Raw genomic sequence first — 68120 nt, forward strand, 5'->3', positions numbered from 1 at the left:
TGAGAGGAATGTATATTCTGAGGTTGTTGGATGGAATTTTCTGTAGATATCTGCCATGTCCAATTGGTTTAGAGTCTTGTTTAGATCTTGTGTTTCTCTACTGATTCTTTGCCTAGATGATCTGTCCAATATTGACAGTGGGGTGTTTAGGTCCCCTGCTATTTTGGTATTAGTGTCTATTTCCTTCTTTAGGTCTAATAGAGTTTGTTTTATAAATCTGGCTGCTCCAACATTGGGTGCATACATATTTATGATTGTTATGTCTTCTTGATGGATCAGTCCTTTTATCATTATGTAGTGTCCCTCATTGTCTCTTTTTATGGTTTTTAGTTTAAAGTCTACTTTGTCAGATATAAGAATAGCTACTCCAGCTCGTTTTTCTTTTCTGTTTGCATGGTAAATCTTTTTCCATCCTTTCACTCTTAGTCTATGTGAGTCTTTATGGGTGAGGTGGATCTCTTGAAGGCAGCATATAGTTGGGTCCTCCTTTTTAATCCAGTCAGCCAGTCTGTGTCTTTTGATTGGGGAATTTAAGCCTTTTACATTAAGAGTTGTTATTGAAAAGTGTTGATTTATTCCTAGCATTTTATTGATGTTGTTTGGTTGTCTTAGGTTTCTTTTGTTCCTTGCTTTCTGATTTACTGTTTGGTTTCTGTGTTTGTTGGTTCCTTAGGTTGTAGATAGCCTTTTTGTTTGTTTGTTTTCTTTTCATAAATGCCATTTTTTTATTATACTAGTGGGTTTAGATTTTTCTTGGGTTTTTGTGGCAGTGGTAGTTATTTTTCAGGAACCAAACCCAGTACTCCCTTGAGGATTTCTTGTAAGGGTGGTCGTGTGGTAGTGAACTCTCGCAGTTTTTGTTTGTCTGAGAAATATACTATTTTCCCTTCATTTCGGAAGGGTAGCCTTGCAGGGTAGAGTATTCTTGGCTGACAATCTCTGTCTTTTAGTATTTTGAATATACCATCCCCTTCCTTTCTGGCTTTTAGGGTTTGTGATGAAAAGTCTGATGTTAGCCTGATTGGGGCTCCCTTATAGGTGATTTGACGCTTCTCTCCTGCAGCTTTTAAGATTCTCTCTTTGTCTTTGAGTTTTGCCAGTTTGACTATAACATGTCTTGGAGAAGGCCTTTTTGGGTTGAATATATTTGGAGATTGTTGAGCTTCCTGGATCTGAAGATCTGTGATTTTTCCTATACCTGGGTAGTTTTCTGCCACTATTTTGTTGAATATGTTTTCAATGCAATCTCCTTTTTCCTCCTCTTCTGGAATACCCATGACTCAGATATTTAAGTGCTTAAGGTTGTCTGATATCTCTCTCAGATTTTCTTCAATGCCTTTGATTCTTTTTTCTTTTTCTTTTGTCTGCTTGTGTTATTTCAAACGGCCCATCTTCAAGTTCAGAGGTTCTCTCTTCAACTTCGACAAGCCTGCTGGTTAAACTCTCCGTTGTGTTTTTTATTTCGCTGAATAACTTCTTCAGTTCAGCAAGTTCTGCTACATTTTTTTTCAGGACATTGATTTCCTTGTACATTTCCTCTTTCAGGTCCTGTATACTTTTCCTCATTTCATCATGATGTCTAGCTGAGTTTTCTTGTATCTCATTCAGTTTCCTTAGAATTATCACTCGAAATTCCTTGTCAGTCATTTCAAGGGATTCTTGTTCTATAGGATCTAGAGCTTGAGATTTGTTATCTTTTGGTGGTGTACTTTCTTGATTTTTCATATTTCTGGTATCTTTTCTTTGATGTTTATTCATTGTGGCAGGGGGTTTCACAGTCCACAGGTTTGACACTATTGACTAACTAGGATGTTGCTGTGGTTGCCAATTTGGTATGGCTACCTCAGTGACTGCTCAGTTGGCCACTAGTGCCTTGCGTGTGTGGTTGCCTCGAGTCTTGGGCCTCTCCGGGGAGCCACCTCTCTGGTCAGCTTGGACTCTGCCAGGCTGCTGGGTGACCGGGTGGTACTGCAGGGTGTCGCTCCTGCCGCTGCCACTTCCCCGCTGCTGCCACTCCCGCCGCTCCCGCTGGAACCACTGCTGCTGGCACCACTGCCGCCGGCTCCGCTGCTGCCGCTTCCCCCACTGCTGCCACTGGCACCACTACCTCTGGTGCCGCTTATGCTGCTGTTGCCACTGCTGCTGCCGCCGGCTCCTCTGCTGCTGCCGCGGGCTCCTCTGCTGCGGCCACTGCCACCGGCTCCACTGCTGCCGGTTCCTCCGCTGCTGCTGCCGCTTCCACGGGCGGGCACAGAGTCGTGCAGTCACCGACTGCCAGCGGCGGTGGCTCCAACCTTTCTAGGGGCCTGCTCTGGGGTTGGGCTGGGGCACGTCGCTACCTTTTCTTCTTTCCAAGTAGGCACTGTGATTTCTTCCAGTCCCTGGGGCCCCGAGTCTTGAGTTTCCACCACTGCTGCTGCCTTCAGACCGCCATCTTGCCGTGGGGCCAGAACTCTCTAAAAAAACTCTGCCAGTAAAGTGCAGGTCACCTCCAGGAAGTGAGTATAACCCACTTATATAATGTTAAATTTTCCAATAGCCAGACCTATTCATCTGGAGCAAGACTTAGAGTTCCAGAAAGGCAGCAATGGCAGCATTTACCATACATGGTTGCTCAGGTCATATATGTGTACTGGACACGACTTGCAAGGCAGTGCTCAGACACTGCATCTGCCGGCACCTTGATCTTGGACTTCCCAAACTCCAGAAGTGTGAGAAATAAATTTCTGTTGTAAATAGGCACCCAGTTTGTGGAATTCTGTTAAAGCTGTTCTTTTCCAGCCTTCTCCATGCCAGCAACTGGCACCATCATCCACCTGGTTGTTGAGTTTCATTTTCTTTTAATTTTTTTTTTTTTTAAAAGATGACTGGTAAGGGGATCTTAACCCTTGGCTTGGTGTTATCAGCACCATGCTCAGCCAGTGAGCAAACCAGCCATCCCTATATGGGATCCGAACCCGGGGCCTTGGTGTTATCAGCACTGCACTCTCCCGAGTGAGCCACAGGCCGGCCCCTTCTTTTAATTTTTATTTGAAACAGCTTTTTATTATTATTTTTTTTTTTGGCGAACATGCATTAATTTTATCAGCAGCAAAAAGACTCTTTAAAAAAAAGAAAGAAAGAAATGTAAGGAGAAACCGACGACTTGTACCACGCGACCACCCTGCTAGGCAGGGCCCTGCATTGACTGTGCGTTCAGCCACGCTTCCCCCTCCTGGATCCTGCGCTTCCCTCAAGCCACTTTCTCCTCTGTTCCCTCCTTACAGCAGACGGCGCGGCCACCAGCCCGGCGCGGCCACCAGCCCCGCGCGCCCTGAGCCCGGCAGGCAGCCGGTGGAAGACAAGGGCCCGCGCCGCTCCGGCCACAGGCGACCGCGCCCCGCGTCCCTCCGCTCGGGCGTCCCTGGTCCTCGGGCTCCGCCCCACGGCCACCGGGCCGGTTGCAGTCGAGCAGGCCGGGCTGGGCGACCGGGCTCTGCTTCTGCTGCTCTTGGGAGGCTGGTGCCCACCTTGGGGTCCACGTGTATCTGGCCACATCCCACCCGGGGGCCACCCGCGTGGGTCCCAGAGCGCTGCGCTGTAGCTGATGCCTGGGGACAGGTGCCATTTCTGTGCCCCCAACCTCCCTCTTTGCCATGCCGGGGCTTCTGCCCTTCCAGGACTTTCTGGCCCCTTTTAGTTCAGTTCACTTTTATGTCCGAGGTGGGTGGGGCAGGAACTCCTCGCAGCCGGAGGCTCCTTAACTGGAGAAGGGGATGAGACATAGGACAGGAGATATAAACATTTTGTGATTTGTCGGTAGAGTACACAGTGATGTGAGTCAGGGCTTGGGGTCCCTGTGTGACCACCAGAGGGAACGGGAACCCACGCCCGAGGTGTGGGCCGCAGAGCCCAGAGCAGCCGAGGCTGATGAGATCTCTAGTCTGAGGTCACCTAAAGCCGCACTCGCTACTTGCTGAGTGCTCCAGAGTCCGTGCCCTGCTCGGTACCACCATCCTCGCAGCTCTTGTGGGCGCATGGGGAGAAGAGGCCGGGATTTCAAGGCTGGGCCAGCTATCCAGGGCTGAGAAATGGGTGATGCTGGGGGTACCTGTCACCTGGGCTTTGTCGAGGAGCCTGGTTACGTAAGTTATGGCAAATCCACGTGACATTGTTTCTCTGTGCCTCCTTGCACACCAAATCCAGCAAAATGACAGAAAAGATGGAGAGAAATAGCATAAGCACACTGGAAATGCTGAAGAATTTCTAATATATGGAAATCATAGCTCACAGAATGTTCTAGAGCATGAATCGGGGCCGTTAGGTAGGTGCTAATTCTGAGCAGTGGGCAGCTCCACTCTTCCCTTCTGGTCACTCTTGCTGAGCGGCAGGCAGGAGTGGCATTTTCAGAAATGTTAGAGTGCGGACCCTGTGACTGGAAGGCAGGATCAAGAAGTCTTCAGATCTAGAAGACAAGTTCCCAGCTTATCCTATCCCATTCAAGGGAAGGCCTAACATCCTAAGAAACAGACTTAATTGAGCCAGTGTGAGATGTGTCAAGAGGTATAATTATTATCTCCAGAACGATGACTAGCAGCCTGTCACATGGGCTGTCTCCAATGAACCACATCTCCTGGCGTTCATATCCTTGGTAGCCCCCGCTCATGTGAGATCTGGGCTGGCCTATGATTTGTTCTAATTAGTGTTCCAGGTTTAAACTTTAAGAAGGCCTGGCAATTTCCACATTTGTGCTCTTGGCAGCCTAAGCCACCATTTAAGAAGTCCAGCTACCTTGCTGGAAAGATGAAGCTGAGAGACGACACAGGCCACGGAGATGGGGAAAGCCCCTTTAGACTACAAGAAGCCCAGTCATCCCAACTGATGCCACCCACAGCTGACCTGCCAGCTGATTACAGCTATATGGGACCACCAGCAAGAACAATAGAACTGCCCATCTGAGCCCTGCCAAGAGTACAAAATCATGAGCAAATAGTTGTTTTAAGTCACTTAGTTTCAGGGTAGTTTTTTATACTGCAGTGAATAACTAAAACAGGATACAAAATAATATCTCTCTCTCTCACACACACACACACATACACACACACACACAGCCAGAAGTCCTGGAAATTTTGATTGTTGGGGGAAAAACACCTCAGTAAATGGTTGAATAACATTATGGACACAACTGAATTAGTAAACTGGAATATTGAGCTGAAGAATCTCCCACAATGTAGTGCGAAGGAAGAAAGTGATGGAAAGAATGAGGGGAAAGTTAAGGTCCATGTAGAGTTTCCACATCCATCTAATAGACGTTCTTCTATCAGAAGAGAGCAGAGAGAAAGGAAAGGGGGAAACAGTAAAAAGTACAATAACACATAAATCTTCAGTTTGAGAGAACCCATAGAGTGCAGGGCATGAAGAATTAAAATGACCAACCCACTGTATGCTGTGGTGGCACTTCAGAATCCAGTGACATGGAGAACATTCTGAAACTTTCCTATGGTTGAGGGGGCGGAGCTAAGCAGATAGCCAACGTGCTGGATTAGGCGAAGCTGTAGGGATGGAGGACAGATGGGGAGGGCGTTCCAGGCTGGCGGGGTGGGGGCAAGGAGGATCTGGCTTCAGAAGGGCGATGAAATAGTATCTACACTGCTGTGGAAGTTACATGACTCTATGCATCTGTTAAAACTCAGACTTGTGCACCAAAAAGAGTGATTTGTCCTGTATGTAATGTCTTTTAAAAATTAATGATTTTAAAAGATTATCTGAAAGAATCCTGAATCAGATTGCCATGAGAATTCTCCTAAGCATAGCAAAAGATGATGGAAGAATAGCCTACCTGTTCTAGGGGAAAAGAATTTTAAACTTGAAATCCTAAATGCCTCCAAACTAACACGCAAGTAAAGAGGCCAAGTAAAGAGGTTTCTGGATGTGCAAACCCTGAAAAAGTTTCATACCCACAGACCCTCGCTGAATAATTATTTGAGGCCATGCTCAAGAAGTAAAGATAAGGAGTCCAAGGAAGATGAGCACGTTAGAGAAGGAGTAGAGGGCGAAGAAATTAGTATCCTTACACTTAAGTCTAAGTCATTGGTGATAAGTAACAAACTGGAAAACACAGCCCTGGTTATGTCCGTAGAGAAGTTGGCAGCAGTGGCTGTGTGCAGTGCTCTTGGCAGAGGATGACAGCGGCCGAGTTTGAGGGCCTTGTTCAGTACAGGCCACAGATTCTGTAAATCAATGGGATGGAACTTATTATAAAACTGTTAAGATGAATAACATAGATCTATATGGATGCACATGGAAGGATACCCAGGGTATACTGTTAGGTTCAGGAAGAAACGAAAGGGAAGTTGCAGAAGGATGTAATGGTTACTGCTTTAAAAATACATGCATATATAGTTTACATGTGCAAAAACATCTGGACAATGCAACTAACATGCATCCGAACAATTGCACTCCTAGGCACTTATCCCAGAGAAATAAAACTTATGTTCACACAAAAACCTGTACACAAGTGTTCATAGTAGCTTTGTTTATAACAGCCAAATACTGGCATTAGCCCGGATGTCCTTCAAGAGATGAATGGTTAAACAAACTGGTACATAAACACCATAGAATACTACTTAGCAATTAAAAGGAACAAACTAATGATATAGGCAATAACTTGGATGAATCCCCAGGGAATTATGCTGAGCAAAAAGAGTAGATTCCAAAAAGTTACATACTGTTATTATTCCATTCACATAATGTTTTTGAAATGATAAAATTTTGGAAATGGAGGTCAGATTGGTGGTTGCCAGGGGTTAGGAATAGGGGGAGGACGGTTGGAAGGAAGGGAGGTATGTTTATAAAAGGGCAACAGGAGAGATCCTTACAGTGTTAGAACTGTTCAGTATCTCAACTATGTTGGTGGATACACAATCCTACACAGATGATAAGATTGTACAGAACTTAACATACACATGCACCCGTGCGCATGCTCACAGGCACGCGTGTGTGCACACACACAAATGGGAACAAGTAAAACTAAGGAAATCTGAATAAATTGGGTGAATTACATCAATGTTGATATCTTGGTTGAAATATTATACTATAGTTTTGCAAAATGTTACCAGTGGGGATGTGAAGGTTAATTCTAGATGTCAACTTGGTTAGATGAAGGAATGCTGAGAAACCTGGTAGAGCAATCTTTTCAGGTGTGTCCATGCAGGTGTTTCCAGCAGGGATTAGTATGAGAGTCTGAGTGGCCTGGGTGGGAAAGACCCACCCTCAGTGTGGGTGGGAACCATTCAATCCACTGGGGGTCCGGTGAGAACAAAAGACAGAAGAAAGAGGTGAAGCTCTCTCTCGATCCGCTGGAGCTGGGACACACTCTTCTCTCCTGTCCGTGGACATCAGAGCTTGAGAATCTTCAGCTTTTGGGTTCCAGAACTTACACCAAGGACACCATCAGCTTCCCTGGTTCTGAGGCCTTTGGACTTGGACTGAGCCACGCTACCAGCATCCGGTTTACAGACGACCTATCGTGGGACTTTTCTTCATAGTCATGTGAGCTAATTCCCCTAATAAATCCCTCTCATATAATTATAACATATCCTATTGATTCTGTCTCTCTGGAGAACCCTGAATAATACAGGGGGGAACTGGATAAAGTGGACAAGACATCTCTCTGTATTAATTCTTACAACTGGATGTGAACCTACACTTATCCCAATAAAAATTTCAATTAAAAAAACACTTGGATTCATTTACAGCAAACTTCCAAGAGCGATGACCTTGGAAAGTGGGATTGGGGAGGTGGGGTGGGAGGAAGAGCTGCTTTTGCTTTTTATATGCTTGTAGTACTTAAATTTATTCTGCATCAAGAATGCATCATTTTTGTAACCAAAAGAGGCAAATCTTTGCCTAAACTGTTTCAAGAACAGATATATGAACCTGAATACCTTAATTTTATTTTTTAAATTAACCTCAGTATACTTGGAGTTTATTTTATTCAGTGGTGTTTAGTAGAAGTCTGGATTTAATTTTGATAAAATAGTTTATTGACTGTCATTAGTACTATTTTCCAAACTATTCTCTTTTCTTTTTTTCTTTCTTTTTTTTTTTTTTTGTCGTTTTTTCGTGACCGGCACTCAGCCAGTGAGTACACCGGTCAGTCCTATATAGGATCCGAACCCGCGGCGGGAGCGTCGCCGCGCTGCCAGCGCAGCACTCTACCAAGTGCACCACGGGCTCGGCCCAAAACTATTCTCTTTTCCACTAGTTTATAATGCTGTCTTTGGCACAGACTAAATTCTGACTTGTGCCCCAGTCTTCTCTGCTCAGTGTTATTTTTCATAAACCATTTGATGATTAGTAAGTCAGTAACATATTTAACCTAATTAATTTAGAAAACATTTTAATATCTGGTGGAAAAGTACTTAATTTTAACATGTTTAAAATTTTTATTTTTCTCATATGGTCTCATGTGTTTATTCTTCCAGGCATCTAGAATACCAATAACATTTAGAATCATGTTGTCAGGTTGCAAAGAAGATCCCATTTTATTTATTTTTTATTATAAAGGTAATACGTATTCATAATAACAAGTCAAACAATGCAGAAGACATAGAGACAATTATAATAATTTCTCTCTATCCCTATCCTATTCCACCCCCCTGACACAACTAATGTTTAGGGTTTAAAGTGTATCCTTACACATCATTCTTTATACTTATATAAACATGCAAATGTATATACACACATTCACAATTTTTTCCTTTTCCTTTAAGAGAATGAATATTGGATTATATTATTCACATTACTCTGAAATTTGCTTTTTTAATTCAAGAGTAAATCATAGAAATATTTCCTGGTCAATAAATATAAAGCTCATCCATCTTTTAATTTTTTATATTTAGCTTTTCTGTCTCTCTTTTTTGTCACACAGTAGTTTAAAGAGTTAAATTGTTCTGGAAGGCTTATTATGAAGAACTGTAGCCTCCCACATCCCCCATTACTTGGTCCCCAGAGGCAACCCCCTTCAACTCTTTTAGCTCAAAATAACATGTTTATTGCTGCTTATTCATTTTTCAGTTTTGAGACATTATCTGTTTACTTCCAGCATGGATGATAAAAACATGCCTCCCTCACCTCTGATCCTTATTACATGTATGCTTACTTCCCCCCACACCTTTTCAATATATTATAAATATGGATGAAAACTGGTATCACTAGATCAATATTGCATTATTGAAATCATGTAAACCTTATTCATAACAGAAACACTTAGAAAACTACAATTACTTTTCCTCTTCTGAGCAACTTTTTTTTTCTCTGAAGTTAATAACTATTTTTGTTTGCCTATTTTTCTGTGAAGGTATCACTATTCCAACCCCAAACTCTCTGCCAATTGTCTAAACCACTTCTCAATATTTTCAGACACATCTGGTGTTTTGATCAGTTTTATTTTATGGAAGAATCTTTCCTGAACCAAATCCTTCCCTCCTGTTCCAATCTGGGTTGGCCGCTCTCTATGCTTTCTGCCCATTGTCACCCTAAGAGGTCCCTTTGCTTATTTATTTATTTATATTTTGGTGGCTGGCCGGTTTGGCTGGTTTGGCTGAACCTGTGACGTTGGTGTTACAAGGCTGTTACAACTGAGCCTGCTTCTCTCTTGAGATGCATTCCCGATTCTTGGATCCCACCTTTTTTCTTTCTCGGTTTCCTCCTTGGACAGTAGCTTCCTGGGAAGGGGTGGCTGGCAGGTAAGTAATTTTAGAATTTGCCCATCTTGAGTTTTTTGATTCAACTTACATTATTGACAGTTTGAGTCCAAAATTCTAAGATATGTTAACTTTTCTTCAAAATTTTGAAGGCATGGTTCATTATCTTCTAGCTTCCAATGTCACTCTTGAGAGGTCTAAAGCCTTTCTGATTTTTTGATCTTTGTATATGAATCCCCCTCCCCCCGGAAGCTTCTAGGATCTTTTCTGTGTCCCCTAGTATTTGGAAGTTTCATGAAAGTGTGCTTTGATGTGACTCTATTTTCATCAGTTTCCTGGGCTTTCAATCTGGAAACACATCTTTCATATCTTAAAATTTTTCTTGATTTTCTTCTTCTCTGAAGAGTGGTAGAAATGGTAAAAATTAAAGTAAAGGCAAAATGAAAAACATTTTTTTGATTGCTCTGAAAGATAATTTACAGATGTCTATAGTGGCTTTATTCACAATTACGAAGAACTAGAAATAACCCAAATGTCCTTCAACTGGGGAATGCATAAACAGACTGTGATACATCTAGACAGGGAAAAACTATTCTGCAAGAAAAAGAAACAGAGTATTGATATACGCAACCACATGGATCTCAAATGCATGATGGGAAGCGAAAGAAGCCGGATTCAAAAGGCTACGTACTGTATTATTCCATTTGTATGGCTTTCTGGAATAGTCAAACTATAGGGACACAGAACAGGTCAGTGGTTGTCAGGAACTGGGGGAGGAGGAAAGAGTTGACCACACAACAGCACGAGAGAATTTCTGGGGAGTGATCGTGGTGGCGGTTTCACAACTGTATACATTTGTCAAAAATAATAGAATCGTGCTCTAAAAAGGGAGCATTTTATTGTTTGATAGTTATACCTCAATTAAATAATGCTAAAATAAATCCATTCATTTAGCTGTGTTTGGGCAGAGTACGTGCACGTGTTCCATCTGTAGTCTTTACCTGGAAACCATCCCAGGGCACTTAGAAACTAGCTTTTTTATAATTTCTATTGTGTAGTTTATTCATTCATTTGTTCCCATGTGGGACGTTAAGGTTTTTGCTATTAAAACCAACGCTGCAGTAAGTATCTGCTCGTTTGTGCTTTTATTGTACGGGATACAGTTCTAAAATTGGGGTGCCACTGTCAAAGGGCACCCATTCTCTCCATGGACGGGCGAAAGCAGGAGTGAGCGCTGCTGACCCCCAGCAGCAGAGCCCTCCGTCCTCACCTCCCCACCCCGCCCACCTGGGAGAAAATCAAGCCTCTTCCTGTCCCCTGCCAGCCTTGCCTCAGGCTCAGAAGTTGTAGTAATGGCTGACAGTTAGTACTTTGCTGCAATTAAACTGATGTTCATAAAGTTTTAATGGTGCCTGAAAGTGCTTATGTGGTATATAAAAAATTACTTCAATATCACCACAGCAAAGAAAAAATGAGTGCCCCAAATGGAAAGAAACGATCTCAAAGACATTTCTCATTATCTTTGGTGACAGGAATATGAGTGATTATTTTCTCCTCTCTGCATTTCTGCATTTTTCTATATATGGAGGAACAGATTATTTTTAAAATCATGGAATAAATGAAAGGTTGATGGGCAACGTTATAATGGAGGTTTCAACTTTTTACCAACAGAAGCCACAGATCAATCTTGGCACCACTAAGACTGGGACAATCTGACATTATGTGATTTCTGGTGGCATGTGATGTGAAGTCCTTAGCACCACCCCTGAGATGTTCTCTTATCCAAAAGAAAAGTGAAACTTGGATCTGAACAAGCCTAGATCTAACTTACGATTCTCAGGAAATACAGAGGATAAAAGAACAAGTTCAATACCATCACAAAGGCACAAACAGACGAATCTGGAATTTGGGACATTCCACAGGATCACTGGCCTGGTGTCCTCGGCAAGACAATAGTAGGAAGAAGGATGAGGAGAGGATGGGCTGCTCCAGATTAAAAAAGACTTAAGAGACACCATCAAACGCAGTGTGTAGACCTTGCTTGGATCCAGATTTAAACCCACCAACTATAAAAAGACATTCTTGGAACACTTAGGAAAATTTGAAAAGGGACTAGATGCTAGAGGACACCAAAGAGTTATTGTTGTTTTTTAAAGACACGATAATGGCACTGTGATTCTGAAGAAAATATCCATGTATTAGAGATGCATACTGAAATATGCAGGGTTGAAAAGATGCGCGGTCTGGAGTTTAAAATAACGATGACAGAAAAAGTCGACTAAACAAGTGGGTAAAAGTCTGATAATTGCTTATTCTGGGGGAGTAGGAATATGGGGGTTCATTGCATGTCCCCCCTGTAATATTGTTTTATGATATTTTCATAACAAAAATTAAAAATTAACACAATAGGTGATTACATCGTGAAGATCAAAAATGGCAGTGGATATCTTGGGAAAAAATTTCTAGGGACACCACGATACCTGATGCAAAAACTGTGTATTCCAATAGTTCAGCTAGAAGTGATGAAATAGTCCCAGCAGTGAAAATAAGAATCATAATATGAAAGTAGCACTTTAGATCAAGTAGTTTCATAAAATGCATGAAGCATGTTTCTTAACTAGTCTATAATGTACTGCATTATTTTATATAATGTCATTTTCAATGTAAAAATTTATCAAATTTAACTTTTTTTTTTTTTAGCAGCTGGCCAGTGTGGGGATCCAAACCCCTGGACCTGGTGTCATAAGGCTGCGCACCAACCAACCGAGCTAACCTGCCTGCCCAATATTAACAATTTAAGTGTTTTCAGTAGTAATATACTACTTCAAAAAGTCCATGGAAGGATTTATATTATCTTTTAATTCTATTTTTCCCCAAACTGTTTGAAGTGCCTTGTACAAACAATGTGGGGGATTAAAGAATGACAGCTTTCATTCCTTTGGGTAGCCCAGTTCTTCCAGTACCAGGTAAATATATCCCTAGGCTTAATTCTTTTCAAGATTGCTTTAAGGGATATTTTTATCTTTATTATCTTTTATATTGCATTTCTGGTGCATATAAAATAATGCATGTGACATATATCTAGGATATAAGCTATATATAATATTAAAATATCAGCTGGTGAATCAAACACTCTAAGAACCAAAGCAATACCAATAACTTTGCATCTCTCTGTGTACTCCTTCCCTATCCAAATCCCTTGGTCCCTTGGTCTCCCCAGAGTTTACTACTATCCTGAACTCTAAGTTTATTATTTCATTGTTTAAGATTTTTAAAAATCCAATACTCTTATACCTTTAAACAAAATGTTATTTAGTTGTGCTTCTTTTTGAACTTTGTAACTCTTTTCAAGGCTCCTTGGGATCCTGGTCTATTGGGTTCAAGACAGGCTGTCTCTGAGTTAATTTTCTTAGGGGCAGAAAAGTCTGGACCCTCAGTTCTTGAAACTGAAAGCCATGAGGCCATGGGAGCTAATTTCACAATTAGCATGAACTCTTTCGCTCTTGTTTGGCAGGACAGCTTGTGAGTTATCAGCACCCTGGACAGATCAGGGTCCTCCCAAGTATTCTGCTGCCTCCCCTTACCCTGAGATCAAAATCATTTCTCCTTCCTCCACCCCTCAGGATTTTGCAACACAACCCCAAATCATTAGTATTCTCAACTCTGAATCAGGGACTTGTTAGTTCTGATTCTGGATTTTTCTCAAGGTGGGGGCCAAACAATTTGTGCTAGGCTTGGATGGTTAGGCCTTCCTTCTACTCCCTATCCTGGACACACACCCCAGTGGCAGAGAGAAAATAGTGGAAAGAGATAGCATATTTCCAACAATATCCCCAGGAGAGTTATAGCCTAACCTGATCTCTTTCAATAAAAGATCAGAATCAGGGGAATACACAGAACATTGTCTAGACCTGGATTTCTCCCAGGGAGTGTTCCACTGGGTTTCTCAAAGATTCAGGAAGATTTCTGATTTGCAGAAAAGGGCTATTTTGAGCTCTTGCAGGAGAAATTCGGTGATACTAGATTATGAATCATTCCCCTCTGCTCACTCACTCAGAGATCCTCCTGGAATTATTCCCCCTAATACAGGAGGCTGAACCCACTCCTACCTGGTTTAACCGGCAGTCCTCATCCAATCTGGCCTGAACACTCCTTACCGTGCTTTTCCCTGGTCCTCCTTTTTTCGTGCTTGCCTATCTTCCCCATCACCATAGGCCACACACAGCATAATGGTGATAACTGTACCCTTGAATCAGCAGTGAACTTTCATACACAGTCATAATAAGCTAAACACTGAATGCTGTGCTGACTAAAAACCATAATGTAATTATATAGAGAAGATAAATGCGGAGGAAGAGGGTGTACGTGAAGTGTAAGAGGTCTAAATCCTCATTTTCCATAAGGGGTCAATTAATATTGTTTCAAATGGATAAATCGAGTTATTAATAAAAGCAGAAGCATTGTACTTATATATATAGGGAAGTAAATACCTGAAAAAATAGCTGGAAGAGTTTGGGATGAAAGACAACGTGTTAGGAATAAATAGAGCCAAGGATCATTGCTTTTTGTTATAAGCATTTTACAAATTTAAAGACATGACAAATGTAAAAATAAATTTTAATATAGAAAAAATATTAATCCTAAAAAAGGTTTTGTTCTAGTTTTCTTTTAAGGGAAGAGGATCTTATATTCTATGAACACATCACTATGATTTAGATTATATGATAAATCACAATTTATTTCAGGTTAAGAAGTGTGAGATTTAAAAAATAAGCAATGCCTATTAATATCAAGAATGAAAAGGGGTGATCACTAAAGATGCTGCAGATATTAAAAACATGATAGGGTATTTATTGTAAAGAACTTTACAACAAATTTGACAATTTGGAAGAAATGGAAGACTCTTCCAAATAAAAAACAAAAATTTACCAAAATAGAAAAAAAGGTTAAAAACCCTTGAATAGTTCAATATCTGTTGTATTAGTCCGTTTTTGTTACTTATAACAAAATACGTGGAACTGGGTAATTTAAAAAGAAAAATGAAATTTATTGCTTACAGTTTCTCAGGCTGGGAAGTCCAAAGTCCGTCTGCTGGTGGCGACAGTGACCCAGGGGTCTCACATTGCAAGATGGTGGAAGGGGAGAGGGAGAGGGAGAGGGAGGGGGAGGGGGAGGGGAGAGGGAGGGGAGAGGGAGAGGGAGGGGAGGGGAGAGGGAGAGAGGCTCCCCTTCTTTTAAAGCTCTAGAACCACACCCCTGACCACCATTTTTAATCCACTCACTACAGCAGGGTCCTACAATCCAGTCACCTCTTCAAGGCTCCACCTTTCAATGACCGTAATAGGATTTCCCACCCTCTTAACAGTCACAGTGGGGACCAAGTTTCTAAAACATAGAACTTGGGGGACAGAATTCACGCTTCAGGGAGTTTTGGGGGTACACAACTCAATCCACTACATCTGTTAAAAAATTATCTTTATTATTAAAAACTTCTCAAATAAAGATCCGGATGGATAAATCAGTGAATATGTTCAAACATTGAAGAATGAAATGTTACTAATATAATCAGTCTTCAAGAAAACAGGAGAGAGAACTCTTCCTAACTCTTTTATGAGGCCGGCACAACTTTCACACAAAAATCCAACAATACAAGAAAGAAAAATTACGGTCCAGTATCTTTCCTCAACATAGATGCAAAAATCCATTTAAATTAGTTAAAATATTGAATCCAGTGATACATAAAAAGGATAATACATCACGACCAAGTGAGTTTATTACAAAGACGCAAGGTTATTTGAAAACACCCTTCCCCGGGCGCTGCGAGCCGGCAGCCCGGGCGGAACAGGCGGCCTGCGCCACTCCAGCCGCAGGCGACCGAGGCCGCGCCGCGTCCTTCCGGCTCAGGTGTGTCTGGTCCTCGGGCTCCGCCCCGTGGCCACCGGGGCCGGCTGCACCCGAGCACGCAGGACTCTGCACCCGCTGCTCCTGCGACGTTGGTGTCCACCCCACCCGCCTGCAGGCACCTCGGGGGGTCCGGGTGTCCCCGGCCACATCCCACCTTGCGGCCACCGCATGTCGGTCCTGGAGCGCGTGCTGAAGGTGATACCTGGGTGTAGGTGCTATTTCTGCCCCCTCAACCTCGCATCTTTGCCTGCCTGGGGCTTCCATCCCTTCCAGAACTTTCTAGTCCCTTGTAGCTGGAGAGCTCTCTCCTTTGTCCGAGGGGGTGGGGCAGGAGCTCCCTCTGACCCTGGGCTCCTTAACTGGGGAGGGGGAACCAGTCAGCTGACAGATCTAAGGACCGCGGGCGCTGTCTCAGGGACTGACGGCGAGGACGCCACAGATAGGAGGGGTGCTGCCCCCTCCCCTCTGACCCGTGCCTGAGCCCCCACCTTTCGGGAGAGATGCTTTGTATCTTCCTATTCGCCACAGAAGGATTGGGAAACTTGAGGCACCAACTGGTGCCCACAGGTCCACACTCTAAACTCTGCTCTGTGTCTCTCTCAGGGAGGACTTGCTGCTGCACTGGGAGGCCCCGGGTGTGGGGACAGCAGAGCCCGTGGTAACTGTGGCCCAGGTCATCCGAAGCCACTCTTGTCTGGGGCTCCACAGCTGGGACAATCCCAAGTCTCACCCTCTCCTCTGACAAACAAGAAACCGTGAGGGGGTTGGGCCAGCACCGTTACTCCACAGAGGAGGAAACTGAGGCTGAAGGAGGTGAAAGGAATAAATGGCAGAGCCAGGCCCAGGGCGCAGGCCCCCTGGCTCTCAGTCCAGCGCTCTGGCCACACACACTGTGTGGCAGGTGGGGGGAGGGGAGGGGGGCCTCCGAGGCTGCGGCCTCTGGGCCTGGCTCTGAGGAGCGAGGCTGCCCTGGGCCTGTATCTTGTGAAGTGGAGGAGAAGGAAGGTAGGGCTAATGTCACCTGTCCTCCACACCTCCCGCCTTCTCTTTCCTTCTCCAGGGTCCCAGGTGAGATGACCTCCCGCATCAGCCGAGACTTCTGCTAAGCTGGCCCTGGCCTGATAGATCCCTTCCTTGTCCCCCATCCTCATCCCTCCCAGCAGGACACAATGGACGCCCCTCCTCCAAACCACGTACACGCATTTGCACACGCTCCACTCTTCAGAAGTGCACAGGAATCTTCTCAGGCCCACCCCTCACATTTGGAGGGTCCAGGACAAGAATACCACTGCAGTTGACAACGTCATTCATCCAGTGTCTTTGTGATTTGTGAGGTTGGGGCAGGAGGGGGGGAGGGGGGCTGTGACTTTAGCGCTCAGACCACTGACGCCACCTGCTGTACTAAGTCCTTCACTCCCTGAAACCTACGTTTCTTTCACAGCCTGCCCTATGGTTAAGGTGTGATTGTCAGTGAAGCAAAGGAATGATGTTAAGCAGGAGTCAATGTGGCAGGTGGGACACAAAGTGGCATTGGTTTTGTTCACCCTCTAATATATACATTAGATATTTAAAAATCATGAAACTAACTATCAACTTAAATAAAATATGTTCTATCCTCCAACCTGGCCCCTAGGCCATCGGCTGAGCCCTTTTTGCCCATGCTCTGTTGTGCAAAGGGAAGGGGGTGCACACACGATCAAGTGCAGCCCAGCCTCGAGAAGGTGTGCCTGGGAGAGATACCTGCACGGTGGGCTAGAGGCTGATTGGTCACAGGAATTCCAGGGTCCTGGGTACCCAGAATGTCGTCTGTGGGGGAGTTGGGTGAACACATTCCTGCAGCCCAGAGATGCCTCGCCCCATGCAGGGGGCACAGTTGGAGGACAGCCAGACAGAACCCCAAGCAGGGGCACCCCTCATCTGGATCTAAGAGTGGCGCTCTTCCTACTCACTCTACCTGCCTTTCTCCTAAGAAGCCCAAAGTTAGGGTATAAGGCTAAACTCAGGGGTTCCCTCCCCAGTGTGTGATGGGCTCCCAGGCTACAGAAGCAGGAGAGGTGTTAGTGGAAACTCAGGAAAAGTCCTCTTATTCTCATGTGCTCCATATATGGAGGGTAGGGGGTCCTGGACCAGCTGTCCTGGGGGACCTGTTACCTGGCAGTGAGGAGACACCTGCAAAGGGCTCTGAGCCACCCTTCCCCAGACCATCTGGGCAGCTTCTGAGAGTGGTTGGGGACACCTGGGTGTCCCAGAGCAGGGTTTTTCCTGCCTCATGAGTGTTCTCTAAAGAGGGAAGGTGGATAGTGGTAGGTTGACCGCAATCTTTAGGAATACGGACTGTAAACAGTGTCTGCCACTGCCATTTGTCGCTGCTGAGCTGGGCCCCAGCCACAGCCACATGCTTGGGGGCCTGATACTCTGAGCAGGCAGTGGGTACAGCGCTTGCCAGGCGGGGCTCAGGATGTGACTGAACTGGTCCTTTCAGGACCCCAGGCGCCCTCTTGAGGATGCTTGGAGGGTCTCACCAACTTGGTCCTGGACACACAGACTGTGTAGCCAATTCTCATGGCTGTCCTCTCTCCCTCCTGCTCCTGCCGTGACCCTTTCAACCTCTTCTTCAACCCACACCCTTCCTATAGCCCAGCCCACCCACCTGCCTTCATCATAACGGATCCTTTGAGGGGCCTCTTGTATTAGGAATCAACAAGGCCCGGTGTCCCTAGGGTCCTGAGCTGGCATCATGGGGCATAGTGCCAGCAGTTTGGATTTGCCCATGTGAAACCACACCCTCCATGTACATCAGGGCCTAGAGGCATCTTTCAGCAATGTGAAGACTTTGCCCTGTATGATGACATATGTCAATGAGACGTGGATAGCACTCCAGAACCCGCAGCCCCAGAGCTAAGTTCCCCAAACCCCCAGGCCACCCAGCCCCAGAACCCTATGCTAAGCTGACTCCAGTCTTCTGGGTATCTCAAGAGCTCTTAGCATCACCCTCTGATGGAATTGACTCTTAGGGACAGATGAGGAGAAGATGGAGTGGCAAGAATCAGAGCAGAAAAGTTCCTGAACCAACCTAAAAAGCCAGGTGATCTGGTTAAGTGTCTACCAGGAATAGGTCTTATGGTGAGCAAGACTAATCTGGGCCAGCTTGTGAGGGTTTTTCTGAAGTCTAGGCTACCCTCCCTGACCACCCTAAGGAGTACAGAGATGGGTCCCAGGGGTGAGCACTAAGGCCCCCTCTTCTTCTGCCCATGCTGCAACTTCTCTAAAAAGAGAAATCACTGATTAAGTGGGTCCTTTGCAGTAATGAGGCATCATTAAACTAATGACCCAATGGCAAGGCCCCCTTGAGCATTCCCTAAAGAGGTTGCAAGAGCCAGGCAACATAACCCAGGATCTTTAAGGTGTGAGAACTGGGACTAGAACAGGGCAGCTAGCATAGGCTAGGCTGGACAGGGACAGACTGAAATCAGTAGAATTGAGGTCAGACATAAGAACCTCTGCATCCCCAGCAGCTGTCAATCAGAGGCTGCATGTTCCCCCACCACTGTCCCCTCTTCCTTCCTTCTCCCTGAAACAGAGACGGTGGGAGCTCCCTGCACACATCCACCTGGCCACATGCCATGCAGGTGAGTCAGGGAGGCACGGTGCTGGCCCGGCAGCCTCCTTTTGCTCTGAACCACCCACTCCCATTCCAGCTTCAGTGGGGATGGGGTCCTTGCCCTGACCTCACTCAGGGAATATGAGTGCCCCGGCCCCGGACTGGCCCAGGGCTCTTCTCCTCCCTGGATTATTGTGCGTATACACACACACACACACACACACACACACACACACACACACAACTTCATTCAGAAGATGCAGGGAATTTGGTGTTAAAAGTACTTTTGAGCTTTTTTGCCCCTTGCAACCCAGGCATAACCACCAGCTGTTCAATAGCTAAAATTTAAAAAAAAACTCTTTCTTCCTCTGGAGCGGTTTGGGGTTGGAGGGTCCTGGGTAGGTGAGGTGAGGCCTGTGACACCTCTTGCCTATCTTTCTTTTCTTCTGCCACTATTGTTTGGCCCAAGAATTTTCCTGCTGTTCAAGCTCTGTCCTTCTTTGTTCATTGTGGGTCCCTGGCTTTACAAACTGATGTGTTCCAAGCCATGTCAAGATTTGGGGCCATTAAACCCACATTCCTCTCCTTGGACCCAGGCCTACCATGTCCTCAAGCCAAAGCCAGGAGGTCTGGGTCTCTGCTAGGCTACCCCAAGGCCCCGCTGTGGGCAGTACTCCTGTGGGTCATTTGACTAGGCTGACGTAGGCTTGAGAGCGCAGGCCACCGTTCCTTCCCCTGACCACCGAGCACCCCCACTCTGCTCTTCCTGGTGGCCGGGAGGTGGCCACTGCCCCAAACCTGTGGCTGCCTCAGGCCCCTTACACTGTGGCCACGGAGCCCAGCCTGAGTCCCCTGTCAGCAATGACCGACCAAACCCTGGCCAGATGGTGACGGTTTCGAAGAGGACAACAGTCTCCAGAAGAGAACGCTCCTTACCCAGCGAGAGCAGAGACAATCTTACCCTTTCCCCCCGCAGTTGAGTCGTACCTGGGCTGAGGCTGTGGGAGGACCCTGATCTAGATGGGGCAAGCCGTGGGCAGAGTAGTTTCTAGTTTCTTGTCTCCACCAGGAAAAGAACTTTGGGATCTGGTCTATTTTAAACTCCATATTCCTAAAATATGTGGAAGTTTGAACACAGGCTGGTCGGTCAGGTGCTGTGTTGCTCTGAGGGGAAAAGACGATGCACATTGTTTTAAAAAGACCCCGAATGTGTGTGGGCTTTGGCTTTTTTTTTGGAATGGGTTGAGGTTATTTCAATCCATTCTAAAAAATTGACACCATGCTTGGTGTCAAGACAAGTGTGTTCGTTTTAACTTTAACACAGAGTAGACTGGAAATATGGATTATTGCTCCCCCCCACCCCCAGAGCTGGGGGAGGGGGAAGGAAAGATCGATGGGAAGGGCTGCCATAGCTCAGAGGTCCCCCTCTGTTTTTGTCACCCTGCCACTCCCCCCCTCCAAAAGAAAGCACGACTTCCTCTTGCATCCATCAAACCAGAGCAGGGACTGGGGTATGGGGGGTGGGGGTGGAGATCAGGGGCTAAGAGAGAACTAAAGAAAAAAGGAGCCTGGGCCACTGCACAGACATTCTCCTTCAAGACACAAAAGAAGCCAAATGAGGGATGGAAGTCTCTGAACAGAACGGTGAGACAACTTGACCAAGATCACACAGCTTTGGAATAACAGAGCTGTGATCTGATCTCAGCCTCGGTGGCGGGGAGGGTGGTGGGGACTGCAGTCTGCCCTGTTCTTCCTCCCTCTCTTCCTTGAACTCTCACTGATCTTGGGGGTTGCAGGGTGGGGACACAGACCTGGCCCAGGATGCTAGATGTGGGGGCCAGCACTCTATGCCGGACAGGAGGACAGGGACTGTGCGGTTTTGAAGAGTCTGGATTTTTCCTGTAGGCACTGGGAAGCAACGGTGGTATTTTAAGCAGGCGTAAGGTGCCATGTTTTCTCTCTTGAAATAGCCTGAAAGCCAGCACTGGAATGGAAGTGACTGTAAACGTCCAAGCAAGGGCTGGTAAGGGCCCAGCCTAAGCCAGATGTAATGGAGAGGAGGGGCCACAGCAGAGACACTTGAGGTGGATGTGACAGGACGTGAGGGTCAAGGGGAAGGGAGGGTGACTTCTGGGCTTTTTGCTTAGGGGAGTGGTGGCTGCATTAGTTTCCTAGCGCTGCTGGAAGGAAGTGATATTGGGTGGCTTTAAAATAACAGAAATTTATTCTTTCACAGCTGAGGCCAGAAGTCTACAATCAAGGTGTCAGCAGGGTCGGTTCCATCCTGGAGGCTCAGGGGGAGAATCCCTGAGCCCCTCCCCATCCCCCCTCCTAGCTTCTGGTGGCTGCCAGCAACCCTTGGTGTCCGCGGCATGTAGATGCCTCACTCCGGTCTCTGCCCACGTCTCCACATGGCCTATTCCCCCAGGGGGTTTGGGCACCTAAATTTCCCTCTTTTTATAAGAACACTAGTCATTGGATTAGTCTAATATGACCTGATTTTAACTTGATACCGGTGAAGACCCTATTTCCGAATAAGTCACACTCACAGGTACTGGGGGCCAGGACCATATCTTTTGGGGGGACACAATTCAACCCATGATATTGGCTATGGGCCCTCCACTGAGCTTGAGCACACGTTTTGAAATAAATGGTCACAGGCCAAAGACGGGGACAGTCTTTATTGGAGCTTGGAATGTCGTAGCAATTCACCTTCATCAGAGGCAGACTGTGAGAAAAAGAGCAGCAACGTGGCGGACACCCAGCAGGGGGATGTCCGGGCTACATCAAGGGAACCTGCTCGCCTGCAAGCAGGACACAGGCGCGCGCGTGCACACACACACACGTGCGCACACACGCGCTCCCTCACATGGACTTACACCCTCACGCCCACTCACTTGCTCCCTGTGGGGCTGAGGCCAGGTGCCTCCGTCCGCTCCCCGTCCCGGGGAGAGGCCTCATCCACTCTGGGGATCTGCTGGGTAGGGACTGAAGGGAACAACTTGAGGATCATGGACAAAGGAGCTGGAAGCTGCAGGCATTTTGCAGTTTGGGTGAAGAGGATCTGGGAGGATGGGAGGGATGGCCGGGGGCCAACCAAGGGGAGATGGAGAAAGCCCTGCTGGGCCAGGGCAAGGAGGAGAAGATGCTGGAGATGGGGCCAGGGGAGGGCGAGAGAGGAAGAAAAGGCCACCTCCTCTCCTTCACTCATTTGAACCTCATCGCTGGGGCCAGAGCCCTGGGCAGAGAAAGCTTGGGGAGCGTCAAGGGGTCCCCTGTGTCTTAGGAAGGCACTGAAATGGGGAACAGATCTTAGGAGCCTGGATTCTGCCCCAAGAACCCCAAAGGGGACAGGAAGGGAACTGACAGAGCAAAAAGGGTCTTACATGCCAGTTGTTTGGGGCAACAAGACTGGGAAAGCAGATTCTGACTCTCACCGCAAACTGTGGGGTGGGGAATAGGCCAAGATGTGGCCCCTCTGGCCGGCAGAGGGGACAGAGGGCCAGAGCCAGGCTGTCCCTCTGGTCTCAAGGGCAGTGAGTGGGGAGCCTGGCCTCGCCCATGTGTCCGTGGTAGGGGCGGAGGCAGGAGTGAGGAACCAGAGACTCCTGCCCCCGGGGCCAGGGCTACCAGAGCACGGCCCCATCCAGGTTGCCGTAGCCCGGCTCTGCCCGCAGCCTCCAGTAGGTGTTGTTGGTCACCCACCACTCCTTCCCGCTGCTGTCCGTCTGCCGCCTGGGGAAGAGGTGGGGCCGTGAGAAGGGAGAGCCCCCAGGACGGAGGCTGGGGGTCCTGAGACGCCGCCTTCCCACCATGGCCGGCAGGGGCTGATGGGACAGGGGCAGGGCTGGAGCGCAGGGCTGGGCAGGGCGGGCCGAGGCACCTGAAGAAGCGAGCCTGGTGCACGATGCTGTTCTCCTCCATCACCCTGCGCCTGTCCCGCTGCAGCTGCTCGATCCTTCTCTTCTGGGCCTCAGCGGCTTGTATGTTCCCCTCCTCCAGGTACCTGAGCATCCAGATCGCAGTCACGCAACTGCCCACCCTCAGGGGTCCCCAAATCCCAGGCCTCTGTCCCTGACCTAGCCCTGTCCCCCAAATGGGCCCCACTGCTCTGAGACAACTCAGTGAAGGATGGACGAAGTCCCAGCTCTGCCCTGTGCAGAGACCCGGTGAGGAGGCAGTGAGCCTGGTGGTTCCAGGATGGCACCCTCCTGGCACTGACCTCTGGTCTGGCCGGAGCCGCGTGTCGGTGGAAGGCAGTGACCGTTTCAGCTCTGCTGTCAGTTCATTCAGCTCCAAGGCGAACTGAGTGAAGCCAAAGTTTCGCTCGTGGTCTGGGGGCATTGAGTCTGGCGGAAGGCAAGGGGCTGGGGCAGGTGGACTGTGCTGTGGCTGCCCCTCACCCCCCAGCCTCCCTGACCACCCTGCTTACTGGGTTTCCAGATGCACTGACCACCTGGCAGGGGGCCCCGGTACAGCCCCTCGTGCCACTTTCCAAAGAGCCGGTGGAGGACACGGCCGCTGCGACTGAACACGGCGCCTTGTACCTCATGGACGTTGGAACTCCAGTACTTGGCCTGGGGTGGGGAAGTCGGGGGCTTAGGGAGGTGTCCCCTCCTCTTTACCCAGGGTGACTTCCAGAAGCAGAGGTTGCTGGGGGTAGATGGGCAGAGTCAGGGTGGCCTGCCCACCTTGCAGAAGGTGATCTTGCAGTGGCAGGAGCTGTTCTGTGTGTTTCGGATGAGCACCTCCCCGTAGTGCTCAATCCAGCGCTGGCCACTCAGGATGTTGTGAATGCAGGATGTCACCTTGTTCCACTCAAAGTGGTCCCCAAACCTAGAGAGACAAGGCATGAGAGGCTGGCGGGCCCTGGGGCACAAGCGAGTTGGGGGCGTCTGTCTCCCTGGAGCACATCATGTGGGTCTGTGGGAACCCAGGGGTCCTGGTTCCTGCTCTGCAGGGAACGATAGATAACATATTCACAAAGCAGGGCAGCCTTCCCGAGTGCACTCAGTGAATACAAAGCTCCTGAGTGCCTAGGTACTGGAGCTGAAAATACAGACAGGGTCCTTGCCCTCGGGTGCCAGCCACCAGGTACGCTCACCCACTTCTCTTGGGCATCAGTTATTACTCTCACTTCACAGGTGAGCAGACTCGAGGTCTGGAGGCATCAAGTCTCTTTGCTACTTGCATAACTATTAAGTGGCAGAACCACGACTCACACCTAAGACTTCTGACTCCAAAATCCAGGATCCCTCGCACCCCCTACGCTGGCTTCCAGCGAACCCCTGAACCACTCTGAAGAAGCTCCCTTTCTTGTCTACCTTCAGTCCCTCACCTGTAAAATGAGCCACATGAGAGTTTTTCAAATGTGGTTTGGGACCCATTAGTCCTGAAATCACTTTAGGTTTTTTTTTTTATGTTTGTGTGTGTGTGCATGCTGGCTTGAAAGCTCAAATGCATTTCTCATTGTAAGTCATGGTCGTAAAAGAATGAAAGCCACTGAGTCAGATGACCTCAATGTGCCCTTCCAGCTCTACCCTTCTAGAGGGTTTTACCTTTCTTTATTGGCAACAGCTGTAAATACAGGTGTAATATGTACAGACACTGCCCTTGCCGCAAGCAGCTTCAGGTTGACCTTTCTATCTGTCCCTAACAACCCCCGCCCCCCAGGACCGCCTGTGGGCTGGGCCTGGCTGCCAAGAGTTAATACTCACCTGGGCAGGCTGACGTTGACTGTCCCCACAGGCACGATTTCCAGGGATTTGCCCCAGAACTTGTTCTTCCACTTCATGTCTGGAGTTGGGGTGGAGGGGGGAGAGGCAACAGGAGAGATAAGGCAGAGGGTGTCTAGCCCCTCCCCGAGTGCTCCTCCCCAGGCCCACCCCTCCCCCGCCCCTCACCTTGCCAGAAGATGAAGTTCTCAGACTCCGCATGGCATGCCGAGATCGGGGGGTGGTGGGAGACCTTGAGGAGCAAAGAAGTTCCCTGGAGGCTGCCCCTGAAGACCTTGGGGTCTGCGTCTGACATCAGGACCCCTAATTCCCTTACCCATACCCCCAGTTCCCCTTGAACCAGAAGACGAGTTAGCTCTAGGTCTCTTGTCCCTTTCATCCTTGGCCACCACGCAAATCCGTCATCTTCTCTTCTGCCCTCAAGGCCCCTATGTTCTCCCTTCTCGCTCACTCTCCTCTGTGGCTCCCCAGCCAACCCTGTCTGTGGTGGCCTCCAGAACCCCTGCAAGAGCCTAAAAATTTCCCTCAGTAGTGAGTGACAGATGGGGCCTTTACCCTGTGCCCTGCCTGGACCCCAGTCCTCCCCTGGGGACCCTCTTCTCTCACTGTTTCTTCCCCAGAATGCTGGTCATCACCCTGCAACCTCCACCCCACACCCTTGGAAAAACGTGGCCTTGGCCTCATCTGGAACCTTAAACTCTGATATCCCACAGCCGGCCTTCCTCGCCTCGCTCCCTGTTCCCTGTTGCCCATGACACTGGCCAAGATGTCCTGGTCCCCGACTGTCCTGGCTTTCCCCTGGTCTGTCATCCCCCTCCTGGCATCACTTCCTTCTGGCCCATCACTTCCACCACTCTCACTTAATCCACGTGACACCTGCTCCCACCGCTTGCCAGCAATGCCAGCAATGCCAGCACCAGCCTCCTCTGTGCCCACCCCACCCCTCTCATTTTCCATAGTTCTACACCTGGGCCCTCAGCCTCCCCAGCAATCCTGAGGGCCTGACCCAAGCCAGCCCCTTCAACCCCCATCCCCCACCATCAGAGTGAGAACAGGGAGCCGAGAAGCCAGCTCCTTCTGCTTCCAGCCTCACTCACCCGGCCTGACCCGCTTCCAGGCAGGGTCCTTGGCCCCCCACGTTGCACCTCCTTCCTCCCCAGGCCCCTGGCTCCTCACATTCCCTTCCCTCTTTGAAACCTTCAGTTTTTCCCTCTATATTTCTCTTTCTCTTTGAATGTAATGATTTCTTGTTTCTTCCATCTTAAAAAATAGTAAACCTTCCCTTTCTAGACATGCACATCTTTGCTCGCATATGTGCTCAGATTTCTGGGAGGATTCACAAAAACTGGTGGCAGCAATCCCTTCAGAGGGTCAAGATGGGAGGTAGATTTATTTTCTACTACACACGCTACTGCACTGTGTAAGTTTTCACAATGTTTTCAAAAACACTTAAAATCTAAACAAACAATGGCCTCAACCTTTTATCTCCCTTCTGGCTGCCAACCCCTCTCTCCTCTTTCCCTCATAGTTAAATTTTTTGGAAATAGTCTGCATTTTTCTCTATTTTCTTTTTGTTGTTGTTAGCCTCCACTTTACGTGCACTGTAATCCAGTCTCTGCCCCACCCTTTCTCTGAAAGCTCCCTCGCTCAGGGAGCCAATGACACCCCTAGGTCCCCGTCAGTGCTCTCCGCCTCCCCTGCCTGCCCTCCTCCCCGACATGCTCAGGCGGGCAGTCTCCAGCTTGTGACTCCCCCACGTGCTCTCTGGAGAGCTCCAGACCCAGCAGCCCTGGAGCCTACTGGACTCTCCCCATGGAAGTCAGGCCCACAAGGATGATGTCTCCCTAATTTCATTTCCTCCCTAATACACTTTCCACCCAAGTCTGTCTCCTACTCTCAGTCTTCTGCAGAGCCCTCTATGACCCCAGCATGTGCCACAGTGCCTGGTACAGACTGACTGTCCCCTGCTCCTCTCCCATGTCTTGGCCTCAGCTCCTGGGTTCCCAAGCCCAGTCCTTCCCTGCCCCAGCCACAGGAGGCTAGCCTTGCGTCCTGGGCCCACACCTGCTCACTGATGAACCGGAAGCCTCGGTCAGGCCGCTCACACTCATAGGTCTCCCCCAGGACGGGGTTGAAGGGCTTGCAGCCTGCCCGGTGGTAGGTGGAGGAATAGGCAGAGACAGCAAAGGCTGCGATGTACACCTGTGGGCAGGAGGGCAGGAAGAATGCTGCTGGGGGCCGGGGCTGAGGAACGGGGACCAGGGAAGGGGATGCCACCCACTGCGAGCGAAGTCTGGGGTCTTGGGCTGGAAATTCAGCAGCAAGGAATAGCCCAGCCAGGGTTCTCTGGGAGACAGTGGCCTGGGGAGGAAGAGGCCACCTTGGGCTGGGCCCAAGGGCAGGTGGGGTTGGTACCATGCGCTCGCAGGGGTCGGCGACGCGGCTGGCCTGGTCCAGGAGGCTGCTGTACTCCAGCTCCTCGCAGAGCCGCTGCAGGGTGTTGAGCGGCTCGTTGAGCTGCACAGGCATCGACACCTTGGACAGGTCTTTGCCGATGTTGTTTCGCAGTATGTTCCACAGGCTCACGTCCGCCCCGGGCCCGCTGGCCGCAGGCAGACAGCGGCGGCGGGGTGGCCCTGCAGCTCTCCCTGGAACACACCCCCGGGGCCCACCCCAGCCACGTCACTCTCTGTCTGGGCACCAGCATCCAGACCCGGCCCCGCTGCCTCCCTGTCTCTTGCGGCGCTCATGGAGAGATCCGTTCCCAAGGCTCAGTCTCGACTCACTGTGGGACAGGGCAACTGGGGAACTCATTTTTGATAAGGGGATTTAGGTGGGCAGCAGGGACAAGAACCACTCGGAGAGGACAGTTCCCACTGCCAGAAACCTTGCACCCCAGAGCTTTTCCCGAGTCCCCACCCTTGCTCTTTGTCCCCCTTATAAACACAGAAACAGATGTCAGGGTGCAGATCACTCAGCCCATTTTATAGATGAGGAAATAGGCTCCATGAAGTAAAATGACAGGTCCAAAGCCACACTGCTAAAAAGTGGCAAAGTGAGATCTTTTTCAGGCCATATGTGAGCCTTCCCAGCCTACTGGAGTGGAGGCCAGTCCCCAAGCCTGAGCCTGACCCCAGCCCCAGAGCTGCTCCTGGAACATTCTCCAGCTCTTAGCTTAGCCTTCCTCAGCTCCTGGGGTCACCACGGGGGTCAGCACCTAAAGCCATTAGTGTACCAGTCACCACAAGGGACTACCACCACATGGGGCCTGGGCCAAGGGCAAACCCCATCTCTCCACCCACCTCCAGCCCTTCCTGCCCACACGCCCTGGCTGGCACCTTTCTGATAGCGCTCGGCTCCCCTGAGGTCCAGCACCTCCTCAGACAGGCTGGTGGTGACTTCACTGGTGCATGACTCCTCCTCCTCTGAGCCCTGGGCCAGGACAGATGACAGGCTGGGCAGACTGGGCCTCCCCCAAGCAGCTGGGCAGTGCCCAGGGCCTGGCAAGAATCTGCCCAGCTAGCCCTTTGGTGGGAAGGGGAAGAGAATGTATTGGGGGGCTCTGAGCCCTAATCACAGAGTATGCCCAGCCACCTTGGGAGGGGGAAGGCCTGGCCCTGTGACAGGTGGGAGAGAGCTCAAGGACTTGGCAGGACACAAATGGAAGGGAAGTCTGGCTGGTTAGCTCACTTGGTTAGAGTGTGGTGTTGGTAACACCAAGGTCAAGGGTTTGGAGCCCCATACCAGCCAGTTGCCAAAAGAAAACAAAACAAAACAAAAAACAAAGGGAATGGAAGTTGGAGACTACTGAGATTTAGGGTCTGGGGAGAAAATACATCAAACTGGGAGAAGAGTCCCCAGCAGACTTCTGAGCAGGGCCACATGGACCCAACAGATTTGGATGTGTTCCCAAAGACAGCAGCCAAGGCAATAAGAAAGGACTCGGGAATCTACAGATTCTAGTCTCTCTGGACTCCACTGTCATATTCCCAAGGCCCCACCCCCCTCACCTCATTCTCAGAAGAGCTGGCAGAGAGGAGAACCTCACAGGCATCAAAGAACTCTGTGTGGGAATCGGCAAGGGACAGGATACTGCTCTGGGACAGCTGCGGGGTCAGCTCTCGCCCCTTCATGTACAGAGCTTCTTGCTGTGAAGGCCAGACAGGTGTCAGGCCCCAGGGGCCACGCCAAGAGAGTCAGGCAGGCAGGGGTCCCCCTTGCCTGACAGGCCTCTTGAGAGGGAAGTGTATCTGGGGACTTTTACAGTCTGAATGTGACATCTGGAGAGCAGGAGGAGAGGCAGAGGGGAGTAAGCAGGGTGCAAAGGTGTATTAGAATGAACTCTGGCCGGGAGTAAGGCGACTCGGGCTCCACAATAACTGCTTATACTTCCTGGGCCCAGATCCTGAGTCCTGTTCCAAGCCCTCTGCGTGTATTAACTCATTTGATTCTGATACCCAGCCTAGGAGGTCAGTGCAATTATCATCCCCACTTTGCAGATTAGGACACTGAGGCTCAGGGTCACAAAGCCAGCATGCAGTGGAGCCAGATTCAAACCCACAGAGCACAGCCCCAGAGTCTGTGCTCGGAACACCTAAGTCCCAGTTCAGCTGGTCCATAATCGTGGGAGACTGGGCCCATTAGTTAGATTCTTTGAATCTGTTTTGTTGCCTTGACAGTAAGAATCACTGCCTCATAGGATTGTGGATGAGAAGAAAAAGCCCTGTGCACGTGGTTAAGGAATAATTAAGATGGGGCTGCTGCCGATGTTATGAGAAGGACATCGGAGCCAAGATTTCTAGGCTCTGTTTCTGGACTGGAAACCAACCTTGCCCACCACCCTGGGCCTTCACTCCTGCTGGGGAAGAAGGTGCAGGAAAAATGGCCCCCTAAAGCCCACCCCGGCTCCTCACCTCCTCGGGGTTGAGGGAACTGAAGGAGTCTGCAGTGGTGTCTGAGGAGGTGGACAGCGAGTGAAGGCGCCTCTGGCCACCTGGGGCCTCAGAGACCTGCAGGGAGAGGGTGAGGGGACAGGGGATGAAGTCCTCCCCACCCTGCCATCCTCACCTCTGCAGACTGTCTCTGCCAACACCCTGCCCCCTCATCCACCCAGATCTGCCATCGGACCCCAGGCCTGCAGGCCTCAGCCTTGAGCCCCCTCATCCCCCTGGCCGCCCTGCTCCCTAAGCCTCACCCCCAATGCTGATAGCTCGGACCCTGGGTGCAGATCCCTCAGTCGATCCCGTTCGGCGGTGAGGGCGGCCAGGACGCTGCTGAGGGAGCTGTGCACTGTCGGGCAGGGGCAGGGTGGATATCAGCCTCCTCCGCCTCCCTCGCCTGCTCCCCGCCACCCCGGCATGCACTCACCCTTCTGGGCCAGGGCCCAGAAACTGCGCTGCAGGTGGGCGTAGTCTGGGGGTGGCAGCCCACGGGGGCCTGAGGAATCCCGGGACTCCAGGTAGCGAGACAGGTTAGGAACAGAGCCATGGAGACGACCAACCTGTGGGGAGGGGGGAAGGGCTGAAGGTGACAGCCTCCCGCAGAGCATCCCACCCTAGCAATGGGGGCCACACCCCACCTCACCCGTCCAATGGTGTCGTCCTTGGCAAAGCTCTGGGTGCACCACATGCGGCTGGTCCGTTTTCCCTTCTTGGGTCTCTCAGCTGTCACTGAGGCCTGGCAAGTTGAGGTGGGGATAACTTCACTCACAGGGTGGGGAAAAGGGGCAGCAACCATCTCAGCCCGCTAGAGGCAGACGGCCGTGGAGGAGGGCACAAAGGCAAGAAGATGGCAGCCCGGGCAAAGTGACGGGGACGACTGACATCCCAGAAGAAGAAGACCGACAGCCTCACAGAGGTGTGGGGAAGCAGGAGAGCACAGAGACAACCTTGACACAGTTTGGACACTGGGGAGAGGCAACTAGGCGGATGTGCAGCTCTGCACAAAACTGCAGCAGTACAGAGGAGCAGGTGGCTGGCCGGTTAGTTCAGCTGGTTAGAGCGTGGTGCTGATGACACCAAGTACGAAGGTCAAGGGTTTGGATCCCTGTACCAGCCAGCCACACACACACACGCACACACGCACACACACACGCACACGCACACACACACACACACACACACACACAAAATGCACCAAGGTCCAGGGTTTGATCCCTGAACCAGCCAGCTGCCAAAATAAATAAATAAAAATTAAAAAATTAAAAAAAAAAATAATAAAGAGGAGCGAGGACCTGTCCCAGGGAGTGATGGGGATCAAGGGCCTCGTCCCCTGGACCTTACCTGGTGTGTGGGGATCACAGGGGCTGAGGGGATTCGGTGCAGCGACTCCAGACTCTGGAGGAGCCTGTGTAGCTCCTGGAGCTTCCCCTGACATTCAGAGAGCTCTGGGGAAAGAGCAAAGAGGACGTTGCTCACCCAACACTGGCCAGGGTTGGTGAGAGTCTGTCCCTCAGCTTCCTCCTTGAAAGGCTCCCCCAGCAGCCATGGAGATCCCGACACTGCTCCCCTTCCCCTGCTCATGGGCCCAAAGTGGTTCCATGCCCCCGCCGCCACATAGTGTGGCCTCTCCCTCGATCCCGGGAGGCCTGCAGCCCAGTCCACTGTCTCCAGACCACGCCTTGCCTCTGCTGCCTTCGCACGGGGGGTGCCCTCACCCCCTCTCTCTAGGCCAACATCACAGCCCCCACTGCAGGAGTTTGATTCGAGAGCACACCCCTTCCCTGGCATTATTCCTCAGAACCCTTCCCTGTGCTGGCATTCAGTATCTTGTTGATCACGAGACCTGGTCCTGCGTCCAAGTCTGTCTATGTGCCTGGGGAATGGGCCCTGCCATCCTCTGTAAGGTCGGGGCTCCCCAGGGCAGGGCCCAAGTAGACTTGCCCATCTTGGAGGCAGAGGCTGTCTTCCATCAGACTGGGGCTCCCTGAGGCAGGGACGGAAGCAACATTTTCCCTCCTGTGATGCCACCCAGACCTGCCAGCATGGGCCCTACCCATGGAGGTGCTGTGCCAAGACCCCTCACCATGAGAGCAGCGGTCCAGCCCATCATTGTCCCTCAGCCAGGAAGACACCTTTTCCCGAGGTCCAACCCCAGGTAGGGCTGAGGTGCTACCCTCTGTCGGAAGCTGGGTGCCAGGAACCTGTGGGTGAGCTAAGGGTCAGGAAGGATGGTGCCCACCTCCCTGGGCCTCACAGTTCCTCACAGCCACCACACCTGAATCGCCACATCACCTGCCCCCACCCCAGGGCTCATCTTACCTTCCGATGAGTGGTACTGGGCACCAGGCCGCGGGGCATGTCCAGGCACTGGGCCAGGCGGTGGGCACGCAGCTGGGCCACCCAGCTCTGGAACAGGTCCTGGGATTTGATCTGCAGAAGTGATGGAGGGCAGGAGGGATACCTGAAGGGAGGGACTGCTTTCCAGGAGCAAGAAGTCGGGGCTTGGGTCCCCAGGCAAGTGGGGATCTCTTCCCAGTTTGTGCAAAGCCCTCTTGCAAGGAGGTGGGGCAAAACATCCCCAAGTGTCTGAGTGCTTAGCTCTGCGCCTGTTCACATAACAACCAACAGGTGCAGGTTTGCCCTTGGCTGTTTTATACAACAGGGCTTCCTTCTTGTCAAACTCAGGGACAGATACTGAGCTCTGCAGACCCTCAGCTCCTGCCCCTGTGTGCCATAGCACCTCTGCCAGGCTGGGGTCAAAACACTCCCTGGCTCCCAGGGGTATCACCTTGAGGTGGTAGATGTTGTCTTCGGTGTCAAGGTCAATGCGCTGGGCCTTTTTGTTGATAGACATGACTGACAGCCGGACATCAATGGAGCCATGGAGCTTCCCCTTGGTGATCTGGGGTGGAAGGTTGGTGGCGGGAGAGAAGGATGGGCTTTAGGCTCAGAGCCACCATCTCCCTGAGGCCACTCTAGGCTCAAGGGCCAGGTAGCAGATTCACCCTCATGTCGAAGTCACAACATCAATAGGGACTTGATCACCCTCTTGTGTACTGAACTCTCCACTCTGTCAAGTCACATTCTGAACTCTAGGGAGTCACAGAGCAAGGAACAACATTCCCACTCTAGGAATGTGCAAGGTTGAGGAAGGAAACACCTTCCTGGAGAGAACCTGGGCATCCAGGTCTTCAGTTCCTTGTTCCCAGCATGAGAATGGGACAAGGACGAGGGTGACCAAGCTCCCATTTCCTGGGCACTCGCTTTGCACCAGGCACCGTCCAGAGAGCCTCATTTGTCATCTCCCTTACATGACAACAACTTCACACACAGTGACTGTGTTCTCCCCATCTTGGAGATGAGGAAGCTGAGGCCAGAGAAGTAACCTGCCCATGATGGCACACTCAGCAAACAGTGTGCCAGGGACCTTGCTATGAGTGGGTCCAGGTACCCCCTGCCTGCCTGCCCAGGGCATTCTGGGGCCAGACTCCTCCCACAGCCCTAAGCCCAGGCCCTGACTCACATCTTGCCGGGTTGTTGCATAGTGAAGGATCCCGTCCTCGAGCACAAAGTATCTCTGTGACGACATCCAGAAGGAACAGGACCCAGGAGGCCGAGAGGAAAGGGTGTAGGGAGAGGCAACCACATTCATAGACTTTTCGTCTCCTTGCCACACACAGACACCCAGGCCTGCCCAGCAGCCTTCCCCACCATGCCCATCCCACCCCCACAGCTGGCCCCTCCCTTTGCCCCACCCACCCTACCTTGTGCCAGCCCTTCAGCGGCCACTTCCTCTTCTTGAGCAGGTGTCCTTCCTGCCTCTCAGGCATGATACCCTCTGCCCCCAGCCGGCCCCGCCGCTCCTCCACTACCTCCCACAGCTCGGAGGCCTGCAGTGCAGGACAGGGGGGCGCTGCTGGTGAGACACCCACATCTGCCTCTCCCCCCGGGCCCAAACTAGGCTGCCCATTGCCTGCTTTCCACCCTCAGACCTGCTGGGCACTGCTGGGCTTCGAGGACTGAGCGCTCTCGGCCAGGGAGGGAGTGTCCCTCTCTTGGAAGTCCATGAAGAAGGGAGAAGCCACTCCCTGCTGAGGATGTGGAGTGTGGTGGAAGGGGAAGGCTGTCACCTGGTCCTGAGGGGGCCCTGGAAACAGGAGAGAGTCCCCATTGGCAGAGACCCTGCTATCACCTTTCCCTCCTCCAGTCCCTCCCACCCCCTCTGAGATGAGCGCTCACCAACACACCCTCCTCCGCTCATCTGCCATGCTTCTCCCCAAGTCTGTCCTGACCCCATCCCGGACAGGTCTCCCTGCCTACACCCTCCCGCCAAGGCCACTGCTCAGAGATTTGAACTGGCACACAGCCCACAGGCCGGTGCCGAGAGAAAACCGCAAGAAGCATGCCTAGCCCCACCTTGGGCACACACCCTGCGGCTCCAGGAAACACTCAGTGCTATCTTAGGAGGATTCCCCAGGGGTGATCAAAGGTGAGGCAGAATGGTGAAGGAAGAGGCTCCAAGCAGAGACGAAGGATTCAGAGACCGGATAATCCAGTTGCCTCTTCCCTCAGGACCCCTCTACCCCCACCCCTATGGCTTGGAGACTGCTCTGCCACAATCCCTCTGCAAAGCACGCCCCAACCCCCCACCAATTGGTCTGTACATCATATAGTTCTTGGGCTTCTGTTTTTTACATGGGGAAACTGAGGCCTGAGACAGCCCCCATTTCCCTCATGCCTCCTTCCACCAAATGTACCCCTAGGATTCCCACCTTGGATCCTCAGTTCCCCCCAAAGCCTCACCATCCCCTTTCTATCATTTCAATCCTTGGGGCTCCTGAGAAGTACCACCCACCCAGACAGAGCCGGACGCTGGGCTGATGGAGACTCTGTGGGTGGGAGAAAGGGTGACCAAGAACATGCCAGGTCCACACAGGTCCCACAGCAGTGCCCACAGGCACCCTTGGCACTGGCCCTGGCCATCCTGGCTCCATCGGGAGATCAATAATGCATGAGGCTCTGTGTGTGTGTGTGTGTGTGTGTGCGCGCGCGCACGTGTGTGCATGTGTGCGTCTGTGTGTGTGTCTGTGTGTGTGTGTGTGTCTGTGTGTGTGTGTGTGTAATGGGGGAGGGGACTGGAGGGGTGAGGCTGGGGAAGCAGCTCAGATCTTCCCATGGAGCTAGCAAGCACTTGAAGAGCTGAGGCTGGGAATGTGGCAGGGTAAGCATGGCCAGGAGGCCAGGGCAGAGGGGCCCATGCTGCAAGAGGCTGACCCCGGGGGAAACTCCTGCATTCGGCCATTGAAAGTTCTCAAACTCTTCCGGTGTTTGGGTATCTCTGTGCCCTTCTTCTGGCCCCATGGGATCTTGGCCGCTCACTGTTTGTGGGTGGAGGGGCAAGCTCTATCAGTAGAAAGGTGGGGGGTCGAGGCAAGAAAGGAGGGGGGGTCGAGGCAAGCCAGGTGGGTGCCCCCTCTACACCTCTATTCCTGCCCCATCTCCAGAGGAGCAAAACTGCCAGCTTCAGGTGGGAGGAAGCCCTCCCTGGGAATGTCAGCTGATGCCAACGCAGCCCCTTACCCCAGGATCCATGGATGCCCGTGCTCCTTGGCCCTCGCGCCGCTCTGCCTCTGAGTCACTGTCTCCGAGTCACTGGCTCCCTTCTCACGGAGCTGAACGGTGGCAGCAGCTGCGGCAGGAACCAGGAAGGAGACGTTGGAGCCTCCCCTCTAGCCGGATCTCCCCACTTCCACCTCCCCCACCCCCTCCTCCCGCCAAGCTCTGGGCGGCCGCTCAGCGCTGCCCCCCTGCTCCCCGGAGGACTCAGGGCTAAGCGGACTCCCCGAGCACTGAGCACCGATGTGTCTTGGGAATGGGGCACAGTCCCCACTGCGCACAGCTCCAGATAGATCAGAGGCCTGGGGAAATGGCTGGCCTCAAGCCAGTGGTGGTAAAGGATTTATTCTAGTCTAGCATGGCCTTGACCCCAGCAAGTGCCCAAGGTCATTTCCTTTTGAACCCCCACCCCTCTCATTTTACATCTGAAAATAGATTTCAAAATTTGGAGGCAGCAAAGGTATCAGGTTGATGGGGAAGGGACAGTGCCACGAGAACAGTCAGCAGGGACAGTCAAGCCATGTGAGAGGGACAGCCAGTAGCCCCCACACCAAAGTTGTTCACTGGGGGTGGTGCCAGGTCTGGGTCCATAAGGGTCTAGAGGCCCTATGCAGTAAGACAAACCCCCAGAGCTACAGCTAAATAGGAAAAACAAATTCTTGTGGTCTACAGTAGTGGTGGGCATCAATAATTAACAATAATTTATTGTATGTTCTCAAATTGCTGGGAGAGGAGCTCAAATGCTCCCATCACAAAGAAATGATAAATTTTTGTGATGATGAATGTGCTAATTACCCTGATTTGATCATCACACATTGTATATATATATTGAAATATAACTCTGTACCCCATAAATATGTACAGTCAATATGCATCAGTGTAAATGTAATTTTTGACAAAAGAGCCTGCTGAGAATCTGGGCCAGGAGCAGGTCTGGGACAGTTAAAAGGGGTGAACTGGACCCAGTTTGGGTTAGCCCTCTCAGACTTCCCTTTCTGAGCACCTTTACCCTTCAACTGGTATACTGTTTGCAATTGCTCAATTCTAATTAAAAATTGGCTCTCAAGAGGAGCTAAACTTCGTTCAAACGAAGGTCACTTGGAACTTAAGTGCAACGAAGCAGTTTCCTGGAAAGAGGGTTTTTAACGGTGGGGCCTTGGCCACTCCCAGCAAGTGAAGGAGGTGTTGGAAGGTTCTTCTTTAGTCCTCAAAATTATGCAGGACACTTGTCCCCTCCACCTCTTCCCCAACCAGGCTTGGTTTACTTTAGGTTCTTACACATCTCAGGACTGCCTGCTCTCAGCCCCACTCAGAACCTCAGCACTGCTCCAGCCATCCCAGGAGGAGGAGCGTTGTTAGCACCAGGTAGGGTTCTGGGAGGCAGGGAGAGCCACTAAGCAGCACCAGGCAGACCAGCTTTGGCATCCAGGAGCCTCCAGGGCCTATTCATTCACTTCACAGTGATTGAGCATCCCTGGGCATACGGCACCGAGCTAGGCACTGTGGGAAGTTGGTCCTGGCCCAGGCCATGAAAAAGCTGCTGCAGATCACCACTGCCGGTACCTGTCCAGAATCAAGAAAGCTGTGGCACTGCTCCAAGTCTGGGAAGGAATGATGCACAGCCACCCACCCTTTCATCCTTGTATCCACCCAGAACGAGTTCCAGTCAAGGACAATGGCGAGCTTCTAGTTAAGCATCCCATCTCCTTTATTAGGAAGTTCTGGTCCCCCAAGCCTTGGATGAGGCCTCCTGCTTTAGAGCTCCCAGAACCCCTCATTGACAGAGAATCTGAGTTTCCCCCCAGCCCTGTTGTTCTGAACCACCCGAAACATGTTAGCTACTGGGCACAGCTGTCAGCTGCCTTCAAAGGGACAAGCACATAAGAGATGCCCTTTGTGGGAATAGGTACAAGGGAAGAGGAAGGATTTTCTAGGAAAAGTGGAAACAGAGATAACAGAGATGACCCTGAGAATAAGTATACGGGGAGGATAACCTTGTAAATAGCAGAACAGACTAAGTAAAATGCATTTTTCTTCATCGTAAAGCGGTGCTCCCAAACTTTCCAAAACATAGCACACCCCAAGGATGGCAGAGAACTAACATCCGAGCACACCTGGGGCCCACTCCTGGGTAAGTTCATGAGGAAGTTCTAGTGTAGAAATTCAGAGTCAGTCTTCAGAGCAGAGAGCCTGGTTCAAGTCCCTGTTCTGCCACTTACTAACTGCTTGATCCTGGGCAGGCTAACTTCTCTCCTCCTTCATTTTCTTCTCTGTGAAATGGGGATGACTTGGTGAAGCATAAAGCACATGTACAGTGCTTAGCACAAAGCCTGGCACACAGTAGGCTCTCAGCAGGTGCCATTCTTAGCACAATTACTCAGTTGAGCTATTGTGAGGGGATGGACTGGGGAGATGTGTGCAGCAAGAGACAGTGAACAAGGAGGCAGGGGGCAATATCCTTATCTTTACAGCTTCTCTGCTTTGCACCTGGAGAGCTGAAAGAGACTTCTCTTTTATTGGGTGTTAAGTTGGGAACACAAACACTAAGGACAAAAACCATGATTAAGAGCTTCCATTCTGAAATGGCATCCCTCTGCATCTCTGGGTTGCTCTGTACCCGAGGAGCCCATTGTTAGTGGAAGCCAAGTAACAAATGCCCCCCACCCAACCCCCAATTCTTCCACATCTCTGGCAGAGGACAGCATAACCAACAGGGGCAGGGTGTATTTATGGGCAGGGCTGGATAAAACAGTCTGGCTATGAGTCTGGAACAGGCTCAGGAGGATCCGGCTTCCCAGTGGCTGACGCGACAGAGTCCCCCTCGCACTGTTGTCTGGTGTACTGATCCAACAGGGCAGTCAGCTGGAGGGACTGGTGCTGAAGCAGGGAGTGGGTTTGTGCCATGAGGAGGGTGAGCCCTCCCACCAGGTCCCGCTGCACCAGGGCCAGGCTGGGCAGGTTGGCATAGTTGATGAAGCCCTGCCTGCTGAGGATGGTGTCATCAAGGCAGCCACCTGGAAGAAGGAAGAAGGGTCAGCTGGGCTCCCTGTGAATGCATTTCTTCTTTGAAAACCACATTCCAACCCGAGGAATTGGCTCTTCATTGCTATTCTCCACCTCCCACCCTCCTGAGAATCTGCTTTCCTCTTGTGCCCCACCCTGCTCTCATTCCATTTGAAATCGATCCCCTCCCCTCTTTCCTAACTCTTCCCTCAGAAAACTCTTCCAGAATATATGCACCTGAACCCAACCCTCAAGAAGTCAGTGTTTCCTAAACTTTCTTGGAGATAAGAATCATGGAGTTGTGAGAAGAAATAAGGAGCTACTATTTAGTGGTGTAGAGTTTCAGTTTTAAAAGATCAAAAGAGCTATGGAAATGGATGGTGGTACAACATTATGAACATACTTAATACCACTAAACAGTACACTTAAAATGGTTAAGATGGTAAATTTTATGTTATATGCATTTTACAATAAAAAAAATTGGAAAAAAAATAATGGAATGTGTGTGTGTGGTTGGTAATTATAATTACAGATCCTGCCCCCGCCCTGACCTATGAAATCTGAATTTCCAGGGAACATACACAGTACTCTGTACAGAATAAGCCCCTCCAGTGAATCTTAGCATCAGTATAGCCTGGGTCCCTCAGCACCCTTTACTTGGGCTATTTGTTTTAAATATCTTCATCTGTGTGGTTTCAGTACCCACTACCCAACAGTTAGACTCAAGGTGTCTGAATTTCTCCTCCTACCCCGTCCTCCAGAGTCCTCCACCTTCCCTGGTCTTCCCTCCAGCAGAGAAGTGACCTGTGGTTGTGAGACAACACAGGTACCGAAGTAACACAGTCAGACCTCAGTAAACATGCTGTTCAGGCCCCATCCACGAGAGGATGTCCCCTCCAAGAATGCCCATGGTTTTATCCAGACACGTCTAGTGGATGGCACCAGGCTGCTGTATCACCTGCCCCACTTCACCCCCCCACCCCTAACTGGCAGGGGTGCTTGCTCACCTAGCAGCGGCAGGAAAGGCATACTCTTTAAGATCCGTACCATCTCCTTGGCCTTAGGCTCTTCACTGACCAGCAGGAGGTTGTGCCCCACAAAAAGAGGCAGCAGGTTTCGGTATTTGGAATCCTGCAGAAAGGGCTTCAGGACCTGGGATGGCAGGAAAGGACGGCTTATCAGGGACAAGTGGGAGGAAGAGCAGTCCACCTGGGTCACAGGCCGCATCAGGCTGAGGTGCAACTCAAGGGTCTCCTCAGACCCTGATTGCAGTTTAGGTACTCTACAGGGTGGCTTGTGGAGAGGAGGAGTAGGAAGTACCACGTCCAGGGAGCAGATGCTGAGGTCTGAGTCTGGCAGGGGCGTGGGCTAGATGGGCAACCCATGCCAGGGGGCCCACTCCCTACCTGGTTGGGGAAGACCTTCACCAAGATCTTATGTTTCCGCAGATGGTGCCGCATAACAATCTTGTCCTCTGCACTCAGAGCCACATTCTGGCAGACAGCTATCATTCGGTTATCTCGGAAAACTGCTGCTATCTCCCGACGGAGGAGCCGGATGAGGCCTGTCTCCTGAAGTCAGGAAGGGATGACCAAGGGGACATGAGCTGTTCCTTCTCCTGGTACCCCTCGCTCCCTCTGGAAGAGGTGCTAGGGCTTCCACTGAATCCCAAATGTGCCAAAGATCAGGGAACAGGTAAGATCATTGGGCCTGATTCTCAGAGATGTATAACATCTCCCACTCTAACTTCTTCATTTTTGTTAGATAATCACAGTCTTTACAGCAGTTTTTCTAAACCTAATAATGCTCAGTGCTCCTTGAAGAGACAGCAGTCTACCCCAGTCGACACTGTTCAACAATATTGTCAAAATTACTTCAGTGATTAATCTGACACTGCACTTAGGTTGAATTATTTTACCAGTTATAAATACAAGATAACTCTTTTGCAGCATTAGTTTAAAACTAAGACATTTTCACAGAATAAGACTTCATTTTCTTAAGACAACATCTCCCAAAGCTGAGAACTTGTAGACCCAGCAATATACAAGGGACTTCAAATAGTTCATGGAAAGATTTGTATTTTTTTGGTGGCTGGCCAGTGCAGGGATCCAAACCCTTGACCTCGGTGTTATCAGCACCAAGCTCTAACCAAGTGAGCTAACCAGCCAGCCCCCATATTATCTTTTAATTCCATTTTTCCATGAACTTTTAAAAGTACGCTTGTATTCACAGACATCCATAAAAACTATTTAAGAGACTTTTTTCCCAAAGCAATGATTCTAAAATTTATTTGGGGCTGCCCAGATAGCTCAGCTGGTTACAGCATGGTGTTATAACATGAAGGTCAAGGGTTCAGATCCCCACACTGACCAGCTGCCAAAAAAATAAATAAATAAAATAATAATAATAATAATAATAATAATAATAATAATAATAATAATAAAATTTATTTAAGCAGTGGACTGCCTGGAAGTCATGGAGCTCTTTGAGGAATTCCACGAAAATATTAATACATACAAGTTAAAATAATGGAAGATACACTATTGTGCAAAATCTAGGTTCTATATCTGCCCAGTCCAATACAGTAACCACTAGGTGCGTATGGCTATGTATATTTAAATTAATTAAAATTAAATACAATTAAGAATTCAAGGGCTGGCTAGTTAGCTCAGTTGGAATGCCGCCTTGTAACACCAAGGTCAAGGGTTAGGTTCCCTGCGCGCCAGCCAGCAAAAGAAAAAAAAAAAAAAAAGAAAGAAAGAATTGAGTTACTCAGTCACATTAGCTTCATTTCAAGTGCTCAACAGTCACATATGGTTAGTGACTACCATATTGGACAGTGCAGATGGAGAACATTCCACACCATCCCAGAAAGTTCTATTGCATGGTGCTATTGTAGATTCTTTAACAGTTGTGTGGTAGTATGCACCAATGGGCTTAAGAAGAAATTACGGAAAAAAAGCTTGGCTGGGAAAATTCCATTCAACGACTTTACATTTGTCTAAATTAGGGGGAAAATTCTGTCAATCAGTTTTAGTTGGGCAAAAGCTAAGTGCTGGTCAAAGAGGTCCAGCCGCTAAAACATGGTTTGCTAAGCACTGCTCTACAGGCTGAACCTTCAGGGCTCATTTCAGACAGCTCTTTGTTGTTCGAAACCCAGATGTGTGGGTTGTCCTTCCAGTCCTCCTTGAGGAATCAATGCCAAATGACTCATATTATCTCTTCTATCAGGGATTTATGGATCTGACCTAAATCCCTCAAGCTGCAGTTGCTGATTGCTTTGCCACATTCCAGCCTTTAGCAGGAGGTGACAGCTAACTAGTCCTTAAGCAGCAGTAGAAAACTAGAAAATTAGAATGCATTAGTTACTACAATAACAGGAACCACCATAAAGTTACAAACTCTTTCTGGTTTTTTTTTTTTTTTTTTTGGTGGCTGGCCGGTATGGGGATCTGAACCCTTGACCTTGGTGTTATAACACTGAGCTCTAACAGTTTCTGTTCTTTTTTAAAGACCGAAAACCATTATTGTTCCTCTAGGAAAACATGGAAACTTCAACTTTTAAGACAGGAAAAGACACTTTGCCTTACTCCCAGCTGCTTGGGTAGCTTTCACATACACATTTTAGGAGTTAAATAAAGAAGAAAATTCAGGAGGCTGGTCCAACTCAAGAGCCCAAAGGCCAAAACAGAATCAAGTGCAGATTTCATTTTAAAGTATCTGGACTATAGGGTCAAAGTGCGGAAGTGAAACAATGATATGAGCAACTGTGGCTTGGAGTCCTACTTCACTATGGCCAGAGACAAGATCACTTTAATCCACCATCCCACCACCAAGTGATGTTCACCCAGTCTCCTCCTTACCTCCTGGGGAGGGCTGGGAGGAGGTGGCAGGCATCTTGGGTTAATGGCAGGTTTGGGGGGGATATACTCAGTCACAGCCATCAGCTTCTGCCTCTCAAAGTGCATCACACGACGGTGGCGGGTAACGGCCTTGGAGCCATGGCGAACAGACTGGCGGGTGGGCAGCCGGCCTGGGAGGGGAGATGGCAACACAGTGAGATGCAGCCTCTTGGAGGCCCTAGTTTGCACCAGATGGTGAAAAAGCACCCCCCTCTGGGCGGAAACAACTGCAGCTCACAGAGCTAAACTCAGCACAAGAGTGGGACAAAGAATTGCCTGCCAGAAAGCCTGAATTCCCAAACCTTCTCTTCTCTTTTAATGGGTGACCTTAGGTCAGTTGCTTGATCCCTTGAGGCTGCCATTTCTCCCCTCTTCTTTATGTGCACAGATGGGAGAAAAATAAGAACAAAGGAGAAAGCATTTTAAATACATTATAAAAAAAAGGGGAGAGGGTTGAACAAACTTTTTTTAAAATAGCCAAACAGTAAATATTTTAAGTTTGGGGACCATATGGTCTGTCACTACCACTCAACTCTGCTCAAAGGGGCCATAAACAATACATAAACAAACAGATGAGGCTATGTTTCAAGACAACTTTATTTAGAAAACATGGTGACCAGTCCTACCATAACATACCAACCCCTGGTATAAGCCAGTGGTTCTTGAATTTTGCCCACCCCCACCCCAACCAGCAACATCAGCATCATCTGGGACTTTTTAGAAATACAAATTTTCAGGCCCTGCCATGGACCTACTGAATTAGAAACACTGGGGTGGGACCCAGAAAATGTTTTAATATGCCCTCCTGGTGATGCTAGTGCATGCTGAAGCTTGAAAACCACAGCCCTAACCAATGCTCTGAGGCCTTTTCCTATGAATTGAAGCAAGAGGGGAAACATTTACACCATCCTCACAGCTGTCTTAGACAAGCCTCTCTTTCCTCTTCTCTTCTTGTTTACAGGCAATGCTGGAGAGCCCCACTCAAAAAACAAGGAGATACTCAAAAGCCCTGAGCCAAAGTGACCCCTTCATCCTCAAGACAAGGGTCAAGACTAGAGCTTCCCATTTTCAGTCCTTCCCAACGCTGGGATGGGACCTCAGGAAAAGGTTCAGCTAGAAGGTGGCTGTAACAGTCAGAGAGCATGTAGATTTGCTGCAGTAAGAGGTTTTATAGCCAGCGGCCACAAAACCTGTTAAGAGTGCAGGCTTTGGAATCAGGTGGAACTGGATTTTAATCTCTCTTCTACCACTTACTAGCTGTGACCTTGACTAGTTACTAAACTGGTCTGAACTTCAGTTTTCTCATCTGTAAAGAAGGGGTGATAATGCCTTCCTCATAGTGCCTTTAAGATTTAAATGAGATAATACATGTAAAACATTTATCACAGTGCGTGGCCTATATTAAATGCTCAAATTCATTCATTAAACAAATATCTATTGCATGCCTACTAACATCAGGCACCATGCCATCTGCTGGCCATGCCCAATGAACATGGTTTGGCTCTTCTGGAGTTTAAAGTCTAATAGAGGAAACAAGTGAATAAACCGAATGCAAAATTACAGCTTGTGAGGGGGCTAAGGGATGTAATTTGTAACAAATTTACTGGGGAAACATTCTTTGCAGAGAGTGGCGAGGGAAGGCCCGAGGAGGTGACACTTAGGCTGAGACCTTAAGAAGGAGGCATAATTCAAAGGTCTGGGAGTGGTCCGAGCATAGTAAACTCTGAAGGCGGGCAAGAGCTGGGTGATGGGTTAGAAAAACCCAAGAAGGCACAGGAGCTGGAACGTAGGGAATAAATCCTGTTGCTGACGTTGCTGCGTTGATTACCAGAGTCTGGAGTCAGAGGGAATCGGAGGGGTAAGGAAGCCAGCGATCTAGCTGGGATCAGGAGTCACCGGCAGCTATCTGGGGTCAAAGATTACGGGAAGGATCAGCAGCAAAGAGGGGAGACAAGGACCAGAGCGAGCCGACCCGACGCGCTGTGAGGACTTGGGTCGCGCCTTACCCGCCTGGGGCAGGAAACCCGCTAGCAGCATCCCAGCCACGGCGGCAGTCATCTCCACCGGAAGAACGGGCGGGAGCCGAGCGGAGACGGAAGAAGCTAAGGATTGTGGGGCAGCGAGCCCCAGGACCGGAAGCTGGGGGCCGACCCGTCGGCTGGAGCAGTAATCCGCATGCGCTGAGCCGGGCCACTGGAGCTCGCCGCATCCTGGCGTCCGGTCTCCTAGCAACGACGCCAGAATCCTAGGAACCGCTTTTTTCTAACCGCTCCTGCCCACAGCGCCCGTTTGCTGCCAGCAAAGACCCTACACACCGCTCAAACCCCACCCGGATTTAAGTTTGTCTTCGACCCCGCCGTCAACAGTTTGCTCCGAATCAACCCCTTTCCTTTGCCTCCCAAGTCTCTGAGCGTCTCTCCTCTTGACATCCTTAGTTCCGCCATCCCTAGCGACCGGCCAAGCTCCTCGGTTCCTCTTTCTTCGTTCCCCTCCCGCCTCAGGCCAGCAGCCTTTTATTTTAGATAATGCCTGGCGGTAAGTAGTGAGGTGTCATGGTGGATAGGACAGTTGGACAACAGTGGGATCTGACCTCCAAAAATGAGGAAATGTGACAATTGGAACCATCTTTTCACAGGTAAGCTTGCCCAGAGTTCAGAGGAAGGGGGCGTCTGCATTACTGAAGCCCTTATCACTAAGCGGAACTTGACCTTCGCCGAGGATGAGGATCTGTCAGAGAAGATGTGAGTGCACGGGGGAGGAAAGGGGTGCTGGAAGAGTGACATACACAGGATGACCATTTCCCTGAGATGTACTGACATGCCAACTCATCTTTTTCTTTCTTTACTTACTCCACACATCCAATCAGTGGTAATGTCTGTATTAGTCCGTTTCTGTTGCTTATAACAAAATACATGGAACTGGGTAATTTGTAAGACAGTTAAATTTATTGCTTACAATTTCGGAGGCTGAGAAGTCTACAGTGCAGGTAACACATCTGTTGAGGGTCTTGGTGGTGGCGACAGTGACCTAGGGGTCTCACATGGCAGAAATGGTGGAGCAGAGAGAGACTAACTTCCTCATTCATTCTCTTTTTAAAGCCTTCAGAACCACACCCTGACCACCATTATTAATCCATTCACTATGGCATGGTCCTACAATTTAATCACCTCTCCAAGGCCCCACCTTTCAATTACCATAATAGGATTTCCCAACCTCTGAACACTGTCACAGTGGGAATTAAGCTTCTAATATATGAACTTCGGGGGACACAATTCAATCAGTCTACAGCAAGGTCCAGTTGATTTTTCCTCCTTAAAAACCATTCTATTTCCTTTTCACCATTCTAACTCAACTGCCTTAGATAAGGCTGTCATCACCTCTCAACAGACTCGTAAGTAGTCTCTCTGCTCCCAGTCTGACCTCCTCATACTATTGCCAAAGCAATCCTTTTATTTATTTATTTATTTATTAATTTTAATTTATTTATTTTAAAGATGACCGGTAAGGGGATCTTAACCCTTGACTTGGTGTTGTCAGCACCACGCCCTCCCAAGTGAGCCACAGGCTGGCCCTCAAAGCAATCTTTTTAAAAGACAAGCCTAGGGTCTGGCTGGTTAGCTTGTTTGGTAGAGCATGGTGCTGATTTTACCCCTGTACTGGCCAGTGAACAAAAAATAAAAATAAAATAAAAGACAAATCTGATCAGTCATCCCCTGATAGAAATTTCCTTGGCTCCCTACTGCCTCCAGAATAAGATCTAAATGCCTTAGCATGAGTTGACCTCTGGTATCTTTTCAGCCTTATTTCCAGCCATTCTCCACAAGAGTGCAATTTCTCATACCAGGTTCTAACACTTTAGCACCTGAATACTCAGGGGAGGCGGGGGGAGCAGTACTGGCATCACCCAGGGGCTCGTTAGAAATGAAGAATCTCAGCCCAACCCCAGACCTACTGAATCAGAATCGCATTTTAATGACCCCCAAGGGATCATGAGCACATTAAAGTTCAAGAAAGGCTGGATTAGCACATACTATTTGTTCTGCTTAAAATGCCTTCTCCCACCCACCTCCCATCTTCATAGCTAACTCCTACTCCTCTGTCACCTCCTCCAGGAAGCATTCCCTGATACACCTACTCTTGACTTGGTGCACAGACCATGTACTCCCTTAGTCCCTGTACTTGCCTCTGTCATCCACTTGTCATAGATGTTTAGCCTGCTTCCCTAATAGTGATGGGCAGGGTCTTTGTCACTTGTCTCTAGTAGGCACTCAGTAAATGTTGCAGAATTAATGAATGGGTGGATGGAACAAGTGATTGTCCCTTCAGGGACCATGCAAAAGGCAGGTGAGGAAGGATCTTCCTGCAGAGATTGTCTCATCTCTGTCCCCATCCCTGCCTCCACCATGCAGGCTGGCCCGAGGAAAGCTTCTCTTGCTTCTGAATCTCTCCAGGAACCATGGGCTGCCATCACCCAGTTTCCTAGAGGGCCTTTACTCCTCCCTCACTCTGATCCTTCCCAGTGCTACTGACAGATCCAGATCTCTACATCGGGCCAGTTTTATGATGTGGACACCACCTCATGAGTCAAGAAGCTATTCCTGACATCTGATCAAAATCACAGGCATCTACCCCTTTTGGAAACACCTTCCCTCCTCCTCCTCCCATCTTCTCTGCTAAGAGACCACAGAAGTGGTGCTCTACGATAACACCCTGCTGTCTGTTCTCCCAGGTTTCACACTCTTGCAGAACTAGAGACCGTCCGCCTGGACCGGGAGGGGATTACCACTATAAGAAACTTAGAGGGCCTCAAGAATCTTCACAGTCTCTATCTGCAAGCGGTAACTTCTTGCCCTCTCTACCCCCCTGCCCTTCCTATTCCCTCAACCCATGGTCCACGTCTAATCTGGAAGGAGCCAACCAGGTGATCTTGGCCATTCTCTGGTGTTCAGGCAGACAGACCTTCATTTAAACCATTCGCAGATAAATCAAGAATTCTCCTGAATTGAAAGACTGATCCCCCCAAAAGAAATCCTGAACATGCTCTTGAATCACTGTTCACTAGTCAGACACTTCTCTTAGTCTAGAAGTTCTTCTTAGTGTCTACCCTAAATCTTTCATGTATAGCTTGAGCCCATTTCCTGATTTGACGAAGAGGAAGAGGAAACTATGAAGATTCCTCTACACCCTTCGGCTCCTTGAAGGCCGTTTGTTGTTGGTGGTGGTTGGCTCATCTTCAGCCTTCCCCGAGTTGATACACCCAGCTCCCTGAAACTTTCCCCACATAAACTTCACTCATTGTTCCCTCTGCATATGCAAGCCACCACCAAGGCTTTTCCATTTCCCTAGTGGCCCCTTGGCTTCCTTCTCTGATTCCCAGGACACTCTCTGGTTATGAGATCAGAAGAGTATACATTAATCAAGTTTAGCCAGCCCAAATTTACACCCTTAACCATCCACCTGGAGAAAGCAGGTCATCTTTCCTACGGTAGTAGTAACAACTAGTTCAAGGAGCGGGGTGATCAATCCCAAAGTGCCAGGTCTCCAGCCACAAGAGTAGATGTGGTCTTGGGGCTTTGACTCCTTAAAGGAACCCCACCCAGCTGACCTCAGCTTGGTTTTCCTACCTTGGTTTCTTCCTACAGAATAAGATCCAGCGCATTGAGAACCTGGCTTGTATCCCCTCCTTGCGGTATGTGGTGCCAGGGCTTAGGCAGGGGTGGAGGGGAAGGGGGGATCCTGGCAACATCCCAAGAAATGGTTCAGATCTTCCAAGCCTGGCTCCTTGTCAGCCGAGGACCCGGCAAGCCTAGCTCTGCTTTGCTCACCCCAGACGGCCATGTGTCCCCACCTGTCATCCAGCTGCCTGGCAAGGGGGCCCAGGTGCCTGGTGTCCTCCTTCCCTCCTCCAGCTGTTCTGTGATTCACCTTTGTCTCTGCACCCCATCCTTCTCCTACAGCTTCCTGTCCCTCGCAGGAAATCGAATCAGGCAGGTGGAAAACCTCCTTGACCTCCCGTGCCTCCAGTTTCTGGACCTTTCTGAGAACCTGATAGAAACACTGAAGCTGGGTAGGAACGCTCTTGCCCTGACTCAATGAACAAGTCCTATATGGGGCCTCTGTCCCCGTCTCCCTGTATTTGCATTAACCACTACCCCCCATGTGCCCACTTCAGCCTCAGGAGGTACTGGCTGTGCAGAGAGGTAGTAACTTTGGCCTGGAAGATGGGTATGAGAACCTCACTGTCCTCCTCTTTGCTGTGTGCAGATGAGTTCCCCCAGAGCCTCCTCATCCTCAACCTGACTGGAAACAGCTGCACCAAACAGGATGGCTATAGGTGAGGAGGGACTGAGGGTGGGAAAAAAGAGGTGATGGCTAAGTTCCACCTGCGAACTCCACATGGCTCCCTTTCAGCCTGGACACCTGGGGTCACCATCCATCGCGCCTTCTCCCCTGCCCCCTACAGCTCAAGTCTGCCCCTGTTCCCCTCCTCCCCAGCACTCCACAGGAGCCAGCCCTGAGCTCTGACGGTGACCCCAGGCCCCATCTCCTAGCTCAGAGCCATCTCCCCTCCAGGTGTGGGTGCTGTGGTGTGTGTCTTTGTGTCCTCCCAGGTTCCACACCAGGGTGCCCTCCTGGGTAGCCTCTGCTCTTTCTACCCTGCAGGGAGCTGATGACTAAAGCCCTGCCACTGCTCCTGGACCTGGACAAGCAGCCTGTGTTGGAGCGCTGGGTCTCCGACGAGGAGGATAAAGCCTCAGGCGATGAGGACGAGGAGTTCCCAGAGCTGAGTGGCCCATTCTGCTCAGAGCGAGGTGACCCTGCTTTCCAAGGCTTGCAGCCTCTCCAGAGTCCACCCCTGTCCTGTGGGGCATGGGGGGAAACTAAGATGGCAGAGATGTCTGGGGAGGTGGCCCTAAGCCCAGGTCAGTCCTGGGCATATAGGTGACTCATCCCTCCCTACCCCTAGCCCCAGGCTCCTCCACACTGGAGAGAGCAGGGATCAGCCAGGGACCTTCTCCCTGAGCCCAGGGGCCCTCCTGCTGAGCCTGGGGCCCCATCTGCCCTCTACTCTCTACTGCCCTGGCCCATCACAGGCTTCCTCAAGGAGCTGGAGTGTGACAGAAGGTTGCACAAGGAGCGCAGGCAGCAGGAGGCCCTCACAGAGCACCTTCTGAGGATGGAGACAAAGCCCGCCCTCACTGACCTGCCCCTGTTGCCTGGGGTGCCCATGGCTGGGGACAGCAGCCCTTCCATCACTCCTGGGCAATGGAAGGAGACACCCCCTGAGGCTGCCTCCTCACCCCAGACCTCCTCTCCCACCAAGAAACCATGTACGCTGGTTCCTAGGGGCCAGCAAAACTCTATCCAGGCAAAGAAGGGGGCCCAAGCAGCCTTAGCCCCTAAGCCCTCTGTGGCTGGGGCTCCCAGTACAACCAAAACTATGACCAAAAAAGTCAAGAAATGAAGTGCAGCTTGTCTCCGTGATGGAGTGGAGGGGGCCTCCCCTCCTCAGACCCCTCACTCATCTCCAATAAAGTGTCTCTAGGCCCTGGACATGCCTTTCATGTTATTTGGGGGCACCTCAGGGGAGCAAACAGTAAAAGCACTGGGAGACAGAGCACCCAGAGCCTGAACAAGCAGCCTGGTACTGAAGAATAAGTCTCTGATCTTTCAGGAACTACCCCCTGGCTGGCTCCCCGGCTCCTGATACCATCTCAGGATGGGCACCTCTCACTGCCACCCTCGGAAGTGCCCATACAAGCTCCAAGCCAAAGACCAAAACCTGGGGTCCTAATCCTCCCCATGGTAGCCAGCTGCTGCACAAGCATAATCCTCAAGCAGACACTCAGGCACCAGTAGGGAGGCTCCCTGTGCTACAGGCCCCTCCACAACCTTTCTGTCTAGCTCAGTTGGTTACAGCGCAGCTTTGTAACACCAAGGTCAAGGGTTCGGATCCCTGGCCAGCTGCCAAAAAAAAAAAATTTGCTGCCTACCTGAACAACCACAGACCCTGCAGCTGGCTCAGGGCTGCCCTTTGCCCTCATTTGGCTCTCCCACCCCACTGGACCTGGGATCAAGTTCACTGAACAAGGAAAGAAAACACATTTATTAAGGCAAAGGCCGAGCTGGCCACTCAAAACACGCCTGAGGGGCGTGAAGGGATTGCTCTGATCCCACCACCCTAGCTCAGGGCAGTTGGCCCCTAGGGGTTCCATGTGCCCTGCCCGAGGCCAAGAGGAGCTGCAGTACTTAGGCATAGGCCTGGCTCTCCCTTTCCACGAAGGCCTGGAAGAGGCCACCCAGCTCCTGGGGCGTTGGGGTCCACTTGCCAGCCAGCAGTCTCTGAGCAGCCTCCAGGCCTTCCTGCTCCAGATCTTGCTGCTTCTGCTGGAGCTGCTGTCCCATATCCTGCCCAGGAAAGGCAGAGATGAGATTGCCTGGAACAGGCTTCCCTCTAAGTGAAGGGGGGAATGTGAGCAATTTGGCACAAGCGGGAGAATGGAAAGACCACCTGGCACTCCCCTGAGCAGCTAGCTTTGCATGGAGGGACCCGTCTCCCTAGCTCTGGAGTCCCTCTATGCCCAGGTCCCCTCATGAGTCCACAGTCCTAGTTGGGAGTCGAGGAGGTGTGCAATCCCCCCAGGGTAGCCCCCCGTTCTCTGGGGGTTACCTGCTCACTCTCCATCAGCCTCAGGGCCGCCTGGTGTCCACGGTAGAGGGAGTGCCGGCGATCCACCTGAGTCTTGAATCGGGGCAGGGTCCGAACAGGGTCCTGTGCTCCAAAAGTGGGGGACAGTACCTGGGGGGCTTGGGCCACCCCCACCCCAAAGATGAAAGGTTTGAACACTGACCTAATGGGACACGGATGGATGGACTGAGGTTTATCACATCTCCCCTGCCCAGTACACCCTCCCCAGCCTCCCCACCCCCAGCCCATTCTCACCTGGATGGGTCCGGCGTGGCCGTGAGGAAGTGGACACAGGGCTGCGTGGGATCCTGAGGCAGGATAGACACCATGCTGGCTGTGGTGCGGAAGCCTCCAGAGTCCATACAGATGCCACTCTCCTTGTTCCTGAGGATGCCCATCATCACCTCTGCTGTGATGGCCCCTGCCAAGCGGGAGAGGGTGAGGGCCCCTGGACAGAGGGGGGAAGCTGTGGATGGGCTGTGGGAGAGTAGCTGGCACAGCTGTGGCCCTCCCAGCCCCCACCCCTCCACCACGCACTGACCTTGCTGTCGCTGCAGCAGCTCCCGCCCAGCCTGGAAGCGGGCCTTGGCAGCCTCCATGCGCACGGGCTGCTGGGTCAGGGAGAAGACCTGAGCAAAGTCAAAGGGGCCCTGCCCGCTCCACCAGCCCTGGGCCTGGGCATGGGTCCGAAGCTCCGCATGTTCAGCCGAGATGTCTGTGCCAATGCTCAGCTGATTGGAGATGTTTCGGGCCCCCTCTGTGGAGGAGATGGGGAATTGCTCATTTATCATTAAGCACCTACCACAATGGGGAAGAGCATAACCTACCCTCATGGAGCCTACAGTGTGGTGGGGGAGATGGACAAAGTAATCATAGAGATAAATGCATGCTTGCAACTGTGGTGATAGCGATGAAGAGAAGGACCCGCGTGCAGATAAAGGGGAAGCCTGGCCAAGTCCAGGAAGCTTCCCAGAGGAAGCCGCCGGCTGAAGCATAAGGAGGACTTAACCAAATGAAGGGAAGGAGAGTTCCTGAATGGGCTCATTTCCCATCTCCCTCGATGATCCTACACATTTGCACCTGGATTGGCCCCTCCCTGCCCCCATCATCTCTCCCACCTCCAAGGGCTGGCAAAGGGACACCTCTGGGAGGTGGACCCCAGTGCTGAGCCCTCACCCTGGATCCTCTGTGCAGCCCACAGCTTCCCAGCCGTCTCCAGCACCCACGCCTCGGCCCGGTCAGCCAGCAGGAATGTGTTGTGGTAGCAGAATGGTGAGGGGTCCTCCCGACAGCTGCCCCCCTGCCCATAGCGCTCCAGCAAGCCTGTGATCACACGTAAGGCCTCCCGGGCAGAGCTGCTCCTTTCTAAAGCCAGCCTGGCAAATAGAGAGGTCCAGGGGACAGAAGGGGAATTGGGGTATCAGTAGCTGCTGGCAGAAGCTCTAGTGGACAGAAGGGTCCAGAGAGGTTTGGTGACAGGCCCAGGTCACACAGCAAATCCACTGGCACTAATCTTATTAAATAAAATAACGCCAGTGGTTTTCAAGCTGTGCAGAAAAGGCTTGAAACATAGTCTCAGAGGGAAAAGTGCCCTGAGCCCCAACCTCTCTTCCATAAGAGCTGCTCCATTTTCATCTGTTTTATAAACTGGGATTCTACACGTGATTTCAATTGAAAAAAATTTACAACTGTTGGAAAAAAATTTTTTTAACTGCTGCCCTATTTCTGGTCCAGGAGAGGCCCAAAGATGACCACATTTGAAGGATCGTTATCAGACTGTGGAAATGGGGCCAGTAGAGAGGAGGGGCAGGGCAGCCTCCCCAGTGAGGGCAGGAGGGCAAGGTCGGCAGAGAGGAAGCTCCTGTGAACTAGGCTGGGGTAGGGGAGGATGAGGCCAGGTCCAGACTCAGCCCCTAGATTTCTGGTGTGGAGTTGAGGAGGGCGGGGTCCACACCTGAGGAGGTCCATGCCCAGTAGGGCTTCCCCCTCCCCAACTGGCTCCTTGGTCCACACGGCCTCGTTGCCAATGCAGACACCACGTTCGTTGGCACCCATCTCAGCCCCCCACAGCCAAGAAGGGCGGCTCAGGATCACAGCATGTGTCTCTGACACCTGTTCCACCTCAATGTAGGTGCACTAGAGATAAGGGAAGAGAAAGGAAGTCACTTAGAAAGGGGGCAGCACCTACAACATGCTGGCACTTTGCCAATCACCTTACACACGCTTTTGAGGAAGGACTTATTCCCATTTTACAGATGAGGAAACTAAGGTCGACAGAGACTGAAAAGGCTCGAGGTCCAGACTGGCAGACCAGAAGCTCATGCTCTCTTCACTATATTCGGCAGCCTCCCAGGTGTGGGGAGCAGGGGAAGGAGGTCTTAGAAGAAGCCTAGATGGGGCCGGCTCGTAGCTCACTTGGGAGAGCGTGGTGCTGACAACACCAAGTCAAGGGTTAAGATCCCCTTACCGGTCATCTTTTTTTTTTTTTTTTTTTTTAAAGAGGAAGCCTAGATCGACCACACCTCCCCGAACCCCATAAGGCCTAACCCACCTGGAGCCGGCTCCCAGGGGTGTGAGTGCCTGCTGGCACAAACACCACCTCCTGCACCTCGTCCTGGGGTCGGTCCGAGTTCTTGGCAAAGATCACGGCTGGGATGGCCGAGGCTGGGGGTACGGAGACAAAGCAGTCGCAGGAACAGGGGGCGTCAGGGCTCGACAACGCCATCTGGAGAGAGGAGGAGATGAGTATATCCCTCCCATGCCACCTCCCCACAGTCCTGGCCACGGCTCAGTCCGAAGGAGCCGCCTCCACCAACACGTGCAGACAGGGAAGCCACTGCGGGCTGCGGGGCGCTCGGCACGCACACTTGCTGCACGGTGTGCGCTGACGGAGGCGCGCACTCTCTCCCCAAGCTCCAGGCTCGGGAGTCAGCAGACGGGCGCAGACCCTGCGCGCTCCGAGGGTCCTGCCCCTACTGGGAGTCCCGGCCCTTCAGGGCAGCTGTGGGACCGTCGCCCTCGCTACGCCACCCCTCTCCGGAGTCCCACGCTCCTGCGCATGCCCAGAGACCCGCGCCTCTTCCGTCCACCTCTTCTCGAGTCCCCAATACTGGATTCTTCTCACCCTCTTGTCCCTTCAAGATCCGCAACTTGGTCCCGGGCGCCACCTCCTCTGCTTCGGGTCTGCTCAGTCCCATTGGGCGGAGGCTCCCAGGTGACCTAGAAGGCCTTTGACCCTGGGGGCGGAGCCGGAACAGAGCAGCTGCAGTTCCGCCGTTTTCCACCAGAGTGCGCGCTAGTACCGCTTCTTGGAGCAGAGCGTCCTTCCAAGTCCTACCTGGCTCCCTGCCCTGCCGGTGCTCCCTTTTCAGGCCTGATAAAGACTGGGACGAATCCGCGGGCTCATCCAGGGGGGTCATTGCGGGGAACTGGAGCTCGAACGGGGATGGGGGCGGAGAGGAGACCGCGTGAAAAGGAAGGCTTTTGTCAGAGAGCAGGGACTGCTTGGGCATCTGGAGATTAAGGGAGAACCTAGCTACCTGAGTTCTGGTTTGAATTACGAAGGCACAGTCCCAGGCTGGGGCCCCTGGTAAAAAGATACATAAGAGTGGTTGCAAGCCAGGAGGTGTAGAGATAACTCAAGTTAATGCATTTTTTAAAAAGGCACATATGCACAAAACCTATCTGACTCCAAAAGGCCTATTCTGCCCTGTAGTGCTCAAACTCGTAGGAAGATAGCTTTGAAAGGAAAGTCAGAAATTTCCAGTCCAAAGATTTGATGCCTTTACGTATAGTGAAACTGAGACAACAAAGGAGAAGTCTTGGCCAAGGGGTACAACAATGGTGTGGAGGTGGATTCTGATCCGAAATGTTCTGATTTCCAGTTCGTTTCCTCTATAAACCATTTCCATAAGCAGCATTTAAGCAAATTCATCTTACACCATTTTGCTCTGTAAAGGCCTCCAGGAAGGGTAGTGGGAAGGTGCCACCGGTTATCCACTTCCAGGGATTGCATTGAATCTGTAGATTACTTGTGTAGTTGGACATTTTAGCAAGACTAATTCTTCCAATCCATGAACGGGGAATATCTTTTCATTTATTTGTTTGTTTTGTTTTTTTGTGTTTGTTTGGTGGATGGCCAGTAAGGGGATTGCAACCCTTGACCTTGGTATTACAAGGTTGAGCCCTAACCGACTGAACCAACTGGCCAGTCCCCTCTTTTCATTTATTTGTGTCTTCCATTTCTTTCATCAATATCTTACTGTTTTCAATGTCCAGATGTTTCACCTCCTTGGTTAATTTATTCCTAAACATTAAACATTTTGGTAGCTATCGTAAATGGGATTGTTTTCTTGATTTCTCTTTTAGTTAGTACGTTGTTAGTGTATAAAAACACTACTGAGGGCTGGCCAGTTAGCTCAGTTGGTTAGAGCACAGTGTTATAACACCAAGGTCACTGGTTCGGATCCCCATACCAGTGGGCTGCCAAGGGAAAAAAAAAAAAGAATTGTAAAAACGCTACTGATTCTTTTGTATTGATTTTGTATCCTGTGACTCTACTGTATTCATTTATTAGTTCTAACAGTTTTTCTGCGGAGTTTGGTTCCTGAGGTTCTTTTCATCCCTGCCTTGTTAGGAGGCTGGGCAGTTGGGCACACTAGAATTAATGGGAAGGTGAAGGCTGCTTCTGGTGCAGTGTCAGGGAGGGGTTGTCGTTGCCGTTGGATGTCATTGCAGAAGCAAACGTCAAGGTTGTGTGCTGACAAACACGGGCACCTGGAGTGGCCTGCGGGAAAGCCGGCTCACCTCCTGCACTTCCCTGGCTGCCCGCTGTGGGGCGGGAACAAGCCGGAGGAGAGACTCAGAGAGGCCAAGCGCAGCACCTCCCCCTCCCACCCCAGGCTGCAATTCTCATGCTTCCTTCTTCTGTCACTTTCCCATTCCGGATTTCATTCACCCACCCCAGAGGGATTTTACTCCCACTTCCCAGTGGCTCAGAGGTCGCCCAGAGTCAACCCAGATGTTCTGATTTCCCTAATTCCGTCCTGGCCCCTCTAAGATTGTCCTGCCAGAGTGCCACATCTGCGAGGTCAGAGGTGGCCTTGGGCTTCATCAGGGGGGCCAGGCCAGCCAGGCAGCATTGCAAGCAATCAAGCAAGCAAGCTTCAGAGCCCCACCAAAGGCCCCCGCTAAGAATGCAGGTCAGTGGGAGGAGCTGCACGGAGAGGAGGGGCGGCCCCAGCCCTGCCCAGACAGGCCCAGCCGGCCCCACAGCTGCCCTCCTGTCCCTGGGGGCAGCCATGGGGGGAAGAGGAGGAGGGGACTCACCAGGCTGCTGGGGTCTAACTTCCCCAGAACTAGGAAGACAAAAAAAGACGGTGCCTGCAGGAGGGGGCAGGCATGAGATCACAAGAAAACACGCATGTCCCCCCTCCTCCTCCTAGGCTTCTAAATGCAGGAGCAGATGGAAACAAATAATTACCTCTGCCCCCCAAACTGGTCTGTAACCCCTAAATCATTCTGATGCCCCCATCCCAAGGTGGCCTTCAACTTTGTGACCTCAGAATTTCCCAAAAAGTGATGGGATGGGCCAACCTGAGTACCAGATTTGGCTCTGAAAAAATCAGGCTAGGGTTAGAGTGAAGGAAATAGGAATCCCACTAGGGCAAAATAATAATTTCGGCAAAAAAGTAGGATGGAAAGGTGAAAGAACACAGTTGTCTTCCCTTGCCCCTTTGAAGCCAAAAACTGATCCTCCGTCAACCTTCCTGGCTTTAGGGTTCTGGAGTCGTGCGGTTTTTAGTCATTTGACATGAATTAGGCACCATCTGTGTGCCAGGCATTGGGCAGCTGGGGAAAATGTGTGCAGATGGGTACTTGTGCATATCTCTGAGGGCGGCCGTGCGATGGGTCCAGTGAGGCTATGTTTGTGCACAGCGTGTTGTGTAACTGTGGCAGGTCTCTGGCTGGGAGTTGCTGGAGGAGCCTTTCCCTCATACTTTCCAGCTGGGCGGGAGCCCATCAGATATCTTGGCTGCCTTTCATCGCCTTGTCCCTGATAGGAATCATCTTGGGTGAAGAAATCACTGTCAGTCACCCCCACCTCACTCACAGCCAGAGGGACCTAGTGACATGCACACCCCCATTGTCCTGCTAGAGTGCCACATCTGCAGGTGCAACGAGGGAGCCAAGAGGCTGCCTATGTCTGGGGAGGGAGGGAGCAGTGTACTTAGCAATGGAGGGGTTTGTATTTGGATGAGGAAGGAAATATCTGGAAACTTCTCATTCCCACGGGTGAGTGAAGACCAGGAGGGACAGCCCAGCTCTCAACCCAGAGGGAGCTCCTCCCTTCTTCTGCACCAGCCATGTCCAGGGCAGGATCAGACCCCAGCTCTGACCCAACTAAGTGGAGGTGAAGCTGCCAGGGGCTGCAGGATCAAAGGGAAGTGTCTGCCCCACCCCACAGCCCAGACCTGGTCCTCACTACTGAGGGACACTGAGTCAAAAAGGAAAGCGAGCTAGAACACAAACGAAGCAATGATGTGGTTGATGACTTTATTGTTGCATAAAAAACAGGCCGTTTCTTCCTCCTCCTCCCCCCCGAAGTGGGTTCACAGCAGTTAAAGAAAAAAAAAATTCCTACATTTTTCCTCTAGGGGGGCTGCCTAGAAGGGCAGGCAGCCAAGCAACCTAGATCTATAAAAGAGGGGAGCAGAAGAAAACCTATCCAAAGCCCCTACCCACATACCTTAAGGCTCGGGGCCCCTGTAGGGGGGAACACCACGTCCCCCCACCCACCAACACCCATTTGGGAGTTCCCCTTAGAATGGTCACTGGAAAAGGCTGTCTTGGTGGCACAAGGAGGAGGTGGCTGGTTTCGATGGGTGGAGGAGAAAGGCATCCCACACCCACGGTGCCCTCCTTTCTCTCCCCCCACAACCGAGCCAGGCACCTTGCAGGCACTGCCAACTCTCCTCCTGCCCCCAATCCTCTCAGCAAGGAAGGGGACCTCTGGTAGGGTTAACAGGAGGTATGGAAGAGAGGGAGAATAAAGAAAGAACATTACTTCTTATACTACCCCAGGCCCTGAGTCCCTCAGGGAAAGTCACCCTGTCCCTTGCAAGGAGGGCCCCTTTCTACACAAACATATATTCCCACCCAGATCCCAGCCCCCACTTCCCATATAGCTCCTGGTCCTTGGACTGGGTTCTAGCTCCTCGAGGTTTGGAAGAGATGCTGTGGGCCTAGGCCCCGGGACCGTGGACAGGGTGAACAAGATGGGGTCTCCTTAGCTAGAGACCCCAGGCTCAGTAGAGAAACACACAGACACACACACATGCATAGGTACACACAACATGCTCACACTCATGCCCTAATATTAAATAAAATACCCTTTGCTTATAACTTAAAAATCATTACACAGCTAATCCCCACAGAGGGCTCTGGGTGCAGAAAGGGCAGCAAAGGGAAGGAGAGGTCGGAGGGAATCTCCAGGCCTCTACCTCAAGACTGAGAAAGTCCCCCAGTTCCGGGGCCCTGTGACCTGCCAGACCCTTCCCCATATTCGGTTCCTTTCCCCTCTGCCTGGCTCAGCCTCTGCTGGGCTTTTCCCCTCCCCCTATTCCCCACCCCATGATCATAATCAAAATGTATTTGTAGCATGTAAAAGAGAAGGGAATGGGGACAGCTTTCTGGATGTGACCTCAGAAGGGCAAACCCCTTCCAGTGGGAGAACAACTCCTTCATATGGAAGGGGGGTTTCCCCTGCGAGATGCGATGGGAGGAAGGAGCCTCCTTACACCCCTTCCACAGCAGAAGCAAGTCTCGTGGGGCAGGGGCGAGGGGAGGGCTGAGCTACAGAAAGAGTGGGGCTTAGCTTCTCGGTGAGCAGGAGACGGCCAGGCAGGCACAGAGTCCTCCACTCTGAGTGGGAAATACTGGGGGGTCCCTCTGCTGGGACACCCCCAATCTATCCCCAACCAACCCAAGTAACCCTCTTCCTTCCATCCCCGAGGGGAAAGCAAGTGGTGGGGACCTCGGGTAGGGAACTACATCAGCTCTAGAGCTGGGACTGCTGGCTGCCTTGCAAAGCTACCTAGGGTAATAGGTGGGGAGTGTGGACTACTGAGCTTTATTTTCTATAAAGACCAAGAGCTGAAGTTTGAATGAATCAGAGTTGGACAGGGAAGGGGTTATTCCTTCCATACCCCCACCAATTCCCTTCCTGTCATTTTAGAAGGGGACTTCCACCTCCCACCCCCCACATCTAACTCTGCCCTCCACCCACAGCTCTGGCTGGAAAGCTGTCAGGGATTCCGGCCCTCTTCCCCTCTTCCTTCATGGCTCCATCAGACTGGGTCTGGAAGGGTTAATAAGGACGTGCATCAAAGGAGTTATTTTTACAGCAACAACCTTCTAAGCCAGATAGAGACACTCCCCCCGCCAAGGGGGACCCCCAGCCTCCCCTACCCCATCTCGGCTCTCCCTCCGGAAACCCTCGGGGCAGAAGCACTGTAAGGGGGATGAAAGAGACCGGGCCGCAGGGCGGCTCCGGAGGCGCTTTTATGTCGCTGTTCCCAGGCGCTAAGGACGTGTCCGGACAGCTACCCGCAGCGCCCAGGGCCGGCCCTCTCCACTCCGGGGACACGCTCTCTTCCAGCCTGTCCCCTCCACCCCAGCCGCGGTAGGGGTGTCCCACCCCAACCCCCCAGCCCAGGGGCGAGTGAAATAGTGAGGAAGGGGAGAATGGAGGGGCACGCACGGCTCCTCCCGGCCCTGCCAAACGCGTCCCGTCCAGTCCCAGAGACTAAAAACCCCTAGCGCCCCGTCCCCTGTCCCCGCACTTTTCTTCCCCCTCAATAAATAACCACCTTCCCCTCTTACTCAAGCCGCCCCGAGGACGTCAGACCCGGGGACTCTCTTCCGATGCCCCCAGGAGACCAGCAGGGAGGCGGTACCCAGGAGCTCAGTTGGAGGGAGCCGAGCTGCCCTCGGCCTCCCGTTTGCCCTTGCCCCCGGGGGGCTCCACCGCACCGCCGGCCTTGCCCTCGCCCGGGGCCGCCCCGGCAGCCTCCTCTTTGGCTCCCTCGTGGGTTTTCATGTGCTTGGCCAGGTGGTCGCTGCGCATGAAGACTCGGCTGCAGACCGCACAAGGGAACTTCTTGGTGCCCGTGTGGGTCTGGAGGTGGCGCTGCAGCTCGTCGGAGCGCGTGAAGCGCTTGCCGCAGAAGAGCCAGTTGCACACGAAGGGACGGTCGCCGCTGTGCCAGCGCAGGTGCGCCTTCAGGTGCGACGTCTTGGCGTAGGCTTTCCCGCAGCCGGGGATGTGGCAATTGTGCAAATGCTTCTTCTTGCCCCCATCGGGCCCGCATGGAGCCCCCAGTCGCTCCGCTTCCAGGCAGTTGGGGCAGCGACACACGGTCTGGCCTGAGCTGCGGGGCACTGACCGTCGAGAACCTTTGGGCCGGGTCGCCCCGTCCAGACTGGCATCCAGCCCCTGGGACTCCGGGGCTGCCGCTTCCAAGGCCTTAGCCCCGTCGGGCGGCCCCAGGAGGTGCTGCCCTCCGGCGGCCGGGAGGAGGTGGTGCGGGTGAGGGTGGGGCGGTGGGGCACAAAGCTGGTGGTCTCCGACGTAGCCCCCCAAGCCAGCCTGAAGCGCCCCGGGGTGGCCAGGTGAGGTCAGCGCGCCCTGAGTGTGGGGGAGGTCCATCCAGCTGGTGCCCGGATGAAGGTCCCACCACGAGCCATCCTCCGTGCCTGGATGAGTGGGCCGGAACCATGATTCGTAATGGTGTGACATGTCCGGCTGCAGGAGCTTGGAAAAGGGTCCTGGAGCCAATGGACTGTCGCTTTCCAGGTCCTCGCAGGTTACCCGCGAGGAGGCCCCCGGCAGCTCATAGCCCTGTGAGAAGTCCACCTCCGGGCCCAACGGGAGGCTCTGCAGCTCTCCAGGCTGCAGCGGGGAGGGGTAATCCCCGGCCTCCGGGCTCGTGTGGCCCTGGTATGTCTGGAGGGGCTGCAGGTCGAGGCGCGGCGGGGAGGCGTGAGGCGCGTCCGTGTGCTGGCTGCCCAGAGAGCCGCAGACAGCGGTTAGCATTGCCGGGATCCGGGGTGGGGTGGGGGGCAGGGACGGTCAGGGGCACCTCAGATGGGACCTACAGGAGGCAAAGAAAAGAAGTAAGGAAAGTAACCAGCTCATTTTCTGTTTCAACCTAGATCTGCTGCCTGCAAAGTGCTCCTCTGGCCCTCAGGTGAAAAAGAGGGATGCACCCCTGGGTAGGGACTAAAGATCAGTTAAGAGAATTTGGGAGTGCTAGAAAGGGTTGAGAATGTGAGGTTCTCCGCCAAGGGCAGCGGATGATGATTCTAGGTGATTCCTCCCATAGGACCTAGCTCATCCCTGGAGTTGGGCTGGTCCCAGACTGGTAAGTAGGATACATCTACATTACAGTGCTACAACCATCCCCATCCCAGCTGTCCAGGCCAGAGCAAGGGGCAGTAGCATTTCTCCCCTGCAGACCTACTGCCAGCCCCAGTGTAGGATGCAGACCCATCTCAGCTTCCCCAGGTTTAACTCAGGACACAGATGGGGCAAGGGTAGTGGTCTGTTTCTGAAACCCGAAGCTTCAAATGACCTGCCCTCCAGAAAGCCCAAAGCAGGTCCTGAGTACTTGGAGAAAGAGCCTTTGTGCCATGGCCGAGGCACATTCAGTGAGAAAGAACATTTCACCTCTCTACGCTACTCCCCTCAGCTCCCTGCCTGGCCTGGTTGCCTTGGCCCCCCCAAACCTACTCCTACGCCTGGCCCTCACACCATTCTCTCGGGCAGAGACTTCACCTCCCTGGAGTGCAGCTGCAGTGCCAGTTTCCAGGGGAGTTCCACACCAGGGCTGGCGACTCTGGCTGCTACCCATGCCCTTCTCCAAGCTAGGGGAGACCGAGCTATAAAGCTGAGAGGGGTCGGCTTCCCCAGAGAAGGTAGTCAGCCCAAGAAGAGCTTGCCAGTCAAGCACAGGAAGCTATGAATGCCACCCCCTTAAGGGATGCAGGGTCAGAGTGCGGGAAGAGGAGAGCAATGAGAGAAGCCATAATTACAGAACTGAAGAGCAAGAATAGCCCAAAGAGATTATATAAGGGGGTGCATCCCAAGCACAGATAATTTTTAGAAGCCCCCCCCACCATGGCTCTAACATTCAGCCAAGTGTCGAGGACCACTGCTCCAGGCCAACCCTGTTATTTTAAAGAATAAGAAAGTGAGGCTAAATTTGGAGCAGTGACTTGGACAAGGATTTTCATCTACTCATTCAGTCAACAAACATGTACCGCGGAGCTCCTCTGTGAACCAGGCCTCCCCACTCCTGGTCTGTTACTATTTCCCTAAATCACGACACTCTCCCCCACCCCTTTCTCGACCACATATCTGTGACTTGAAGGTCCCCGTCTTCTCACCCCCTCTCCCTAAGGACGGGGCCCCTGGTGTCTCAGGTGTGTGGGTTTGCGTGCTTAGGACTTCTCTGATGGTGGGGGATTTAGGGCAGGGTCTTTTCCTCCCCAAAGCCGGGCTCCGCTGACCTTACCACCTTCTGCCTCTGGGACCAGGGAGGTGGCACTGGTGGTTAGGGAGAGGGAGGGAAGGGAGGACTGGGGCGCCTACTCAGGCTCCTGCTGCCTCACCACAAGAAAGGAAGGGGGTGAAGCGGCAGGAACGGAGCCTCAGGCGGGGGCGGGACAGGCTAGAAGGGACTGGGCGGGAGCGGTGGGGCCTGGGACCCTAATAGCTTTTGGCGCCTGGCAACTGCCCCAGGGGCTGGGGGCTGGGGAGGCAAGGACGACCCGGGCTCCAGAGTGGCCCCTCCGGACAGAGATCCCGAGAGCCCAGGCCTAGGATGCAATGGCCGGCTACCAAGGCTTCAGGAGAGAAGAGAGCAGGGCGCGCACCCGGGCTTCCCGCTGCCCCGGCGCGGGAGGGCGGGCAGAGACACCCTTATTCCCTATTCCGCCGGCGGCCTCCCCGGGTCACCGGCGCTCAGGGGGTCGGGACTTCCACACTCGCGGCTCTCCACGTTGCAGTGCTCCGGTTGTCCCAGTCGCTCCCGTTCCCCCAGTTTCCAACCTCCTCCGTCCCTCCAGTCTCTCCCGTCCGCGCTGTTCTTCCCCCGTCGGGGCTCTAAGCTCAGATCCTGTAGGACCACCCCGTCCCTGGGCCATGGGAGGCGGCGGCGCGTTCGGAGCGCGTGTTCCCGACAGGATCTCGAGGCGCGCCCCCGCGGCCACCCCAGCCCGGGTCCTACCTCGAGGCTGCGCGCGGGCTCCGGGCGCGGCTGGCGGCTGCGCTACCGACGGGCGCTCATGGGCCCTGCGCGCCGGCGGGCTCTGCAGCGGCGAAGGGCAGGAGCCAGGGCGAGCGCGGGCCGCGAGCAGACCGGCGGCGGCGGCGGTGAGAGCCGGCGGCAGGGCGGAGAGGAGCGAGGCCGGCTCCGCCCGTGACTCAGCCGCGCGCTCTGCCTCCGTCCGCTCCCCTGCGCTCCTTTTTCCCCAACTCGCGGCCCCGCCCACCTCACCTGCGGCCGCCTTTAACCCTTGCGGGCTCGGCGGGTCGAGAGGCCCAGCCCGGCCCGCGAGGAGGGGGCGGGCGGGCGTGGGGAGGGGCGGCTCACGAGGCCGCATCCCACCCGCTGCCGCGCTCCTCCCCGGTCCCCTCCACTCCCAGGTCCTGAGACCCGCCCCATCGGGTGCAAAACTGCCCTGGAGCTGGCTCGGTCTGGCGGGGGACGCGGGACTCGGATCCTGGGGCAGTGCGGGAGCGCGTGGGTCCTGGGGGCGGTGAGGAGCTACGCTCAGGGCGCCGCTTGCCTCGACAGCCCTTGACCCTCCCGCCCAGGCTGGGCAGCGACACCCCGGAACTGAGAGGGGGCAGGAGTGGGCGCCAAGCGTGTGTCCGATCCACTTACTCCCGGGCCCAGGCCGAGAGAGATCTGTCTTGGCGGCCCACCGTCACCATTCCCCGCCGCTCCTCTCCGCCGCCACGCTCCCCTGTCCTGTTCCTTCTTGCTTTCCGCCTCTCGCTCTCTGGCTACTTCCCCTTCTGGGCGACCACCTCCTTCTCCGGTCCCGTGCCCCCCACACCCCACCCCACTTGCCAGCCTCTGCCTGCCCCCACTTGTCTCCCAGGCCCCCTTGGCTCTCGGTCGCCACCTCCCTTTGGGCAGCAACCCCAGCGCCTCCTAAGTCCGCCTCTCAGACGCGCCTCCCTCCAGCCCTTCCTCTCGGTCCCCAAGGTGCTCAGCCTACGCAGGACACCCTCACCCTCTCGCCCTGCTGCACCCGGTTCTGAAGGTTGGGCAGGCGCCTGAATGGCCCTGGGAAGGGACATTTCTGGAAAGAATTAAGCAACCCCTTGCCACCACTCCTTCCTGATTCCCACCTGAATATCTAAACCCAAGGTTCATAACTTTGGGGAAGGGTCTTGTATCCCCTTGAAAAAACAAATGCACATACGCAGTACAACATTCTGGTGAAGTTCCAGGGCATTCGTGGCGCTCATGTAAGAAGTTCTCTCAAGGCCGGCCGGTGGCTCACTCGGGAGAGTGCGGTGCTGATAACACCAAGGCCACGGGTTCGGATCCTATATAAGGATCGCCGGTTTGCTCACTGGCTGAGCGTGGTGCTGACAACACCAAGTCAAGCGTTAAGATCCCCTTACGGGTCATCTTTAAAAAAAAAAAAAGAAAATTCTCCCAAGATCCGGATCGGTGGAGTTCCTCCAAACCCACTAAACGCTTGTGGACAGAAGAGTGCCCCCGTTTCCCCGCCTGGCTGGTGGGTGCGCAGAGGTAGCGCGGTGCTCACTTCTCGGTTGGTGGCTCCCATGCCCGCTGCGTTGACCCTCAGGGTGATCGGTTTCTGTATTTCTTTCCTTGCACGGGTACGCGCTTTGCCACTGGCTTTTTAAAATTTCGTTTTTGTCTTTACAGTCGATTTCATACAGCCAGACTGGAATTTAGGTTGATTTAATCTTGCCTCTTCAGCCCCCGTTCCACCCCCATTGGTTTACCTGTCCTGCATTCCGGTTTGGGACACACTGGAAGTGTGACCATAAATTAGCTAAACTGAGTCCACGAGCCACGTGAAAATCAGTCGCTGCATGCGTGCATGTGGTTCCCCCAAACATGCGTGTTCTTATCCAGAGTCAATGTCTAATTCACGTGTGCATCTTTTTCTTTTCTAAAGCTCAATTCCCTCATCTGGACAACCTGGGTACAAGTTGGAAGGGTTTCCTGGGGCTTAAAGGAATTGATGTACCTAAAATATTTAGCCTGTGGGGCCCCTGGTAAGCACAGGGTGAATGGAAGATATCCTTGCTATAATTATTGAATAAATTGGCTCCCAGCAAATGTTTGTTGGATTAAGGTATGTTCACAAAGATCTTTGGACTAGAAATAGACGGGCTTAAATTCTAGCGCCAGACCTGCACTTGCTAAACTGACCCGGGAGGGCCAGGTTGTTAAGCCGCAGTTTCTCCTTCAGCGAAAGGCGGTAAAAGCACCTGCTCTGCTGGGTGAAAAATAGGCATTTGGAAGCGCAAAGAGGTCTCCTGGATGTCAGGGATTGAGATTCCTGATAAATCAGGATTTTCTTCTTCCCAGCATTTGGGATCTCGAGATGTAGATTCACAAGAACTGCTCTGGATCATTGTGGCCATTGCAAAATTGACAACCCTCTTTATCCATGCGGTTTTATCTACGTTTACTCAGCCTGCAAATCCTGGCTAGTTGGGTGTGCACCCCAGTTTACAGCCATGCCCAGAAGGGAGTTAGGGGCTCATCATGTCTGGAACAGAGCCCTTTGACCTGACTGGGATGACTCTGGTTCCTGTGTGAAGACAGATTCGACCCCTCAACCTTCCTACCTCCTCCTCCCGCCACCGGCTGTTGCCACGTCTACTGCTCTTAAGGTGCTAATGCCTACGCAGGGGTCTGACTCCAGGTGGGGGATACCAAGTCCCCTCTCCCACTTATAGGTGCCAGATTTTCTTATAGGTGACCATTTCTCAGCCCCTTCCGTATTCACCTGGAAAGCAACCAGGAAAGAGAATCCAGCCCAAGGATGCAGACACGCCCCCCCTTTCACCCTAAGCCCCCTTTAATCCTACCCAGCCCTGACCAGACCTGCAGCCACGTGGGGTTCCCAGGAGCAAAGACCCTCCACCTGCCTGTGGCTCATCAACTTGAAATTCAACAATAGCGAAGTTGTTTCTGGAAACTCAGCTATTCTGATGTCCTGCCCTGTCTAGATTTGTGCTTCTGATGCAGGGTACTGTCACTATCTTGCTTCCAGTCCTCTTCTACTTTAGTTCCTCAGCTTCCAACCTTTTCAGTTTCCTCCTTGCTAGATGTTCTTCTACCACATGATGGCCATGGTCTGATGTTGACGTGACCACCAAAGTCACCACAGCCCATATTCTTATCTCAATTCAGAATTTAACAACTCTGCCCACTGTGTCTCCTACACAAACTAAGATCTTCCCCAGGGCCATTTCTGCTCCTCTCCCTTATTTTCTCGAAGGGGTAAATAGATTTCCATCACAAGTTTCCAGTTCCTATTCCTGCCGTCCCTTTCCTTCTCTAGCCTCATTTACAGTCAGTAATCCTTTTTGTATGTGGAGCAGCTTTATTAGTCTGCACATTCATCATAACCAGCATTTATTTATTGAGCTCCGACTATGTTCCAGGCACTTTACACAAATATCTCTAATTCTCATGAGCATGCAGCAAAGTAATTATGATTATTTCCGTTGTACAGATGAGGAAGTCAAGGATCAAAGAAGTTAAATGACCTGCCCAAGATTACAGAGCTGTGAAAACGAAAAAAAAAAAAAGAGAGAGATGACAGAGCTGTTAAAAGACAGAGGAGGACACTGAGTCCAGGTCTGTCAGGCTCCAAACCTGTGTTCTGCCTGCTCTTCCATCTGGCCTCACTATGGCAGAGGGGATGGCCCTGGGAATCTGGCTCCCCTAGATCCTGAAGGAAGAGAGGACAACATTCTTAAATTGATCCCTCCATCCTAAGTCCAGTAGGACAAACTGATCCCATCTTGAATTTCTGGGACAAGTCACACGCTACACCAATGGCCCCTTTCAAACCTCAACTGTCCTGTAGAGATTGCACTATGAGAATATCAAAGCTGGTCTGCCTGTAAAAATGGCCTACTCAAAGCCCTCATTATCCTGGCAGTAAAACTGAACGCTAGAACAGGGAGGTGAGTAGCTCGAAGTCACACAGCAAGTTAGAAGCAGAGCAGGGACCAGACCCCAGTCTCCTAATTCCTGGTTTCCTAGTTGCTCATTCTCTCCTGTACTCCCAATTCTCACATCCAAGCTACACTTCCAAGACTGCAAGCTGGTGACTCCGAACACCAACACATTCCTCCTTAACCCTTTTCTCCCCACCCCACTCTCCCAGGTTCCTGGAAAACTGGGCAGAGTCCAGAGCTAGGGTCAAATAGTTTTATTCTATTCATACAACACTTATTGAAGGTTTACCTAGGGCCAAGCACCAGGCTAGACACTAATCCTAGTATAAACCCAAATGTTACTAGCATCCACCATTCTTTTTCAGTCAAGAAGATGGACAAAGCTGCGGGCAGTGCATCTGTATATTGGTGGGCATGGATCCTCATGCCCATGGCACACATCATGCCTGTGTGTACCTGTGGACTTGAGTGTAGGGAATCTGTCCTCTCTCCTCCATCAGAGAGGGAGTTCCCCACAGGACAGGTAAGGTTTCTCCCTTACCACCTCTGCAGGTGTTCTGTCATTCTCGAATTTGTGTGGTGAGTGTGTGTGTCCTATATGCCTATTAATATTTTCCCATCCTTTCTGTCGGAATAAGGTCCCCAGTCCTGAGTTCCTGCCCCACTTCTCTCCCAGATTCTGCCCAGCTCAGTCACATCCAAGAGAACTCTTCAGTTCTCCATGCAGACCCCACCAAGATCTCCCTCTTATCTCCCCCTCCCTGATTCAGGAAGAATCAAGCCTTCTCTGTG

General features: G+C 51.6%; 5 protein-coding genes across 10 annotated transcripts; 1 reads left to right on the forward strand and 4 right to left on the reverse strand.

Annotated features, from left to right (window-relative positions):
- Positions 1-22659: 22659 nt before the first annotated feature.
- On the reverse strand, positions 22660-33933 carry OSBPL7 (oxysterol binding protein like 7). The gene is made up of 22 exons (XM_063111037.1): positions 33859-33933; positions 33631-33756; positions 33390-33443; positions 32655-32768; positions 32186-32296; positions 31950-32067; positions 31208-31311; positions 30510-30602; positions 30294-30426; positions 30121-30215; positions 29840-29935; positions 28937-29074; positions 28265-28358; positions 27342-27589; positions 26991-27128; positions 25095-25158; positions 24909-24987; positions 23883-24027; positions 23624-23768; positions 23414-23540; positions 23075-23197; positions 22660-22926 (listed from the first exon to the last, which is right to left on the reverse strand). The coding sequence occupies exons 1-22, from the start codon at positions 33931-33933 to the stop codon at positions 22818-22820; spliced, it is 2529 nt and encodes an 842-aa protein (XP_062967107.1). The 3' UTR covers positions 22660-22817.
- A 3999-nt stretch (positions 33934-37932) lies between these two features.
- Positions 37933-44466, reverse strand: MRPL10 (mitochondrial ribosomal protein L10). The gene is made up of 5 exons (XM_063111721.1): positions 44394-44466; positions 42349-42518; positions 39892-40056; positions 39493-39637; positions 37933-38496 (listed from the first exon to the last, which is right to left on the reverse strand). The coding sequence occupies exons 1-5, from the start codon at positions 44443-44445 to the stop codon at positions 38240-38242; spliced, it is 789 nt and encodes a 262-aa protein (XP_062967791.1). The 5' UTR covers positions 44446-44466; the 3' UTR covers positions 37933-38239.
- Positions 44467-44547: 81 nt separating this feature from the next.
- On the forward strand, positions 44548-49852 carry LRRC46 (leucine rich repeat containing 46). The gene is made up of 8 exons (XM_063112990.1): positions 44548-44922; positions 45023-45128; positions 47117-47225; positions 48030-48076; positions 48345-48454; positions 48652-48721; positions 49051-49199; positions 49482-49852. Exons 1-8 carry the CDS (start codon positions 44913-44915, stop codon positions 49850-49852), a joined length of 972 nt encoding a protein of 323 aa, XP_062969060.1. The 5' UTR covers positions 44548-44912.
- A 614-nt stretch (positions 49853-50466) lies between these two features.
- SCRN2 (secernin 2) lies at positions 50467-54286 on the reverse strand. Of its 6 annotated transcripts, none has more exons than XM_063111477.1 (8): positions 54201-54286; positions 53628-53801; positions 53031-53212; positions 52253-52452; positions 51618-51833; positions 51332-51524; positions 51059-51239; positions 50467-50796 (listed from the first exon to the last, which is right to left on the reverse strand). In XM_063111477.1, exons 2-8 carry the CDS (start codon positions 53799-53801, stop codon positions 50638-50640), a joined length of 1305 nt encoding a protein of 434 aa, XP_062967547.1. In that variant the 5' UTR covers positions 54201-54286; the 3' UTR covers positions 50467-50637. The 6 variants fall into 6 exon arrangements, with proteins under 6 accessions (XP_062967547.1, XP_062967548.1, XP_062967549.1 ...); XM_063111478.1 differs by lacking the exon at positions 54201-54286 and adding an exon at positions 54147-54198; XM_063111479.1 differs by lacking the exon at positions 54201-54286 and adding an exon at positions 53942-54110 and having other exon boundaries at positions 51332-51497.
- A 5755-nt stretch (positions 54287-60041) lies between these two features.
- On the reverse strand, positions 60042-61172 carry SP6 (Sp6 transcription factor). Its single transcript, XM_063111725.1, has one exon. The coding sequence runs from the start codon at positions 61170-61172 to the stop codon at positions 60042-60044; it is 1131 nt and encodes a 376-aa protein (XP_062967795.1).
- Positions 61173-68120: the final 6948 nt, after the last annotated feature.

The sequence above is a fragment of the Cynocephalus volans genome, chromosome 10, assembly GCF_027409185.1.
Source record: "Cynocephalus volans isolate mCynVol1 chromosome 10, mCynVol1.pri, whole genome shotgun sequence".
Taxonomy (NCBI): Eukaryota; Metazoa; Chordata; class Mammalia; order Dermoptera; family Cynocephalidae; genus Cynocephalus; species Cynocephalus volans.

What these genes read in the sequence shown, in the direction of transcription:
- MRPL10 (XM_063111721.1), bottom strand. Translation starts at nt 44,445, where the DNA reads ATGACTGCCGCCGTGGCTGGGATGCTGCTAGCGGGTTTCCTGCCCCAG. An exon ending in GGGTTTCCTGCCCCAGGCGG is followed by an intron (nt 42,519 to 44,393) that starts GTAAGGCGCGAC and finishes CTCCCCTCCCAG; the next exon opens with GCCGGCTGCCCACCCGCCAG. An exon ending in CTCCCAGCCCTCCCCAGGAG is followed by an intron (nt 40,057 to 42,348) that starts GTAAGGAGGAGA and finishes TCCTGACTTCAG; the next exon opens with GAGACAGGCCTCATCCGGCT.
- SP6 (XM_063111725.1), bottom strand. Translation starts at nt 61,172, where the DNA reads ATGCTAACCGCTGTCTGCGGCTCTCTGGGCAGCCAGCACACGGACGCG.
- OSBPL7 (XM_063111037.1), bottom strand. Translation starts at nt 33,933, where the DNA reads ATGGACTTCCAAGAGAGGGACACTCCCTCCCTGGCCGAGAGCGCTCAG. An exon ending in GTTCCCTCAACCCCGAGGAG is followed by an intron (nt 29,075 to 29,839) that starts GTGAGGAGCCGG and finishes TGGCCTTCACAG; the next exon opens with CAAGAAGCTCTGTACATGAA. An exon ending in GAACTTCATCTTCTGGCAAG is followed by an intron (nt 24,988 to 25,094) that starts GTGAGGGGCGGG and finishes CCCCAACTCCAG; the next exon opens with ACATGAAGTGGAAGAACAAG.
- LRRC46 (XM_063112990.1), top strand. An exon ending in GAGGATCTGTCAGAGAAGAT is followed by an intron (nt 45,129 to 47,116) that starts GTGAGTGCACGG and finishes CTGTTCTCCCAG; the next exon opens with GTTTCACACTCTTGCAGAAC. An exon ending in ACCAAACAGGATGGCTATAG is followed by an intron (nt 48,722 to 49,050) that starts GTGAGGAGGGAC and finishes TCTACCCTGCAG; the next exon opens with GGAGCTGATGACTAAAGCCC.
- SCRN2 (XM_063111477.1), bottom strand. Translation starts at nt 53,801, where the DNA reads ATGGCGTTGTCGAGCCCTGACGCCCCCTGTTCCTGCGACTGCTTTGTC. An exon ending in CTGGGCATGGACCTCCTCAG is followed by an intron (nt 52,453 to 53,030) that starts GTGTGGACCCCG and finishes TCTATTTGCCAG; the next exon opens with GCTGGCTTTAGAAAGGAGCA. An exon ending in GGCTGCACAGAGGATCCAGG is followed by an intron (nt 51,834 to 52,252) that starts GTGAGGGCTCAG and finishes TCTCCTCCACAG; the next exon opens with AGGGGGCCCGAAACATCTCC.